The sequence below is a fragment of the Notolepis coatsorum genome, assembly GCF_963971535.1.
Source record: "Notolepis coatsorum genome assembly, chromosome: 5".
Taxonomy (NCBI): Eukaryota; Metazoa; Chordata; class Actinopteri; order Aulopiformes; family Paralepididae; genus Notolepis; species Notolepis coatsorum.
The window spans coordinates 37167791-37239879 of NC_140169.1; the positions used below are offsets into that span (position 1 = coordinate 37167791).

A 72089-nucleotide genomic window follows, 5' to 3' on the forward strand; every position below is an offset into this window, starting at 1 on the left:
CAACTCGAGTGGCTCGTTTCCTCATGTACGAGGTAACCAAATTCTCCCACTCATAAACAGTGAATTTGTCTGAATTATCACCCCTGAATATAGGGGGCTCTCTGGCGTCTGAGTGCACGACTATTCTGTGTGGCACTGTCGCCTCTGAGGGATGCTCAATAGACCTAAAACTGTGCTCCTGCCAAACTGCAACTTAGCTGTGATGGACTCACCAATCTTTTCTGCCAGCTGTGTGATGAGCGCACTTAACTCTGGCTGTTCACCTGTTAGCCGCTCACTAACTGGTGATTGGCTTGGCCCGGCACAGTCCACATACCCTAACTCTGGCCGTTCACCTGTTAGCCGCTCATTACCTGGTGGTAGACTTGGCCTGGCACGATTTACATACCTCGTGGAGGTAAGCTGTGGAGTGTCAAATGTGACTGGATCTGGTCCTGGTGCTTCCGTCTCTGAGAGCCGGTTGTAAAATCCCCCCCCCCACATCCAATTCCATCTCTACTACCACATCTGTATTAGCACCCTCTGCCATAGTCCTACTTTCACCCTTAGGTGCTTTGGCTTAACAGAAGAAAACAAATTTAATAACCTGTTCAGCTTCTAAATTCTGTAGTAGAAAAAAAAATTAAAAAAAAATGAATAGGAATAGGAATGAAGAGATTAACCAATCAAGTCAATAACCCCCTATATATTATATATACAATTAATACCTAAATGTCTTCTGCACATTCACTGGCATCATCATCTTCATGGTTTTTTTTCTTCTTCACAAGTTCATTGTCCTTTTTAATTGTCCTTATTCACAATTTACAAAACAGTGGACTGTCCACCTCTCCAGGGCCATTCACTGTCTATTGTGACATACCTTGCACTGTGCTTCTCCCTGGAAACACGTAGGGTGAAAAGTTTATCACTAGATGGCAGCGTCTCACCACTGATGAGGGCTGTGTTGTCTGTGGGGACTGCAGCTCCCCGGCGAACGATTTGATGTCGTTCTCCCCCTTAATGAATCCGGGTCACAGCACCACTGTAATGGATGTTCTGTCTGTGTGTAGGCCTGCTCACACACGTGCTCCTGCGTTGTGTTCTGGGCGTGATGCTTAGTGACGAGTCAGCACACATGGACAACTGTTCATCATTTATTCGGTGGTCTGCAATGGAGCCACCTGCATGAAACGGGTGGTCAATGCCACAAAGGAACAGCGTCACAATATACTCGTCAAGTCTTTCACATTGGTTGCTGGTTGCAGACTGCTAAACAATTATATTACACAATAAACAACAACTTAAGGCACATACCTGCATGAAACGGGTGGTCAATGCCACAAAGGAACAGCGTCACAATATACTCGTCAAGTCTGTTGACAGAGAACAATAGGTTGTCTATATTGCCTCGGTGAAATACACCGGCTAAAACCTTCAATTGTGCATATAATATAACCACACCACTCATCACAACACTATCGAGTCATTATTATCTGTTAACAGTCAATTCTCATACAAAATATATACACAACAGTGTGAAACATAAAAGTACTGCGCGCCACAATAATCACATACCTTTCACATTGGTTGCTGGTTGCAGACTGAACCCAAACCGGAAGGTTGCTTCTAACACGCGTGAATACTTGACCCGGAAGTGCAAAACTCTCGAACGTGAACTTTCCCAAGTTACGTTCAGATAAAAGTGTCTTTGGTATAAAGAAATAATAAATAATAAACAATAGTAACCCCTTGTAAACATTTGTAAACAGGATTTGGTGACATTTCAATCCTTAATAAAATAATAAACAATGTTCAATTGACACTTGTTACACTTCTATCATTACGGACTATTGAATAATTCTCCAACTCTATTTCAGGGTCTGTTACAGATGAGCAGTGTTGTGCTAGTTACTGAAAAATAGTAACTCAGTTACTTTACTAGTTACTTCATTTCAAAGTAACTTCGTTACTTTACTAGTTACTTACACCCAAAAGTAATGAGTTACTGTGAAAAGTAACTATTTAGTTATTTAAAAAATAAAAATAAAAAGATTGCTCCCGAGTCCCATGCCCCAGATACTCAAAATCGGTTGATCAACTTGACAGTTTCCATTCACATCACTGAACTCTGCTAATCAATGTGGTCTAGATACAGATGTGGGACTGGAAAACGAGGCGTCTACCGCCGGTAGCAAGCTAGATGACGCTAGATGACGTCTTTTTAAGCTGCTCTGCCTGGTTCAACCAGTAGGGGGAGTCGAGTTACACAGTGGAGAGAGGGAGCTATTCTACAATCTGTGTGTGTGTGTGTGTGCATGCGACACTAGTCTTGGACATATTATTTTGCAATGTAATGCTTTTCTGTAGATTATTTGACTGTCATTGGTACAGTAATGGTGTGGTATTTTCGATTAACGTGCGTTTTTTTATGGATAATCATCTAGATACTCAGATACAGTGCAGTATTATTCTTTACGAGACAACCCAACGTGCTGGCACCGAAGACCCGCCCTACTCTGCCTCTGATTCGCAGAATGTGGCTCTAGTTAGGCTCTGGTTGGGGGAAATGTAACTGGCCCGTCGATTATTGTGATCAGGCTGTCCTGTGGATTTCAGCTGTCGCTGTACTGAATTTACTGGTAAATTAACGTAGGTTTAACGTTAGTTTGTTTACTACAGTTATGTAGTCAACTAAGGTAACGTTACAGTAGCAACTGCTCAAATAAAGCTGTATCCACATTGCTGTCAAGTTAACGTTATGGTCTCTCGAAAATTGAATGCGACCTCAAGGCTTTTCAACACTGGCCGCGTAATATTAGTTAACGTTCATTTAGCAGGATGTAATGTGTAACGTTAAATCAACGTGAAATGGCCCTGAATACATCATATAATGTGTTTCCCAGCTGCTTATATTGTAAGTGTATGCCCAAAAATATATATCACTATGAATTGAAAATGGGGGACCCTGATGTAAACAAGACTAAAGTCTTTCTCTGGTCTGTGCATCCCCTTAACAATTGTGTGTATTGAGCTGTACTGTATTGTACTCATTCTGCAATCTGTTAATGACATTTACATATCTGTAGATACTATATCTATATCTGTACATCCCTTACCTACTCTTACTAGTTACGCTGCTGGCCAGTATGACTTACTACCATATAGTGTCTTTATACCTGTATCACTGTACATATTAATACTATCTATATCTGTACATATCTCTTACCTACTCTTACTAGTTACACTGCTGGTCAGTATGACTTACTACCATAGTGTATTTATACCTGTATCACTGTACATATTAATACTATATCTATATCTGTACATATCTCTTACCTACTCTTACTAGTTACACTGCTAGTCAGTATGACTTACTACCATAGTGTCTTTATACCTGTATCACTGTACATATTAATACTATAACTATATCTGTACATATCTCTTACCTACTCTTACTAGTTACACTGCTGGCCAGTATGACTTACTACCATAGTGTCTTTATACCTGTATCACTGTACATATTAATACTATATCTATATCTGTACATATCTCTTACCTACTCTTACTAGTTACACTGCTGGTCAGTATGACTTACTACCATAGTGTCTTTATACCTGTATCACTGTACATATTAATACTATATCTATATCTGTACATATCTCTTACCTACTCTTACTAGTTACACTGCTGGTCAGTATGACTTACTACCATAGTGTCTTTATACCTGTATCACTGTACATATTAATACTATATCTATATCTGTACATATCTCTTACCTACTCTTACTAGTTACACTGCTGGTCAGTATGACTTACTACCATAGTGTCTTTATACCTGTATCACTGTACATATTAATACTATATCTATATCTGTACATATCTCTTACCTACTCTTACTAGTTACACTGCTGGTCAGTATGACTTACTACCATAGTGTCTTTATACCTGTATCACTGTACATATTAATACTATAACTATATCTGTACATATCTCTTACTAGTTACACTGCTGGCCAGTATGACTTACTACCATAGTATCTTTATACCTGTATCACTGTACATATTAATACTATATCTATATCTGTACATATCTCTTACTAGTTACACTGCTGGCCAGTATGGCCACTACCATAGTGTCTTTATACCTGTATCACTGTACATATTAATACTATAACTATATCTGTACATATCTCTTACCTACTCTTACTAGTTACACTGCTGGCCAGTATGACTTACTACCATAGTGTCTTTATACCTGTATCACTGTACATATTAATACTATATCTATATCTGTACATATCTCTTACCTACTCTTACTAGTTACACTGCTGGTCAGTATGACTTACTACTACCATAGTGTATTTATACCTGTATCACTGTACATATTAATACTATATCTATATCTGTACATATCTCTTACTAGTTACACTGCTGGCCAGTATGGCCACTACCATACTGTCTTTATACCTGTATCACTGTACATATTAATACTATATCTATATCTGTACATATCTCTTACCTACTCTTACTAGTTACACTGCTGGTCAGTATGACTTACTACCATAGTGTCTTTATACCTGTATCACTGTACATATTAATACTATATCTATATCTGTACATATCTCTTACTAGTTACACTGCTGGCCAGTATGGCCACTACCACAGGAGGAAGAAGACCGACATACAGCCCCTGTACATCGACGGGGGATGCGTGGAGAGAGTCTCTGTCATCAATATGTGCACTATGGTTTACTTTATTTACCTGTTCTATGGGTTCGTCAGACACGTTCAAACTAATTTTTGGTATCGATGACAATTTATACCTGTATCACTGTACATATTAATACTATATCTATATCTGTACATATCTCTTACCTACTCTTACTAGTTACACTGCTGGTCAGTATGACTTACTACCATAGTGTCTTTATACCTGTATCACTGTACATATTAATACTATATCTATATCTGTACATATCTCTTACCTACTCTTACTAGTTTGCATCCCCTTAACAATTGTGTGTATTGAGCCGTAGCCTACTGTATTGTACCCATTCTGCAATCTGTTAATAAAATTGTCATTCATTCATTCATTCATCACTATTTTATTTCACTGTAAAAAAATAAGTTTTATCTATTCTATTCTACTATTTTATTGCACTGCACTATTTTACTCTGTCTATTTTATCTTACTATTTTTATTGTTGTCTATATCAGACTTTTTAAAACTAATTCCACTATCCATGTTTGATGATCCAGTTAATTATATTGACTTGTTATATTGTTGGGAAGTGAGTCAAGTCTGCCTGAATGTTCACTGTTACAGTAGTTTTGCCTTTGAGAAACAATGGTTCAGGCAGACTTGACTCACTTCCCAACCCCCAAAATATAACACCTCCGTGTATACAGTGGGGGGTTGGCTTTGTGTGGAGAGATCAGTGACACAGAGTCATCAGACACCATCCCATCTGGAGAGCCACGAGCAGGCCGCTAATAGAATAGAATAGAATAGAATAGAATAGATCTTTATTGTCATTGTTACAGTTGTTACAACGAAATTTAAAATGCAGCCCTAGGTGCTAGTAAAAATATAAAAACACAGTCCTAAACACAGTATTAAATATAAAAACAGGAGTAAGGCATAAATAACATAAACAGGGGGGTATAAAAGATAATTGCACTATCCCTTAATGTTGTGTGTGCGTGGGGGGGGGGGGGGTGCAATGGAGACAATTTTATTAACAGATTGCAGAATGGGTACAATACAGTAGGCTACGGCTCAATACACACAATTGTTGATTGATTGATTGATTGAAAAGTTTATTAACAGATTGCAGAATGGGTACAGTACAGTACAGCTCAATACATACAATTGTTAAGGGGATGCAGACCAGAGAAAGACTTTCGTCTTGTTTACATCAGGGTCCCCCATTTTCAATTCATCATAACATATATGACATACATGACATACAGATAGATAGTACTGCTACATCTATACATTTATGACATATCAGATTTGCAAATACAGTACTGTTTGTGATACAAAAGTGTCCAGAAAAGGAGTGTATATACATTTGGCATAGAAACTGTACAAAGTCAAAGACTCTGAAGTTAAATGATCTTGTGGAATTTAAAACGGCACAATTAATGTATAAAGCAAAAAGTCATGCACTTCCAAGAAACATTCAAGAATTGTTCTTTGATAGGGAGGCGGGTTATAATCTGAGGGGAGAACACAATTTAAAAGTGCTGAATGTACGCACTACCATGAGAAGACACTGCATCTCGATATGTGGAGTGAAACTGTGGAACAGTCTAAATGTGGTGCTAAAGAAATGTCCAAACATGAGACAATTCAAACTGATGTATAAGGAAATGATGTTCACAAGGTACAGGGATGAGGAAGGGACTTGATATTCACGGGTGTTTACATTTGTATTTTATTTCTTTCATGTTTTACATATATAGTTTTTGTTTTTTTGTTTTGCATATATATATATTTTTTTTTTTATGTTTTAAAATAGTACACTCATTTGAGTAGTGGAAAAGGGGTAGGATTAAATAAGTGTATACTTCTTCCTACTCCTTTTCGAACATGTAGATTGAGTTGTGTTTTGCTTTTGTTATTGTTTGTTTGTATTCATTGCATGTTCGAAATAAAGATATCAAATCAAATCAAATAGACAGTACTGCTACATCTATACATTTATGACATATCAGATTTGCAAATACAGTACTGTTTGTGATACAAAAGTGTCCAGAAAAGGAGTGTATATACATTTGGCGTAGAAACTGTACATTGGAGGAGGTTGGTTGGGTGGGGTGGGGTTGGGTGGGTTGGGTGAGGGCTGTACATTGGAGGTGGGGGGGGGGGGTTGGGTAGGGGACACACACACATTTTACACTGTGCATTGGAATATTGACAAAGCCTTACTTGGTTATTTACTGTACAACTAGGTTAGGACATTTGTAGGGGCCGGTTTCGAATTGCAGTCTCACATAGGTGTTTTTTGAGAGTGTTTTTGAAAGTGGGTAGCGATTCACATTCCTTTACAGCTTTAGGTAGGGCGTTCCACTTTGATGTGGCATAATTGCGAAACATGTTTAGTCCCTTGTTTGAGCCGAATCTGGGTTTTACATGATTTGTGGAGCTCCCTCTGGTGTTGTGATCGTGGTATTCACAGTGGCGAATCCTTATGGAAGCCAACGGAAGCCATGCCTCCCTAATATTAAAATATGAATTAATATCAAATATGAAATATAAAAAAAAAAAAAAAAAAAAAAAAAAAAGTTTACATTCTTTTTCATCTGTGCATCTGTGTTATATATATATATATATTTTTTTTTTAAATGTCTCCCTCTTCTCCTTCTCACTCCCTCTAACACACTGTCAGCCTCACTATGCTCACTGCAGCAGGAGAGGAGGCAGATGGTAGGTCTCTTTCTCCAGGCTTCCAGCATTATAGAGTCCAAATCCGATCCTAGCCAATCAGATTCGAGCTGACTGCCACACCCTAAAAGTTTAAAACGGGGCTGAGAGGAAAACACTCAGCATATTTTCCCCTCTGCACTCTGAACATTGTATTAACCCGTAACTGTTCCCACGGGCCGAATATTGCCCCGATCCTCGCGAGATTAAATCCACGGGGACCTCTCGGCGTGCCGAAGCTTTTCCTAAATCACTTCCATCATCGAAAACGAGGGAAAAAGGTCGGCTCGCGACCCTGAAAATGTCGCGTGATTTTAAAAACGCTGTATTAAGTGAGCCTATTATGGGATCCACGCAAGCTTTCTATCGTGGAAACATCTGGGCGTCCCGCAACTTTTACTCAATCACATGTAGCCCCTAAAATGCTTAGAAAAGGAAAACAGAAAGCGTGGAATAAACTCGCCGAAACGGAAAAGTGTCCCACGGGCGCGCCGTGATTCCGATCCGCGTGAAAATATTCACGGCCATAGATGAGACCGTGGGACACCTTTTTGCAACCGAATATGTGTCTCGAATTTGCTCCCACGCGGCGCGCAAAATCGTGCAAGGAAAAGTCAGACCAAAAATTAACCAATGCTCCAGCAGTATTAATGACCCTGATGTAAACAAGACAAACGTCTTTCTCTGGTCTGCATCCCTTATACAATTGTGTGTATTGAGCCGTACTGTATTGTACCCATTCTGCAATCTGTTAAATAAATTAAAATAAAGTTTGACTGGCCGCCGAGCCATACTGTAGTGTACATGGTGACTGCTTGACAAAAAAAAAGAAAAAAATAAATAAAAATATTTAATAATTTTTTTTTTAATAAATTTGTTTTGGCTTCCCCTGTTATTTTACCCACGCGACGCCACTGGGTATTCACTGACCTTTGGGAAGTATTTTGACATGTACATGGGTACCTTGGTCACGTAGTGTATCTTGTAGACCAGGCCCATTGCAAGTTGCTGTACTCTGTCGTCTACTCTAAGCCATCCTAGGTTGTCAAAGTGGGCAGGGGTGAGGTGGGTTCTAGGAGTCAGGTCAAGTAGTAGTCTGACTAGCTTGTTTTGAGATGTTTGTAATTTGTTTTTTAGTGCCTTTGAGGTGCTTTGGTACCATGAGGCAGTGGCGGACTGGCCATCGGGACGTTCGGGACGAATCCCGATGGGCCGGAACCAAAGTGGGCTGGCCAAAAAAAAAAAAAAAAAAAATGTGGGCCGGTGTGTGGGCCAGTGTGTGGGCCAGTGTGTGAGTCGGTGTGTGGGCCAGTGTGTGGGCCACTAATGTGGGCCGGTGTGTGGGCCAGTGTGTGGGCCAGTGTGTGAGTCGGTGTGTGGGCCACTAATGTGGGCCAGTGTGTGGGCCGGTGTGTGGGCCAGTATGTGGGACGGTGTGTGGGCCGGTGTGTGGGCCAGTATGTGGGCCAGTCTGTGGGCCGGTGTGTGGGCCAGTGTGTGAGTCGGTGTGTGGGCCACTAATGTGGGCCAGTGTGTGTGCCGGTGTGTGGGCCAGTATGTGGGCCGGTGTGTGGGCCAGTGTGTGGGCCAGTATGTGGGCCAGTCTGTGGGCCGGTGTGTGGGCCGGTGTGTGAGTCGGTGTGTGGGCCACTAATGTGGGCCAGTGTGTGTGCCGGTGTGTGGGCCAGTGTGTGGGCCAGTATGTGGGCCGGTGTGTGGGCCGGTGTGTGGGCCAGTGTGTGGGCCAGTGTGTGGGCCGGTGTAGTGTGTGGGCCGGTGTAGTGTGTGGGCCAGTGTGTGGGCCGTATGTGGGCCGGTGTGTGGGCCATTATGTGGGCCGGTGTGTGGGCCAGTGTGTGGGCCGGCAATAAAACAATAAACAAGTTGCATAAACTAAATCAGATTAAAAATGATCACAGTTCTGGTTTGCCTTAAGATGCAGTTTAAGATGGGTCTTGAACATGGAGTATGTAGGGCACTCTCTAATCACAACTGGTAGGCTATTCCAGTAGTTACCACTTTTAACAGAGAACACAGTTTTTGCAATGGTAGTATACCGAAAAGGCACCTTACAGTCCCCTCTACTGATGGCCCTGGTGGTAATGCCAGTGTCTGCTTTCTGTTGGATGAACTCATTCAATGGGGGAGGGGCAAGTCCATGCAGAACCTTGTACATGAAGCAAGTATATTTGAAAACTTGGAAATTCTCGAAACTTAGCATGTTATGTTTTTCTAAAACATTACAGTGATGAAATGAAATTGGTTTCCTATCAAATACTTTTATGGCTTTTTTGTAGAGTAATTCTATTGGTGTAAGAGTAGTGACATATGAAAGAGACCAGTTGATAAAACAGTACTCGATGTGTGATAAAATCATTGAATGCAGAAACATCCTTGCAGCATTAACTGGCAGGCAGGGCCTGATCTGCCTGAAGTTTTCGATGTTAAACTTGACTGTGTTTGTCACTTTCTTCACATTACTTTTTGAAGGTCAATGTAGAGTCCAATGTGACCCCAAGATACTTGAATTAATGTACAATGTCCAGCTCCGCCTCTCCCAGAAACACATTAGAGTGAGTGACCTCTACTGGTGACTTTGTGAACATCATACACACTGTTTTCTTGGTGTTAAGTGAAAGACATGCTTTTGTTAGCCAGTCTTGAATGAGACATGAGACATCAGTGAATGAGATTCACGTTTCCTCCCAACCGCGAGTAGGCCTAGAAGCGCAGAAATGGAGAATGCAAAAAAAGAAAGGGTGGAGCTGAAAAAGCTAGAATTGATAGTAAAAGACGCAGAACAATGTTCTAAAATTACAGACATGTTTAGTAGAGGAAGGGCTGGCGTTAGAGTAGCTGCTGCTGCTAATGATGATGAAGTTCAAGTGGAAGGAACCAACAGTAACATGACAGGTGCGTGCAGTAGCCTAGTGCATATTCTACTGTTGGTGTGTGCCGGTTCATGAGGGCTAGCTAGCCTATACTAGTTCTTGCAGTGATTTCAGTCTATTACATTGTCTATTACAAGACAATGTGCTTTCCGTATTCCTGATTCCTTATAGCACGTGGACGTAAATAGTCATGACTTGTGATGTTTTTTCTCTGACTAAAAGTTTAGTTAGCAATGTTAGGACTAGTGCCCACCACAGCATCAGAAGCTAAAGTGCTAACCTAGAGAGCCAATCAGAACCTAGGACCGGCTGCAAATTAATTGGCTACTAATATTATAATAGTAAATACTCAAATAAAATACTATTATGTTCCCTTTCAAATTTTCATGTTGATATAATATTGGTAATCTAATTGATTGAATTGATTAGTTGCCATTTTACATGCTTAAATAAGATGTACCTTAGAATTCCCAACAGTTAGCCATGTTCTCGATTAGTCTCATCTACATGTTTGTAGATAACCACAGCTAACTAGCTTAAGCTAACAACTAGGTCAACTACTACCCCGTAGTTAAACAAATGTGATTGCATATAACAGCTAACTGCTACAGCTAAGTTGGTAGTTAGCCTATTCCAATAATGTTGAATGTATTTATGAAGGTTGTTGATGGTGGTTGGCGCTGAATAGCAGACATGATTCCGTCAGTCTGCCACAGGGAAGCTGTGTTTGCTGATGCTGCTCACGACCACCAGTAGCGTATGACTGTGTGAGTGTGAATGCTTGATGGTTTCTGTGAAGCGCTTTGTGGAACAATGCTGATATACAGTTAAGAATGAGTAATTCGCTTTTGGTTTTTAAGAAAATGGTTTGTAAAGCTATTTTTGAAAACTACAAGGGTGAATAATACTGTTTTTTTTTGCTATTTTCTTTTAGAATACTGTTTTGGAGTCTTAATTTTTTTAATTTTTGTTAAGAATATAGGACAGGCATAGGCTATATAAGCATTGCTTCAGTCTGTACCTTTTCAGTCACTGTAAAATCAAATATTGTTAAATGATGGTGTATATTGTATTGTGTGAGATGATGACTGAATAAACTACTACTACTACTACTACTACTACTACTACTACTACTACTACTACTACTACTACTACTACTACTACTACTACTACTACTACTACTACTACTACTACTACTACTACTTTGGGTGTTTTCAAAAGGCTGAAAAACGCTGTATGAATTCAAGCCATTATTATTGATTGCTGATGTTCTTCTTATGCAGTTGACTCTGAGGAAAGAGAGAGCGCCCAGTCCAGCACAGCTGACCCCGAGGGGAGAGAGAGTGCCCAGTCCAGCACAGCTGACCCTGAGGGGAGAGAGAGAGCCCAGTCCAGACAGACAGACAGACACACAGAGAGAGAAAGAGAGAGAGAGACACAGAGAGAGAGACACAGAGAGACACACAGAGAGAGGGAGATACACAGAGAGAGAGACACACACACACACACACACACACACAGAGAGACACATACACAGAGAGAGAGAGAGAGAGAGAGAGAGAGAGAGAGAGAGAGAGAGAGAGAGAGAGAGAGAGAGAGAGAGAGAGAGAGAGAGAGAGAGAGAGAGAGAGAGAGAGAGAGAGAGAGAGAGAGAGAGAAAACAAGCTCTTGGAATGGGTGTCTGGGAGGAAGTGGGGGGTCTTTCGATGTTGATTAATAAACGGCAAGCAACTAATGTCATGAGTGCCAAATTAAAGGACAATAAATCCAATCTAACTGAAATTGTGTAGCACAGACCTTTTCTATGGATCAAAACCTCAATATTATTATGGTGTAGTTAATACTTCATGTATCCTTAATCCCTAGGCTAATGAGGCACTAAGATGTTAGTAAAAAAAAAAAACATATGCCAATGACAGGAAGTAACGGTATATGTATGTGTGTGTGTGTGTGTGTGTGCACTGTGCATGAGTGCACATCTAGGGGCGGTGTGTAGATTTGGTCTCCCTGATGTTGACTCCTTAGCCACAGCCTTGGGTTGTTTAATACTGGACAAGTGTTTCATAACGGCCGTTGTGTGGGCCGGTTTCGGGGCCGGTGCGTGGGCCGGTGCGTGGGCCGGTGTGTGGGCTGGTGCGTCTGAATGTCCCGGGCTGAATTTGTGTCCCAGTCCGCCACTGCCATGAGGTGCAAGCATAGTCGTAGTACCCTTGAATGAGTGCTCCTGCTAGAGTCTTCAGGGTATTCTTGTTTACCAGAGAGGAGATCCGGTACAAGAATTGCGTTCGTTGGTTGACTTTTTTTATTACATTGGATGCCATTTTGTGACAGGAAAGATTAGCCTCTAGGATGGAACCCAGGTAGGTAATTTCATCTTTCCTTGTGATAATATTGTCACCCACTGTAACCGAGAAGCCGCCGGTCTTGCTGAGTTTGTTATTTGAACCGAAGAGAATGGACTCTGTTTTGCCCATGTGTAATGATAGTTTGTTGTCGGCGAGCCATATGCAGATTTTGCCTAGTTCCGAGCTGAGGGCTTTTTCAACCTGTAACTTGTTCTTGTTTACATCAGGGTCCCACTGTCTGGAAATATAGTAAAATTATTGAAGGCCCCTCACAACCAACTTGTGCACATGCCCTAGGCTGCCAAAGATAAAAACTAGGAGTTTACATCTGTAGCCTAGCTGTGAGATCCAATGTAATAAAAAAAAAAGTCTGCTACGTCTTGCTATGTTGTGTTTCAATACAGTGGGTACAATACAGTACAGCTCAATACACACAATTGTTAAGGGGATGCAGACCAGAGAAAGACTTTCGTCTTGTTTACATCAGGGTCCCCCATTTTCAATTAATCATGACACTGCGGTGGCCAGGAGCGCGCAACAAGATGGTATACATTATGGTATATGATTTATGAATAGTATATTCCACTATAGCAGTATATGGTGTGCTGTACATTTGAATCTAATCTAATTTTGAGAGTGCAAATGTAACAGTAAAGTGCAATAGTGATATACAATGAACAGGTGATTAAACTGTGTAAAATATATAAATTAGTACTACTGAGTAATAGTGCTAATCACTACTCAGATGTATGTATAGAGTTGTAGTATAATACAGTGATACTCACTTTGGTTGAATGGAATCATTGACACAGATACCATCCAAATAGTAGTTATCTTGACTTTAATGTGGGTCTAACTTAAAAACACATGAACACACAGTGCACTCGCTCACACCATAGGTCACTTTAAACACAAAGGACACTTTAAGAAAATAACTTGTTGTGATTAATGCATAATATAGTTAGTAATAGCTATTATAGCATAGGGGCATAGCAGTAAAACTATATATTGTACATAGGACCCAGTGCCTTTAAGTAGTAGCTCAAAACCCCACTCTGTAGCTGATGGCGATGGAGTGGAAATAGTCTCCAGTTTGACAGGTATCTGCAACATAAAAAGAAAATAGCCATTAGAGAAGAGAACTGGGTATGGAAAATGATATAGATATAAAGAAGACACTATGGTAGTAAGTCATACTGGCCAGCAGCGTAACTAGTAAGAGTAGGTAAGAGATATGTACAGATATAGATATAGTATTAATATGTACAGTGATACAGGTATAAAGACACTATGGTAGTAAGTCATACTGACCAGCAGTGTAACTAGTAAGAGTAGGTAAGAGATATGTACAGATATAGATATAGTATTAATATGTACAGTGATACAGGTATAAAGACACTATGGTAGTAAGTCATACTGACCAGCAGTGTAACTAGTAAGAGTAGGTAAGAGATATGTACAGATATAGATAGTATTAATATGTACAGTGATACAGGTATAAAGACACTATATGGTAGTAAGTCATACGGGCCAGCAGCGTAACTAGTAAGAGTAGGTAAGGGATGTACAGATATAGATATAGTATCTACAGATATGTAAATGTCATTAACAGATTGCAGAATGAGTACAATACAGTACAGCTCAATACACACAATTGTTAAGGGGATGCACAGACCAGAGAAAGACTTTAGTCTTGTTTACATCAGGGTCCCCCATTTTCAATTCATAGTGATATATATTTTTGGGCATACACTTACAATATAAGCAGCTGGGAAACACATTATATGATGTATTCAGGGCCATTTCACGTTGATTAAACGTTACACATTACATCCTGCTAAATGAACGTTAACTAATATTACGCGGCCAGTGTTGAAAAGCCTTGAGGTCGCATTCAATTTTCGAGAGACCATAACGTTAACTTGACAGCAATGTGGATACAGCTTTATTTGAGCAGTTGCTACTGTAACGTTACCTTAACATAACTGCAGTAAACAAACTAACGTTAAACCGAAGTTAGCTTACCAGTAAATTCAGTACAGCGACAGCTGAAATTCACAGAACAGTCTGGTCACAATAATCGACGGGCCAGTTACATTTGAGTACAGCTGTAACAAAGTCCAATATGCCCTCGTTCATTAGATCCAAAGCATCAATTGCTTTTCCTCGACTCTAACGCTAGTTTAATAGCTAATGACTAATGGCTAAATAGCTGATTTTGTAAACATGAGGCAGAGTAGGGGCGGGCGCTGGATGGATATAATTCCAACTTGACTTTGCGCCTCCTGGCGGCACAAAACAGAAGCCGCACCCACCCTAATAAAACCATTTGACGAGGGCCGTTAATGGGCGGCAGAGGGCGTTGGAACGGCGGTAGGAGGGACCTCAATTTGCAATGCTGTAACTGTACAAACACAAATCTGACACAAACAAATGTTGTCCCGAGTCGATATAATAAGAAGTGCGCCGGTTGAAGGAACTATATGTCCCTATGCCATAAATGTCATGTATGTTGTGTATGTCATAAATGTCTATATGAATTGAAAATGGGGGACCCTGATGGAAACAAGACAAACGCCTTTCTCAGGTCTGCATCCCCTTAACAATTGTATGTATTGAGCCGTACTGTATTGTACCCATTCTGCAATCTGTTAAATAAAGTTTTCATTCATTCATTCAGCCTTGATGTCGCCGGAGCGTTTCATTATAACCATCTTGCAACGTTGTTTAAGATATCAATCAAAGCATTGCAACGTTAGAATAGTTAGGATATCAATTGTGCATGAAAGGACTATATTTATATTGTTTGATTAGTATTATGAGATTCCCTGGCAGATTTCGTACAGTCAAAATCCGTTGATCAACTTGAGTTTCAGTGAACAAACACATTGCACTCACCAAAGTCTGCGGTGGTCCGGTCGAGATGTAAGTAACATTAGTCCAGCTGACTCCAGCAGCCCCTCAAACATGTTCTTTATCTCGTTTCCATGTTGTATATTAATTATCTCTCCAAGTAGTTGCTAAATGGTTTGTTAGTTCGTTACTGCGTTCTTTTTATGTAGATTCATAGCGAGCGTCCTCCTGACTTTTGTTTACTATAGAGAGCGTCTATTACTTTTCCGTAGTTGCATTTCTGGTTTCCGCATTTCTGATTGGCCAGTGGCCACTGACTGACGCTCTCTGGTCAGAGAACGTCAGAGAACGTCAGTCAGTGGCCAATCAGAAATGCGGAAACCAGACGCTCTATTATTAAACAAAACAAACGCAGGCGAAATCAAACAGGAGTCAGGAGGACGCTCGCTATGAATCTACATAAAAAGAACGCAGTAACGAACTAACAAACCATTTAGTAACGGTAACAGCGTTACTGAATTTAAAAAGTAATGCGTTAGAGTACTAGTTACGGCAAAAAGTAACTTCGTTACTGTAACGTAACGCGTTAGTCCCAACACTGCAGATGAGTCAAGTTTAGTTTCAGTAAAGCATAGTATGTTTACCTTACCGCTAATAAACAGATTTCTTAGTATTTAAATTTTTTTTATTGCTAATTAAAATTAAATAAATCAGATAGTGGGTTAGAGGCGAGCCTTCATCTGTCGTGTCCTGTCCGTGCACTGGGGATTTACCTCAGTCGGACGCAGGATCTCAGGGCTGCCGATCAACTATTTGTTTGTTACGGTGGCCCTCGCACTGGTAAGGCACTGTCCAAGCAGCACCTGTCACATTGGTTGTGCGAGGGCATTGCCCTTTGCTACACGTTGGCTGGACAGGTCCCCCTTGGGGGTGTCAGGGGGCACTCCATTCGTGGAGTGGCGGCCTCTGCCGCCTTGTTAGGGGGGGCCTCGGTGGAGGACATCTGTGCTGCGGCCTCCTGGTCCTCCTCGGGTCCCTTTGTTAGGTTTTACCTCATGGACATGACTGGGGGTTCTGTCTCCCAGGCGGTTCTGAGGTATGGGACCTCCCCTGCGTCCCGCCAGTCGGTGGGCTAGCAGGGATGTGTGGGTGTGTGCCACGGGGTGCTGTGTCACACGTGGTCCCCCCTGTACTGTGCGTTTTTAGGGGTCTCTGTTTCCCTTTTTTTTGCACTTTGGTGGAGTTGACTGCCTCCCCCCCTTCGTTAGGACGGGCGGGTGGACGGGACTCCCCTCCTCCCTGGTAGTGGGGCTTACGGGCCCTCAGGGGGTACACTTGTCGGGTCACGCATCTGCTCTGCCCCATATCTCATAATGGCAGGAGCGAGACGCGATGACCAGTATGATAATATAACGAAAGGTTATCCTATAACCTAGTTATATGAATACTGGCAGAGCGTCTCGCTCTCAGCGCCCTGAGGTCCCTTGGTTGGGTTTTCAATGTTGGAAACTTTTTTTCCGAGGAAGGTAGAGTGTGACCATGTCCGGCGACGTATAGGAGGACGCTGGGGCGTGGCCTGGTCACGTGCATGGGTGCAAATTGTTTGTTCATGAGCACAGTAGGTGCTACGAGATAAGAGTTATCTCATAATGGCAGGAGCAAGACGCTCTGCCAGTATTCATATAACTAGGTTATATAGGATAACCTTTCGATATGATCTCTTAACATTTTCAAATAAATATATCTGTCTGTTTTGCCACTGTCTATCACCAACTGACAATTCTACCTATAACCAGTTAAACTGATACAACACAATAGTGATTCTACCTATAACCAGTTAAACTGATACAACACAATAGTGATTCTACCTATAACCAGTTAAACTGATACAACACAATATGTAATTCTACCTATAACCAGTTAAACTGATACAACACAATATGTAATTCTACCTATAACCAGTTAAACTGATACAACACAATATGTAATTCTACCTATAACCAGTTCTGTATCGTAACGGCTCTCGCTCGGCGTCACTCACGCACTGTACCTCGCTTGTGCACGTGCACTGAATACAAATTCCACAATGTACCTTTATCCCAATATTCGTCTGACCACACCCCCATCAGCTTACCTTCATAAGCAGGTGTGTGGCCACCTACTCGCCTCCTTCTTCGCTTTCACCACAAGGAAGTGCCTTCGGAGATCCCAACTTGACGTGTTGCTAGTTGAAGAAAGTTGAGACGGTTTACATTGTGCTTATTTTTTTCTTCTCTCATAACTATTCAAAAAGGAAAATCTAAGTCATAATGTCTACCCCGGAGAGTAGACCCACTCTTCACCAGCGGTTCTCCATTCCCGCCTCCGTCGTGCACGCTGGTGCGGGGCTGCTACCACTTTCGTGGTTGCCAGCCAAGCCCGGGAGACAGCCGATGGGTAGTTTGCCTCTCCGAGGAGCCGGTGCATCGGTGCCGTCGCTCCGGCGGTGGCCTGATCCCGACTCTGGTTCCTCTAGTTCCAGGGAATCGTCCGTTATTGAGCGGCCGGTTCCTTTGGTTCCGGAGGATTTGCGACGCAAGCTTTTTGCGTCTGCCCGTTCACGTCGCAAGATGGTGTCCTGCAGACGCAAACGGCCTGGGTTTGGGGAATTGCTGGAGACCAGCGAGGATGCGTCGGTCTCTGCATGCCCGATGGAAACTGAGGACTACATGGAAGAGTCGGACGGATTCTTGTTTGAAGGCCCTGTGGAGGCGAGTATCCCTCCCGTCCAGGTAACACCGGAGGGGGGAGAAATGTCTCCTTGGGGCGCCTTGTTCGAGGATGTCAGGGAACCACCTCGGCCTCATCGGCAGGATGCCCTGCTATCAGCCACATCAGACTGTGGCTCCTCAACCGGTCGAAGCCTGCTGCATGTGAGGGATGCGGGTTCATGGAGGAAGGTCAGCAGGGGGAACTGCAGGCTTTGTTCCCTGAGCCCATGGCGGTAGCTGCCGCTGCAAATAGCGTGCCGCTGCCGCAGCCATTGCCTGCTCCTGCCCCCGATGATCTCATAGGTCATCTCTTCCCCTTTTTTCCCCTCAATGGGGGCCTATGTTCGTCGGGGCCAGGCGGTGTCTCACATCATGGGACTTACCCCCGCCTACGTACCAGTTACGCGGGTGGCGAGGTTGGTCGAAGGTATGAGAGAGGGCGTGCCACGGCTTGATAGGCCGATGGCCGCTCTCCTCTGTCCGGATGTGGTGTGGGAGCCGTTATGCAAACCGGTTCTCCAAGGAAAATCGGCTAGGCGATTGGCATATTGGGGTGACCAGTCATTTGTCGCTGGTACACAGTCGCTGGCTGCTGCTTTTAACATTGCACAGCTGGCTAGATTTGTATCAGGGATAATGACGGGCGGCACGGATCTGACCGAGGTGCAACACGATCAGATCACCCAGGCGGCAGGAGCTGTCCTGCATCTTACCCAGGTGCAGGCCATAGCCTCTGGGAAAGTGCGCGCCCTGGCTACCCTGATCCAGCGCCACCTTTGGCTGGAGCAGGCTCGAGTGCCAGAGAAGAAGAGAGCCCCTCTTCTGACGGCCAACCTCTCAGATGCTGGACTATTCGGGAAGGCCCTGCAGCTGATGACCTCAACGTGCAGAGAGATGGCAGAGGAGAGATCCGTTCTTCAACCCCATTTTCCGCCTCCCGTCCTTGCCGGTGGAGTCAGAAGGCTTCCGCGATGTCGAGCTACCTCCGCCGTGCCTACCACTGCCTCCGCCGCCACTGCTGGCCCGTCCAAGAAGGCCAGGAGGAGAGACGGTGCTTCTGCTGCCGCCGGCCCATCTACGACCGGAGGAGACGGTAGGGAACGACGTGACCAGCAGCCGATTGACTACCGTCCCTCCGGGGCTTCTCGGGGTGGCAAAACCCGAGCGGTTCGAGGCAGCAGACGCCGCTGAGTGACTTTTTCCCCCTATGGTCCCCTCTATACCCCTCCCCGGCCCTCTCATGATTTGTGCCTAATAAAAAGTCCCCTTAAAGGGGGACTGTATTTTTTGGCCAAACAAACTGTGTGTTTCTTCACCAATACATATGATGAGGTTGCGAAATGTGAATCTGCATTGTTTACATTGAGGGATGAGTTACGTTCGTGTTATGAGATTAAGCAAGGTCTGTAAGCATACACTCAGTCATAGAAGGTTCTATCTTAGCCTGACGCTCCACATGCAGGTAGAAGCTGGTTGTATGATCTGTTGCTTAAGCAAAGTAATGTTGATCCACAACACTGTTGTGTTAGTTGCAGTAATACTCGTATACACACGTTCCACGGCCTAGCCGTTATACTCTCTGTCAGTGTTTTTTCTATGTACAACATAGAAAGCGGGTGTAGGATTCACACACACACACGACTTGGTTTTGTTAAAAATCCTGTTCACAGTCTGTGGGTAGCGGGCATTGTATTAGCTTACGCTATACATTGGCGTTCTACCAAAGGTCTCAAAATGCTACAGTTGTTTTTTGTGTGTAGGGGAAAAATGGTTTTTTGTGAGGGGGTGTCGAATAAACCCCTCCTTCCCACTTGATTGGTCAAGGGGATTTTTTCTCATCTCCTGTTGAGCCAGTCAAGGCCGAGCCGTTCAACGACTTGGCGGGGGAGGGGGGGGGGGAGGGTTGTCCTGACGCGGCTCCTATTACAAACAGGAGTCGTGTGCGGGGTTTCCCCCCGTCATAGCATATACGTTGCTATGACGACGGCTTCCGTGAGTTAGATCTTTACGTAAGGTCTGTGGTGTTAAAGTGTCGGGTTAGAGCGTAAGGCTTACGGGTCTGCTACGCTCTATTTTATGTGTAAACTTGAGTCAGTTGGTCACGTGACTCACAGTTGCCATGTCTTTTTCATACTACGGCTCATGTGGGAAGGCTTTCTTTTTTTTTTTTTTTTTTTTTTTTTTAGCGTTTATCGCTTTTCTGGTCAAGCGTGACCGACAGTTGTAGAGTGAAACGGGTGGGAGAACAGGGGAAGACATTCGGCAAATGACGGCGGGTCCGGGAATCGAACTCGGAGTCAACCAGAACCGTGACGTTACACGGCTCCTCCCGACGCAGAAATAGCGCCGAGATACGTGGTGAGCTACTGGAGCTCCCCTTGTGGGAAGGCTTTCTGGGGAATTTCGGTCTAAACTTTCTAAATAAAGGGTGACTGGATGTAAAAATATAAACAGTTTTTACTCCCAGCTGTGCAGATTGGGTTATGCTGTTGATGCTTCTTTCTTTGTTATTAAAAAGAGTTGGGGTTAGGAAGCATCACACCCCTCTTGTCGTTCCCCTGGGCGCCTTGGGGATTCAATGAAAGGTCTAAATAGCCTGTTTATTGATGTGGATATGCCCGACGCACACATAGTGCTAGATCGGGGTGTTCTGTTGAACATCAAACAACTGACTGGCGCGCCTTGGTTGCTTGGGATTAAAACAGCGATTTTTATAGAGCAACTGGGATGGGGGTTTTTCCTCTTCCGACGACCTATGTTGGTTGTCGACGGATTCTTGTTCATATCAGGGGATGATGACGGAATGGATCTGAACATACGTAGAAGGGTCTCACGCCCTGGGGGTGGGCCACCGGGCGCGGTTCGCACCGAACGGCTGGGTGGCGCCTTCTTTTCATGTTTAAGGTCAACACGCATATCTGCCCCTTCTCCTGGAGTTGGCATGTCGGCGTGGTTAGGGCACGGGACTGGTTCTGGTCACGTTGGTCCGGATCAGTTGAACCCGTTGTCCGCCAGGGATGCAGATCTGCTGTTCTGGTACCCTGAGGGACTTGGGCTTTTTCCAGGGGGAGAAATGCCAGGTCGGTCCGGGTGTCACAGGGTTAGGCGCTATGGAGACCCTTGTTGGGTACGTTGTACTCTGCACTGTCGTAATGGCTTACGGCCGTGCCAACCTGTACACGGCCGCTACGCAGGTTGGTCTTGGTTGGGAGACCTCCTGGGAATACCAAGTACGGGGTGCTTGGGACTGGTTCTCCATTCTTTTCGCTCTTCTCTTACGCATGGCGAAGAGGGGCCTGTTGGGGTGGTCTTTGACCTCCTCGGGGGACCCTGTGCTCCCCGTATCGCCGGGCCCGGTCCGAAGTAATGTTTCGTCGACCCATAGGAAACTGAAACACTTGTACTGCGGTAGTGCCCGCAGGTACGTTTTGGAGTTTTTTCTTGAGGGGTTATGGGACCAACCACTGCATAGGGTAACGACTGGGTGGTTGGTTCTCTGGTGTGTTGGTGCAGTGTCAACTCCCGGGTTGCCCGGTTGAGTGTGCCCCTGCACGTTCATGACGTCTGCCAATCGTGTCAGCCTTCACTGCCTCATTGAGGGAGGCTTTGTCATGGTGGTCAACAGCGCCAGCATACGCCCCTTCCGCCGGGGCGGCTGTTTCAGCTGACCCCTCTGGCGCCTGTCTCGTCCGCAGTACTCCAGGCTCGGGTTACAGCCTGTTGCCTGGTTTCCCCGGTGCGCTGCCTGCTTCCGTGGTAAGCCTTTGGTTCTTACGGCCATGCTGACTGCCTGTCCTGCAGGGTCAGTGTGCCAGGCGGTGTGCTATTGGGGGGACAGGGCCCGCTCTTGTGAGGGGCCTTTGTCCGAATACGCTGGCTATGTGGGGGGCGGGGTCACTAGGTGACCACCTGGTGGGGTCTTGATGCTGGCATCATGGACTTCTCCGGGCCCCTGTTTTCCAGGGGGTCCAGTCCCTTTGGTGGGTCTTGGTCTTCCTTCGCGCTCCGCTGCTACGGCCTTGCCACGGGGTTGGGTTTGCTCTTGACCCTGTTGTTTCTGGGGGCAGTAACGAGGTCGTTCCTTCCGTTCGTTCCCGGGTGGCATGCGGGTTGTGCGTGTGGGTAGTCGTGGGGTCAGGCCACGGTCTGCTCACCCTGTGCGTTGAGTTGCTTGAGTGCCTCTTCGCACGGTCGGGTCCGTCGCCCTCCCGTGATCCCCCAATAGGGGGGGTGCCCTCCATTAGGGGGGGTCGGGGGGGCTCGGTCCTCCCTGATCTGATGGTTGTGGGGGGCCTCAGCGGGGTGTATTTGTCGGCCGATGGCTCTCGCTCGGCCTCCCTTGTGCGTGAGTGACGCCGAGCGAGAGCCGTTACGATACAGAACGTTAGGTTATAACTATAACCAAGTTCTGTTAGTAATGGTGACGCTTGGCGTCCGACGCCGCTGCAGCCCTTGATCTCACCTTGTGGTGAAAGCTTGGGAAGGAGGCGAGTAGGTGGCCACACACCTGCTTATGAAGGTAAGCTGATGGGGGTGTGGTCAGACGAATATTGGGATAAAGGTACATTGTGGAATTTTTATTCAGTGCGCATGCACAAGCGAGGTACAGTGCGTGAGTGACGCCGAGCGTCACCATTACTAACAGAACTTGGTTATAGTTATAACCTAACGTTAAACTGATACAACACAATATGTAATTCCACCTATAACCAGTTAAACTGATACAACACAATATGTAATTCTACCTATAACCAGTTAAACTGATACAACACAATAGTGATTCTACCTATAACCAGTTAAACACAATAGTAGGGGACCACTAGGGGCGCAATCATGTCGGTTGTGTTTGCCTAATCGCTCCACGAGGCAATGACAAATAATTTTATAGACGCAGTGCGTTAATAAGTCGGTTGTAAATTTAAATTGTCTCTCTACTGACCCGATTTCAGGAACATTTTGAACATTGGTCATTATTACCTCTCTCTCTTGCTGCACCTATCAATTGTGTTAAAGATGAATTCCCTCCCAAGGTTATCTTATCATGTCCAGTGCCTGCCTATCTTTCTTCCCCACTCATTCTTTCACAAAATAGCCTAGTGTCCAAATTCATTTGGATTAATAAAGTTCCCAGAATTAGTAAAGCTCTATTGGTGGCATAGCTTTAACTTCAGAGCCTACTATTGGGCAACCAATCTCAGAAAAACAGCATTGGTTACAGTCAGTGGTTTGTTGTAATATTTTACTTTAATCTGTCCTATGTGGGCAATGGCAATTTAATAATGCATATATTTTCTTGTATGTCCTCAAAAAGGTATAATAAACAAAAATGTGGGGGGAAAAAACTAACACAATAGTGATTCTATCATGAATGCTTTTTCATCCGCTGTTCCCAGGGAATTCATCTGGGGCACAGGAAGTGATGTGTTTTACTTATCATCAATAGTTGTCACCAAAATCAACAGAAATTAGAATATATTACCACTTGAAGAGAAAGATAATATATGAAGACTTGCTTAAATGTGCTATAGATAACATTCAGCCACTAGATGTCGCACTAGAGCACCAGCATGTAATTTATCCAATCAGGTGCATTCCACGTGGGGAAATGGGAAGTAGGGAGGGGATATATGCGTGTATACCAAACCCAGCCGCATTTCTCGGAGACGCTCTCCGATTGGCCACTGACGCGTTTGCCCAATCCGTGACGAGCTGTGTCTTTGCCCATTTCCACGTCAAACAGCTTGCAAACTACCTGGCGTTCTATCGCCATGCTCTAAGACAAACTCTAACCTTAACCAACTTCAAAAGAGTGCCTAAGCTTAACCGTCGAAAGAACTTGCCGCCACGCTCTAAGACAAACTCTAACCAACTACGAAGAGTGCCTAAGCTTAACCAGTGTAGAAACAGGCGTCGGCCAATCAGAGAGCGTCTCCGAGAAATGCGGCTGGGTTTGGTATTCACACGGGATATATGCCTGCAACGTAATCGGAAGGTCCTCAGTTCGATTCCCAGTCTAGGGATGTTCGATATTGGCTTTTTTACCGATATCTGATATACCGATATTGTCCATTCCTTAATTTCCGATACCAATATCAACCGATACCGATATATGCAGGGCCCCCCCACCCCCCCCCCCCCCAGAAACTGAATAATTTCAAGTAATTAACATTACATATCTCTTGTTGTGGAATTAACACAACAGTATGCATACTTTGACAATAAATAAAATTATTTGTTCTTACACGCTTGCCTGGGTAAATAAAACTTAAATAAATGTAAAAAAATAAGATTTTATTTTATTTTTTTTAAACCGATAGATATTTTCCGATATTACATTTTAATGGCAATATCAGCCGATAATATCGGTAGGCCGATAATATCGGACATCCCTAATTCCCACTCCTCCCTGCAACGTGTCGAAGTGTCCTTGAGCAAGATCCCTAATTTCTCCCAATGAGCAGGTCGGCACCTTGCATGGTTGACTCCTCCGTTGGTGTGAATATGTGAGTGAATGGGTGAATGTGAGGCATGAGTTGTAGTGCTTCGGATAAAAGTCTTATATAAATGTTGTCCATTTACCATTTAAACAACATTAATTTCGGACCTGCACATTTTTGTTCAATGATTTCTTTTTTAAATGATAATTCCACATAAGAAAATTCTATCTATAGCAGCTTTAAATGATTATTTATAAAAATGCAATTACACACAGGGATAACATGTTTATGTTTATTGATTGAGATCCACGGCACAGTGAAACAACAACCTGCCAGCCCGGCACACACACATATAAAGACACGTCCACGCATGCTGTTGAGTTCCTCACTGGATCACTGAATACAGCCCTACAGCTACAGTCATCATAGATGTCCCCTGTCACAGTTTATCTTACGTCTATCGTACATTAGTTTTAAACAGACTGATTTAACGAATAACTGTCTGTTAGGTTTTTACACGCACGGTGTGTGATTGAAACAACCGGTTGCCAGACTGTTCTTGCTACACTTCTGATGGCACAAAGGTGAGGAGAGAGACCCTCCGGAATTTTCCTCTTTAAACAGGGAGGTTATAGTGCAGCAACCTTGCAGTTACAAAAAAAAAATTTATAAAAAGGAGAAGAAGGACAAAAAAATCAAAGGACTTCTATGACGGCTCCATCTGTAGCAATCTGGCCTGAGACAAACTACTTTAATCACCTTCCTTTAAATAATCACCTTCCTTAAAAATAATCACCTTCTCTAATGAGCTAAAGATAGCTCTCTCAGCAACACACAGACCCCGGAAAGAGGCTCCGCTTTCAAAGGGCCGTGGTGGTGATGGTATCAAGACGTCCATTTTTCAAAAATATATTTTTGTAATCACGTTGTTGTTGTTTCTTCCTGTTTACGTGTTGTTGTTGTTGTTGTTGCCATCGTCCTTGTTGTGGACGTTGTTGTTTACATGATGTCCTGCTGGTGCTGTGTAGATTCACTGACCACCTGAGAATAAGAGACAGACCATTAGGATAGATAGATCGATAGAAGGCTGCTCTTGTGAGTTTTTAATGGGAGTAAATCTGCTGTTAGGACTTTTCAAAATGTGCTCAATGCGCGCAGCTGTGGCAGGGGTGGCCTAAGGCCGCTGGAAGGAGGGAGGGAGGGTTTGAATGAAAAGCAAACAGGTCTATATGTCTCTTTGTGTACAGTGTACTGAGGGAGTGCAGGTGTGGGGGTGAGGCACTGTGCAGGGTGAAAGCTGCAGGATCTGAGGACAGCGGTTAAGCCGTTTGGTCTCAGAGGGTAGAGTGACGTGTCCTGATCCTCTACTTATACCAGTAGGTCGGTACTCAGGGTGGAAAGCACGCTACAGGACTTCTTGGTCTACCGTAAAACTTACAAGGCCTGCCTGGACTCCTTAAACACCATATAGAAAGGCATTGATTTGCTAAAAATATCAAGATATCGCCTTGGATACAACGAGAGACAGGCTTTATTTGTGACCAAGCAATTATTAAAGGTTTTATATAAAGTAACCAATCACAAATCATCCCAGTCAAACTTTCAAGAACAAGGTGCCTGTGTTAAACCCTTAAAGGTAGAATCTGTAATACCATCAAACAACGACCTCTAGGAAAAAGAGACCTATTACAGATTCCACCTTTAAAAGAAAAGCTGCGGGAAGTGGGATCTGTGATTATGAACGAGACAAACCAGTAAGGCTGAATGAAGTCTGGTAGTGTGCATCCACTTATAGTGACTACCGGGTGCTCTAGAGTGGAGACGGGAAGCAGACTTATAGTGAATCCCAGGTGCTCTAGAGTGGAGGTGGGAAGAAGACTTATAGTGACTCCCAGGTGCTCTAGAGTGGAGGTGGGAAGCAGACTTATAGTGACTCCCAGGTGCTCTAGAGTGGAGGTGGGAAGCAGACTTACACACTGCAGACTGGCAGCACTAGCGGCAGCCTCGCTCCTGCTATACTTCATCTAGATCGAGAATAACACAGCATGGGCGGTATCAGTCTGAAAATGATCATATCCTGAAAGATTATGAATGAAATAGGTGCTTTAGTGTGGTACACACAGTCTATGTATCTGTCAATCAATGTGCATATTGTGTGTGCGCTTGTTTGTAGGACAATGAGAGGATGTAAGACAGAGACACAGACATAGGGATGAACATTGTGTGTGTCTGACCTCTCCGTCGCGGGTCTCGATGGTCTTGATGAGGACAGTCTTCTTGGAGTGAACCTCTGAGGAGCGATGCTGGGACTCAGGCCGGTGCTGGGACTCGGGGCTGGTCTCTGGACAGACAGAGGACATGGGTAACGTTACAAATACATCACGGACTACAGCTTTAGTCATCGGACTTTATTCACAATTCACATTGCTTTGTGGTTTTAAATACAGAGGATTATGTATTGCATTAAGAATACATCCACAGAGCTTTTACAAAGGTGTGGAATCAAATGATTGCTCCCCCCAAAATATTCTTTTATGAATTATGAATGTATAATTATGTTGCGGGTCCAGTGCTCTAGTGCGACATCTAGTGGCTGAATGTTACCTATAGCACATTTAAGCAAAATCCTGGAATTTAAACAAGATTCCTCCTTTAAACAAGCGGTAAAGTGGGTAAATTACTGGAAAAGCACAACATTAATGTTCCACTGTGACCTGTTTAACCATATGATTATGTTTTTCTTATCCATCACATCAACACACGACAACCGCTGTCTCTTGCAACATGGAGGAGAAACGGGGCGTACCGAAGACACCATGTTTCTCAACATCCCAAAATCAGTCTGAGTCAATCATGGAGCAGGATTGTGGCGTGAACGCGGCTGAACCACTGAGAACTATAATGGTCAATATCTCTGGTGTAGTCTGCTAGTACTGCAGCTGTACCTCATCTATCACATTTAGCGCTTTCCATTTTGCCGGCCACAAAAGGGAGTGAGGGGAGTTATTGACCTGAATAATTAATTTAGTGTTGGAATTATTGAAGGGCATGTGTGTGAAGTGGGCAGAAGGATTATTGATGTGTGGCTCATGGAGGAATCGCCTCTATGAATCAAACTGTCACGAGGAGATCTTACAGTATGTCATACAGCACCACCTGCAGGACGAAATCTGTCCCTACAGCTATGTTGTGTCAAGATCCCAAAATTGCTCCCAACAGACTGCCTCAAAATGTAAAATAAATCCCCATATATGATCCCCTTTAAAGGTAGAATCAGTAATACTGTCAAACAGCTTGGTATTGCACCTTTTTGTTTTGGTCTGTTGGTTGGAGTTTTGTAACTTGATATACAGTGAATCTATCCAGACCTCTCTTGGCTGAACCTGAGGTGCGGCCAGCAATAACAACCCATCCACTGTCCTCACCCACCTCCACCCCCCACATCAGACCAAAACAAATAATGTAAACAACCACCAAGAAGAGGGGCTATTTTGCGTAGATTGCCGACGTCTCAGATTCAACGTAAAAAGAGACCTTTGAACAGTGATGAGTTTGTATGTTTTCTTTCCCCTCTCACCTCTGTATCCAATGGAGGAGTAAGCGTTCTGAGGCATGGTGGTGGTGGTGATCCTGGTCTCCTCTCCTTCCAGCAGCTTCCTGTAGGTGGCGATCTCAATGTCCAAAGCCATCTTCACGTTCAGCAGGTCCTGGTACTCTCTGAGGTGGCGGGCCATGTCGTCCTTTCATTCGGTAGAGAATGAATCAATAATTGTTACAAATCAACATATAAAGGACTATAGATAAACAACACTTTGCGGTAAACAACGATGTAAATGTTGGACAACTAGCGGGAGAAGCACCAGGACCACAGAGCTCACTAGCATGTAGCATTCAAGATTCAAGAGATTTATTTGTGACGTACATACACAAGACATGTAGTGAAATGAAGGTGGCCATGCCCGCCTCGATTGTGCAAAGATACAAATTAGGGATGTCCCGATCCGATCACGTGATCGGGATCGGCGCCGATCACGTGCTTTTCAGAGGATCTGGGATCGGGGAAAAAAAATAATAAAAATCGGCAGTCAAAAAAAAAAAATTATATTCAACAAACATGACCATGTCCACGTCTTAAACTCATACGGAGGCCTTAGTTTTGGTTTTAAATTACATATAATATATCATCATTAATGTATTTATTGTCACACAGAGCAGAATAATTGTCCACAACAAACACATTCCCTTTAATTTACACCGTTGCAACAAACACATTCCCTTTAATTTAGACCGGCTACACGCTCACATCACAACAACAGTACAACACGTCGCTCTCGAAACACGGTTATCCACTGACTTGAGCAGCTAGACTTAATGTCAGAGGTTTGGAACTAAGCATTTTAAAATAGAAAGTCAAGCCAGTTGCAATGTTTGCAAGGAGGACATGATTCCGCGTGGAGGAAAAACTCATGAAGCAGCAGGCTGGAGGCGAAGTTTTCAGACTAACTTTTCACCTGGAGGATAACGTCAATTATTTGCTGTGACTGAGGATTATCGTCGGCGTTTCAGACCAGAATGGATCATTACGTAAGTCGAACACTGAATGTATACTAATGTGCAAACATATATTGAAACTTTTAATATTTCTCATATGAAGCAGAAGCACATTTCTCAGGGTGAATGTAATAACAAGAGCCTCCGCGCTCGCGCCCCTCGAGGGACTATCTAGTATTAGGCAACAGAGGGGCTTGTCTTGCTCCGCCAGTTTCTGACAAAAATGCGTCAAAATTGATTACTAATGTGAAAGATCGGATCGGAAACGATCGGATCGGTAGATATTTAAAATCACATGATCGGGATCGGATCGGGAGCAAAAAAAGGCGATCGGGACATCCCTAATACAAATAATAAAATAGACATGCTAAAAAGTTATACGAATAAAATACAATACAATGCTAAGCTTAAGAATTAAGGTCAAGTACTATATACAATAATTATACTAATGTACAGTTGTGTTTCTTAAAGGGACATGTTTTGTACTTTTGTAGTGTGTGTGTGAGAGAGAGTGCAAGTGAGGATGTGTGGTGTGTGTGTGTGTGTGTGTGTGTGTGTGTGTGTGTGTGCGTGCTTGCGTGCGTGCGTGCGTGCGTGCGTGTGTGTGCGCCCGCGTGTGCGTGCGTGTGTGTGTGTGTGTGCGTGCGTGCGTGCGTGTGTAATTGTGTGTGGAGAGATCAGATTCAACCTACCTAGTGGAAATCAGGCTTAAATACAGACTGTGATAAGGCACACATAGTAGAGCCTGAGCAACCTCTCTACCAACAGCTCCAGTAAAAAATATATATATATATATACATCTAAAGAAATAACCAAATCACCTTCATCTTGGCGATATCTGCCTCCATCCTGGTGATAGCGTCCTGGTAACCTCCAGCCTCGTTTCCCATACGCTCTTCCATGTCCCTCATCTGACGCAGCAGGGACTCATTCTAGAGAGAGAGAGAGAGAGAGAGAGAGAGAGAGAGTTGAGTTGCTGTCCTACTTTTTTTTTATGAATCCACCAGCTACATTTGATTCAAAAATATAAATTCGATTTTGGAGTCTAGTCAAAAGTGGCTATAAGTAGAGTAGACAAAGCTACCAGCCTAGTTCAGGTATTTAAAACCTCTAGAATCTACTTACGGTTCCCTTGAGGGAGTCGATCTCACAGGTGTAGGACTGGATCTGGTGTCTGAACTCCATGCTCTCCTTCTTGGACTGACGAAGAGCATCGTTGTTCTTATTCACTGCCTGGTTCAGGTCTGTCACCTGGGGAGGGAGGGAGAGAGGGAGAGAGGGAGAGAGGGAGAGATTTGTGTTATGCATGGTAATAAAAAACAGTACTGTGTGCGAGTGTGTATACAAGTGTGTGTGTGCGTGTGCGTGTGCGTGTGCGTGTGTGTGTGTGTGTGTGTGTGTGTGTGGTGCATGCTGGCAGTAAAGCCATGAATCTATGACTCAATCTGAAAAAAACATCAGATTGTTTTTCTTCATTCCTGAAAAGTGGACATTCTTTGAGACGGGAGTATTCTATCCTGACAGCAGCAACATTGGAAACTATTGTGTTCCTCGCTAATTTCCTTCTTTGGCCGGTAGCTTTTCCTCAGCCTCTGAGATGTTCCGTCTTCCTACCTTGGACTTGTACCAGTCCTCAGCCTCTGAGATGTTCTTGGCGGCGATGCCCTCGTACTGGGCCCGGATGTCCCTCAGGGCGGCGGTCAGGTCTGGCTTGGACATGTCCATCTGGATCTGGACGTGGCTGTCCTGCATCTGGCTCTGAAGCTCGCGGATCTCCTGGAGAGAGAGAGAGAGAGAGAGAGAGAGAGAGAGAGAGAGAGAGAGAGAGAGAGAGAGAGAGGTTATAAAGAGTTGTTGTCTCAGGCCAGATTCACACCTAGGACACTGACAGTACATTTTACATCCAGACACAAGAGGGAGCACCTCTTCCTCATCTCAGAGACGTCAGAATATCTCCAATGATTTATTAAAGTTGCCATGTGAGTTCAAGGCTTTCACAGTAACCCCTGTGTATAAAACCCTGCCATCTCCTACTGAAACGTCGGATAAATCACTTTGATAAATCACTGCCACTGGAGCTGTTTTGCACAGAACCACTGTTATATATAATCCCAGGAGTTATTGCCGGACCTCGGGAGACCATGGGAGACCATGGGAGACCAGGGGAGACCCTGGGGAGACCCTGTGAGACATGGGGAGACCCTGGGAGACATGGGGAGACCCTGGGAGACATGGGGAGACCCTGGGGAGACCGGCCAATATGTGTCTCAGCTGCTTACTGAGTGAGTGACTGACTGACTGGGTGACTGGCGCATTATGTGAGTGTTGTAGCCACTGACCAGACCAGAGCATCTGAGTGGCTAGAGCTGCACAAACTGTGTTGTATAATAGTGGACCACATGAACAAAATGCTAAATTTGGTTTGAGGCAAAATAAAGCAAAATGCACATCCACTTCTAGTCCACTTCTATGCAGGGGTGTAAAAAGTACCCAGAAATTATACTTAAGTGAAAGTATGGGTACTGTCTCAAAATCTGACTCAAGTAAAAGTCAAAGTATCTGGCTAAAAACGCACTTGAGTAAAAGTCAAAAAGTCCTACTTTTAAATGTACTTAAGTACTAAAAAGTAAAAGTAATTCTTTTTTAAAGAGATAGACCAGGGGTCCCAAACTCATTCCATCATGGGCCAAGTTTTCATTTTAACTACACATTGCACCAGGTGAGTTAGTTGAAGAGGTGAGCCAATTAGTGAAATCATCAGCTGGTGTTTAGGCAAGGCTGGAATGAAACCAAGCATACACTCTGCCCACAATGGAATGTGTTCTGCGATGGACAATGCTGAAATGAAAGAACAGAGGACACTTTTTTTGCATTAAAATAATTTAATGCACTTCTCCATTGAAGGTAAACTAACATGAAGGGCATTCACATCACAGCATGAATAATATCACAATATTAAAAACAGAATGGTGTATCCTGAATAATATCACAATATTAACCACAGCATACTGGATTATCCTGAATAATATCACAATATTAAAGACAGAATACTGGAGTACCCTGAATAATATCACAATATTAAAGACAGAATACTGGAGTACCCTGAATAATATCACAATATTAACCACAGCATAATGCAGATCTGACTGTCTATTTCTCTGATAGCAGGTGTTTAATCAAAGATCCCCGCTTTCTAGTCTTGCACAAGGACCAATCAGCATGGGTATGGGCGGGTTCATTTTTCCATTGATGGGGATTTGATTGGCTGTTTACCTGCGGTCGCAGGATTAATAACGTTAACGTTAGTTTGGCCAGATAAACAATTCAAATATACTAATTAAAATGGTTGGTCCTGTGAGATTTGTACTTTGTACTTTGTAGGTCTGCATTTTAAATGCAAGGAGTAAAAAGTATGTTTTTTTTCTCTGAAATGTAATGGAGTAAAAGTACAAAGTATACAAACCTAATAATACTAGAGTAAAGTACAAATCCCCCAAAACAGTACTTAAGTATTGTAACGAAGTACAATTACTCAAGTACTTTACACCCCTGCTTCTATGACATCACACTGTAAGTGTAACATGTCATATCATCTCGGAAATATCTTCAAAATTTTAGCAGGAGGCTTAATTAGGGGTCCGTCTCATTAATATCCAATAATAACAGTGTATATTTGACTGGTGTTATACTGTGTACAATAGGCCAAATACTGCTGTGGATTTAGGGATTGATTGAACATTGTTAAAGTCTTCCTAGATTTTAAATATATATTTGGTAGACCATGGTCCCCCTCAGCTGTCTTTCTGACAGATCCAAGGCTATGAATAGCTGTACATCTGTTGAATATACACACACACACACACACACACACACACACACACACACACACACACACACAGACACACACACACACCCGGGCACCCAGAACAGCTGACTCGCTCCCTTCAACCAATCAGCAGCTCAACATTGCATGGAGGTCAGAGTTGACACAGGACAGGAGAGACGACATGAAAGGACCTCAACATGTCACACGCTTATGTGTGTATGTGTGCAACTGTGTGTGTGTGTGTGACATACTCTGTCTGGTAAACGAGAACGTCTTTTTTGCCCTTAGAGTCAATGATTATGTTGAGAGAGACAGATATATGGAGAGAGAGAGAGAGCGAGAGCGAGAGCGAGAGCGAGAGATATGGAGAATGAGGGAGAGGGAGATGGAGAGACAGAGATAGAGAGAGGGGGAGATGGAGAGAGAGAGATAGAGTAGGGGAGAGAGACAGATAGAGAGGGGGAGAGAGAGAGTAGGGGACAGAGAGAGAGAGAGAGAGGAAGGGGTATGGAGAGAGACATAGTTGTTGCCCATTGGTGTAGTTGCCCATTAAGTGGCATGAGAGATGTGTGAGTGAGTGAGTGAGTGAGTGAGTGAGTGAGTGAGTGAGTGAGTGAGAGACAGAGACAGGCATGCAGAGAGAATGAGAAATAGATAGTGTGTGAATATGTGTGCCATGTTTGCCCTTGCATGTACGGCAGTAGCAGTGGATGAATGTGTGACACATTTGACATACAGTATCCTCACACACTGCTGTCATATGATACGCCACACCCTCTGTGGCGCACAGAGGAATCCGTGGCTTATCTGCTGTAATGTCACTGCACGCAAATGTCACTCACTCAGACACACATGGTTCTGTATATATGATTATATAGACCTAGCCCTAGTTAGATTAGTTAGATAGTTCTATGCAGACTTCCATTTCAATGTTGAATGAACAGTGTCCATAGTACTATTTGTAAGATGTTTTAACAGGGGCCTTGCACAGAATGTTAGTGTAGTTCTCTTTTTTACAACATGGTAAAAACCTGTAACCACTTTAGTATGAAAATGCCTCATGAACAGACAGACAGACAGACAGACAGACAGACAGACAGACAGACAGACAGACAGACAGACAGACAGACAGACAGACAGACAGACAGACAGACAGACAGACAGACACAGACAGCTTACCTCTTCATGGATCTTCTTCAGGAAGGCGATCTCCTCCTGCAGACTCTCAATGCGTCTCTCCAGATCCAGCCTGGCAAGGGTGGCATTGTCCACATCCTGGAACAATCAATCAATCAATCAATCAATCAACCAATCAATGGATGAGATACATTAATATATACATTACTTGAAAGGAGGGAGAAAATATGTAGACAGAAGGAGAGGATGGAGAGAGGAGGAGATGAAGAGAAGAGAGGAAAGGAAAAAGAGGGAGAGGAGTTGTAATGAGGAAGAGGGAGGTCTAGAGGAAGAGGAAGGATGGAGAGGAGGAAGAGAGGGAGGGATGAAGATTAAATACATACAGCTCTGAAGGCAGAGAGGTTGTTCTCAGCTTCCTCTTTCTGGTGGATCTCTTCCTGAAGTCTGGAGATGGAGAGAGAGAGAGAGAGATGGGGAGAGAAAAGGAGAGGTATAAATAAAAAGGTATAAAATAATGCACAGTCAGGGTTTCCTGTGTAGCAATAGTACGAATAAGTAACTGTTTGAACTGACTTGTATTTCATTGAATATAGGGGTGTGTGATCTAGACCAGTGGTTCTCAAACCTTTTCATGTCAAGGACCCCCAGATAGACACTTAATAGGCTATGGACCCCTTAGAACAGTGGTTCCCAAACCTCTCCTCGAGGCACCCCAGCCGTTCCATGTATTTGTTAAATTCCACCACCAGCACACCTGATTCAACTAATAAAGGGCTTGTTAATTAAGTTGAATCAGGTGTGCTGGTGGTGGAATTTAACAAATGCATGGAATGGCTGGGGTGCTTCGAGGAGAGGATTGGGAAGCACTGCCTTAGAACATTAGATCTTGTTCCAGGGACCCCCATCTGAGAAGATAATGTGGTGTTAGATCTGTTTTAGTCAAGAATTCCATAGAGGAAGAGGATGGGTCATAGCCCCAATGATCTAAACTATAATAATAAGAGGATGGGTCATATCCCCAACGTTCTGAACTAGAATAATTATAAGAGGACGGGTCACAGCCCCAACGTTCTAAACTAGAATAATAATAAGAGGATAGGTCACAGTTATTCAGCACTGGGGACAATGCTACTTCTTACAACGCCATTTGTCTCTCAGTAGTGAAAGCGTTTCCAAGATGACACTGACTCGTCTTATCATAGTACAGCATGGTAAATCCATAGTGTTCCATCTTGGTAGGCAAACAACAGGTGATTATGATAAAAAGTATAAAAGTATAATCACATGACAACCACAGCCAATGAATTGCGTTCATGGCCGTCATGAGAACTCTATGAATAGGACTGACTTTTACACCTTCTGAAACCTCTCACCTCTCACACCTACAGTAACCTTCTGCACCGTCACCTTAAAGGTCCTCTGGGAGCAGTTATATAACTATTATCACCTCTCATAACCTCCTGTCCTTTCCCTCTTTCTCTGTCTGTCTTCTATCTCTCTACCTTTCTCTGTCTGTCTCTCTACCTCTCTGTCTGTCTGTCTCTCTACCTTTCTCTGTCTGTCTTCTACCTCTCTACCTTTCTGTCTGTCTCTACCTCTCTACCTTTCTATGTCTGTCTGTCTCTCTACCTGTCTGTCTCTCTACCTCTCTCTCTGTCTGCCTTTCTACTTCTCTCTCTCTCTGTCTGTCTGTCTCTCTACCTCAATGTCTGTCTGTCTGTCTGTCTGTCTGTCTGTCTGTCTGTCTGTCTGTCTGTCTGTCTGTCTGTCTGTCTGTCTGTCTGTCTGTCTGTCTGTCTGTCTGTCTGTCTGTCTGTCTGTCTGTCTGTCTGTCTGTCTGTCTGTCTGTCTCTACATCTTTCTCTGTCTGTCTCTCTACCTCTCTTGGTCTGTCTCTCTCTCTACATATCTCTGTCTATCTCTCTACCCCTCTCTCTGTCTGTTTGTCTACCTCTCTCTGTCTGTCTCTCTACCTCTCTGTCTGTCTCTCTACCTCTTTCTCGGTCTGTCTCTCTACCTCTCTCTCTGTCTGTCTCTCTACCTCTCTCTGTCCTGAATCCTGACACATAACTAATTTTATTACATGGCGTTTTAACATTCGCCGAAATGCTTGATTGTGATTGGTCAATAGCGCTCGGCAGAGGTCCATTATTACTCGATAACGGACCTCTGCCGAGCAATAATGACCGCTGTTCGCAGCTGCAGCAATCAAGCCCACTGACACACACTGCATCAGTGCAATCAGACACACCTGCCGGCTGCCGGCGATAATAATAATGACAGCGGAGCCACACAACAACTGCGTCTGCATTTGATCTCGTCTTGTCGATGGTGTAAAATGAATTAGGTATATTGGTACTGTAGTAAGTTAGCCATGTAATAAGCAGGATAATGTATAGCCTATACTCGGTCATTGTCGCAAAATAATTGACCTTCACTACGTTTAGAAAACCTCGGCGAGGCGCCTCGGTATTCTAAACTCTGTGTCGGTCAATTATTTTGCGACAATGACCACGTAGCTAATACTATACATTATCCCTTACATATCCCCTCTCTTCCATGTGTATTAACACATTGTCACTATGGGACATAGACAATCATTCACTCCCTCACTCACGCATGAACACACTGTGCACATACTCTCTCGTTCTCTGTAAGCTTTTGAACAGCTGTCATTCTTTTAGTGTCAGAGAGGTCAGAGTAGAGGTCAGAGACGTGCCTTATATAGACCACTTTAACCTTGTCTTTTATAATGGACCCATTATCTAAACACTATACTATACTATACATGTACTATACTATACTATACATGTGCTATACTATAGTATACATCGCTGCTGTCGGGACAAAACCTCATAACTCCAAAAACCCAACTTTTCAGCAGATGAAAAAAACTAACACAGATTTGAGGGTGAATAGAGTTAGGAGGTTTAGACAGATGTTCGGTTTAATGCTTTCCCATTGTTTAAACTTTGTAAAACCCACACACACATATGGAGGATGATCTACGGAGTTGATTTATATAATAAAAAAAAAATAAAAAAATGGAGTTATGAGGTTTTGTCCCGACAGCAGCGACATGTACTATACTATACTATAATATAGATGTTCAATACTATACTATATAGGAGAGACTATGTGCCATCTATAAAACGTCCCATGTCCCTGCAGGCGATAATTGTTAGAGACCTGGAAGATCAGAGATCTGTGCGTTTGTGTCTGTGTATGTGGCACAAGTGTGTGTGTGTTTGTATGACTGTGATCACGCTTTTTTCGTTCTTTTGCACGGACACACACTGATATACACACACACAATTTCACTCTCTCTCTCACACACACGCGCACACACACACACACACACACACACGCGCACACACACACACACACACACACACACACACACACACTCACTCACTCACTCACTCACCCCTGCAGCTGTCATAGTGAGAGAATCCCTACTTAGAATGCTGAGCAGTTGCTAGAAATAGAGCCACAGCTACACCCACGCACCACATGAATCAGCACACAGTATGAGCTATATGTTCAACACGCTACACGTTCATACACTGCACTCAGTAGAGACCTTGCCATCTCTCTTCCAACATGGCTGCCTGCCTGTAACCATTGGTAACCACTTTTGAGCAGGTAAAACACTGGAAAAGCATGGTATCACAAGATCCAGTAATACGATACCAATTTATTACATTATTGTTGATATAATTCTCATATTGATATAATTCCCATATTGAGATCATTCTTATTGATATAACTCTCATATTGATATCATTCTCATTATGATATAATTCTCATATTAATGTAATTCTCATATTGATCTAATTATCATATTGATATAATTCTCACATTTATATAATTATCATTCTGATCTAATTCTCATATTGATATCATTCTCATATTAATATAATTTTCATATTGATATCATTCTCATATTGATATAATGATCATATTAATATAATGATCATATTGATATAATTAATCATATTGATATAAGTATCATATTGATATAATTCTCATTCTGATATAATTATCTATATATTAATTCTCATATATCAACACATAGCAACCATTGTGTTGCACAACTGTTCCGACATGGAGGACAAATTGTAATTATAAACATTCTGTGAAAAACCTGGATTCAAGATGTACTTAGAACCTGTAGATAATTGTTTTGAGTTAGCAGGTCCCTCAGGTACTCTGGGCTGCAGCACAGTAACATATACAAATACAGATAGTCTGCCTATTTATGGACACGTAGCATGTGCTAAAGGGTAATAATAGGTGTCCGGTATGAGGACTGGCATTCTGGAACGAGAGAGAAGAGAGAGAGAGAGAGAGAGAGAGAGAGAGAGAGAGAGAGAGAGAGAGAGAGAGAGAGACATGACATGCACAGACATGTCTGCCTGCTCAGCTGTCTGTCTTTTTGTCCATCTGTCTGTCATATACTATTTAGTTGACTTACATGAATACAACGTTTTATGTCTGCATGTCTGTCTGTCTTCCTGTTGTTTTCTGATTGTTCTAATATGTTAATCATTTCCCTTCACTGCAGGAGAGGAAGCTGTTGTAAATAACAAGTTTGTTTGCGTTCATAGATGCAATCTAGATATGCTCCGGGTGAAATAGAGAGCATTACGATGCCATTGCAAACGGAGCGCAAAATGCCAGAGAACACACTCCCTCCCGCAATCATATAAAAAGGCTGTGGCAAGTTGTGATCTGACAAAGATTTATTTTCACTGTTGTTGAATGTCAGCTAGCATGCTAGCCAGTATAGCCAGTTGCCTTGATACCATTAGGTACCACAGGGTCCAGTCCACTCAAAAACAGTGTTTTTTTCTTCAGCTAACTCCTTTTTGGAGGCAGGAATTTGATTATACAGATTGCCAAATCTGAGCCGCCAGTGTGAAGCAACCAATCCTGCAAACAAATCCTGCGAACCAATCCTGCGAATCATGGTTGTTATTTCCCAGCTGGCCACACTGTCATCCAGGAAATGGTAACCGCTAACGTGAAACTCGTATTTTACAAGTTTTTTGTGATATATGCATGAAAACAATTAGAATCTTTGGCAACTTTTGGCAAACCTTTTAAGTGGAAGAAGGGAAAGTTAACTTGATTGGAAAAAGATGCCATGACTTGCACTTGCCCATGACTACAATGATTGTTGGTTAAACTCCTGGTTGCGGTGTTTGTTTTGAACTTTTGCCAATACAATATGTAAACATATTACTAATATATGTAACAGAGCTGATATTGTCACCTTTTTGCATTGTGTTAAACTTCAATGCCCGAGCGAGTTTCAAACCCAGGTCTCCCACGCCGCAGGCAACAGCACAGACCACTATACCAAGAGGTGAATTTACTACTTTGCAACGTGTCTATCTGTCTTTTGAGGATGAGGGTGAGTTTAACCCATAGCACCGCTACTCACCCCAGCCACTTCACAACATCTGAAGTCCTTCGTGACTGCGCTTCATCAAGTTCAAGTTCAAGTTCTTTAATAGTTGTCATACAGAAGTACAGAATACTTTCATACAAAATGCTTCTTACTGTTACGCTCCAGAGACTGTGCTAGACAAGATAGTATCAAATAACATAATAACATAATATAGCATGAATTTAGAAGAAGAAAATGAGGTCACAGTTGTTCGGTATAGACATATGTACAATGTTCTGAGTTACCATATAATATACAATACACAACTATGCAGTGTACTAATGTACAGTACTATCTAGTGCAAAGCAGAAATGGGATGAGGTACAATTTTAGGTACAATTTACAGTAAGGTGTACGAGTTGTAGTGCAATCCTTCATCCATAAATATAAAGTGTGGGGAGTGGGTGCTACAGTGTGTTTGTTTAAAGTGGGTGTGTGCTATAAAGTGTGTGTAGTGGGTGCTGCAGTGTGTTTGTTTAAAGTGAGTGTGTGCGTGTGGATGTGTGTGCTATGTGTGTTTGGTGGTTGTTGTTGTGTAGTGTTCATTCATTGTTCGTTTAGCAGCCTGATGGCCTGGGGATAGAAGCTACTTCTGAGTCTTTCTGTGCTCGCCTTGAGACTCCTGTATCGCTTGCCTGACGGCAGCAGTTCAAAGAGGCAGTTGTTCGGGTGGCTCGAGTCCTTAATAATTCTCTTAGCCTTCCCCTTCATGATACCATCCGTTACATATATTTACATACTTACATTATGTACCTTTTTTCTTGTGGTCGATTAGTACCACAAGAAACTATGAGACCGTGTTGGCTCGGAAAACACAGAGGGTGACTCTCTGAATTCACAAATGGTCCAGTTTGTGCTCGGAGTGCCAATTTACGAACGCACCCTAAATGAACAAAGACCTCCATAACATCAACGTTGTGAGATGCTGAACATTCTAAAGACCAAGCTACCATTGGATTTCAAGCAACCAAGCAACAACCATAGAGCAGGGCTGTGAGGATAACATGGAAAACCGTAACGGCCAAACTGTAGATGACTAGTTCTGATCCATCCATTCATCCACCTACCCACACACCCATCCATCCACCCATCCATCCACCCATCCATCCATCCATCCATCCATCCAGCCATCTTACCTCAACTTGAGTTTCTGGAGGTCATCAACCATGTTGTCTCTGTCCACCTCGAAGCGGGATCTCTGACTGGTCACTGTCTCGATCTGCCTCCTCAGCTCCCTCATCTCGTCCTCGAACATCTCGGCCACACGGCCGGTGCCCTCATGGCCCCTCAGCTGCTCTATCTCCACGGTGAGCACCGCGTTCTGCTGCTCCAGGAAGCGCACCTTCTCGATGTAGCTGGCGAAGCGATCGTTAAGGTGCTGAAGCTCGGCCTTCTCGTTGGTCCTGGTGTTTAGGAAGTCCTGGTTCATGGCGTCCGCCAGGTTGAAGTCCAGCTTCTCCCCGGAGTAGGAGTGCAGGGCCGAGGCGGACGAGGAGCCATAGGCCCCGGCGCTCCCGGACGCCCTGTGGTAGCTGGGCGCGCCGGACTTCACCTCGTAGACACGGGAGGACATCTGGGCAGAGCCAGAGCTGCGGCCTCCTCCGTGAGACGAGGAGAACATGGAGGACATCGGGGAGGCGCCCACTCCGGAGCCAAAGGTACGGCGGTACGAGGAGGCCGACTGGGCAGAGGAAGAATACGACTTGCTCATGACTGACTGGCTGGCTGGCTGGCTGGCTGGGTTACTGGCTGACTGCTTGTGGCCTGTTGAGGTGCTGAGGTCCGACTGTCTTCCAGGACAGTTGGGAGAGAGACTCAATTAATACACGGCAGTCCACAGGACCGGCTATTTGTAGCTTCACCACGCCCACTCAGTCGCGACCACTACGACCCCTCCTCTGTGTCCCCCCCCCCCTCTCTCCTTACCCTATACCCCCTACTCCTCCCCCGTAGCCCCTAGACCTTGTGCCAATTGCTCTAAATCGCTAATTCAGCAGGGGGTTGCCACAAAACCTCATTGTGTAAGGAAATCTCTCCCATAATGCATTCGAAGAATAGAATAGGTAATCACTATTATTACTGACCAAGTGAATCCGGCCATTCCACCATTATTGTTGTAGTATGTTCAATACTAGTGCTATTATTACCTCTTCTGCCTGCCCCCCATTCTGCTATGACACCTGAATTCCTGAAGGGAACACTTGACTCAACTCGATATCAGATCTATTCCGGGGGCTTGCTTGATTCACGACACTAATGGCACATCACTTCCGAGCACGTTCATGACTAAATTATATTTCAAGATGTGTGATCTTATGCTTCGATTAGCCAAATTCATTTGAACCTTAAGCATGTTTTTAAGTAACCCAGCGAGTCATTGGCTACTTAAAAAAAAAAAAGAGTATTAGTAATGTGATTGCGGTGGTTTGTCTTCAGTCACAGATGAGTGTAACAATGTAACAATGTAACAAAGCTGCTGTGCTGTCTGTACTCATCATGTTGTTGTCCTGTAAGTATCTTGTTAATATCTTGATCACCCCCCCCCCCCCCCCCCTGTCATCTATGTCTGTCCTCCACCCACCCCCCACTGTGCTCCTGTTGCTCTCTCTCTCTCTCTCTCTCTCTCTCTCTCTCTCTCTCTCTCTCTCTCTTTGATTCAGCTGTCGGAGGGGTCTGGTTACAATTCCTGTGAAGGAGGGTGGTGGCAGTGTGTGTGTGTGTGTGTGTGTGTGTGTGTGTGTGTGTGTGTGTGTGTGTGTGTGTGTGTGTGTGTGTGTGTGTGTGTGTGTGTGTGTGTGTGTGTGTGTGTATGTGAGTAGTGGGCTGGAAGTTCTACATTGAGAGTGATTGTCTGGATGGGGTGGGGCAGCTGCTGTGTGTGTGTGTGTGTGTGTGTGTGTGTGTGTGTGTGTGTGTGTGTGTGTGTGTGTGTGTGTGTGTGTGTGTGTGTGTGTGTGTGTGTGTGTGTGTGCGTGTGTGCGTGTGAAGGAGGGTGGTGTGTGTGTGTGTGTGTGTGTGTGTGTGTGTGTGTGTGTGTGTGTGTGTGTGTGTGTGTGTATCCGAATAATCCCACAATGTACAATGCACTGTTAATATTTGTGTCCTTTAAACCTTGTTTTTATGTGGACATAAATAAAATATTCTAAATGTGTGTGTGTGTGTGTGTGTGTGTGTGTGTGTGTGTGTGTGTGTGTGTGTGTGTGTGTGTGTGTGTGTGTGTGTGTGTGTGTGTGTGTGTGTGTGTGTGTGTGTGTGTGTGTGTGAGAAAGAGAGAGAGAGAGTAGGTGGTTGAAACAGTGAGGCAGTGCATACAGTATGTGCATGAATTAATAATTATAAGAGTCAGTGAGTGAGTGAGTGAGTGAGTGAGTGAGTGAGTGAGTGAGTGAGTGAGTGAGTGAGTGAGTGAGTGAGTGAGTGAGTTGAACTACAGTTCTGGTTTGTCTGGCGTACACGTTTTATTCCTCATCTGCTAAGTCAGATGAGGAGACCAACAATTCTACCAGTATGAATCCTTCCTCCTCCTTCCAGTTAATCAATCTCATTGTATTGTACTACAATAACCTCAAATTATTGTAGAAAGTCTGTGGGAATTTACCACACCCCCCCCCCCCCTCCCAGTGATCTGTGGTGTTCCACAAGGAAGCATACTAGGACCTTTACTGTTCCTAATTTATGCAAATTACATTTACATTTACATGTAGTCATTTAGCTGACGCTTTTATCCAAAGCGACTTACAAGTTCTGTACGACATGTCATCAGCTTGTGACTGCAACTTGTTCCTGTTCGCAGACGACTCTACCCTGCTGGTCTCTGACAGGGACAAGTTGCAGGTTGAAAAAGCCCTCAGCTCTGAACTCGGTAGAATCTGCACCTGCCTCGCTGATAACAAACTATCATTAGCTACACGTGACCTGGGTAAAACGGAATCCATTCTCTTTGGATCAAATAGCAAACTCAGCAAGGCCAACGGCTTCTCTGTTACAGTGGGTGACAATATTGTCACAAGGAAAGATTAAATTACCTACCTGGGTTCAATCCTAGAGGCAAATCTTTCCTGTGACAAAATGGCAACCAATGTAATAACAAAAAGTCAACCAGCGAACAAGATTTTTGTACATGACCTCCTCTCTGGTAAATAAGAATACCTTGAAGACTCTAACAGGAGCACTCATTCAAGGTTTCTACGAATATGCTTGCACCTCATGGTACCAAAGCACCTCAAAGGCCCTAAAAACAAGGCTCCAAACATCACAAAACAAACTGGTCAGACTACTGCTTGGCCTTACTCCTAAAACCCACCTCACCCCTGCCCATTTTGACAATCTAGGATGGTTTAGAGTAGACGACAGAGTACAGCAACTTGCAATGGGCCTGGTCTACAAGATACACTACACCACTAAGATACCCATGTACCTGCTGAAATACTTCCCAAAGGGCAGTGAATTCCACGACCACAACACCAGAGGGAGTTCCACAAATCACGTTCAACCCAGATTAAAAAAATTATAATTAAAGGCTTTTTCTATCACAGTGTGTGTCATTTCTGACCAAATTAACCATTCTGTGTTGTCAGCAATTACCAGTGTCTTCAAATGTGAAAGAAAAACAACGACAGATTCTTAGATATGAACAACTCTCCATTCAAAGACACAGGGATCTGGTCTTAGTTAGTCTTGTTAGTCCAAGTTATCAAGATGGCCGCAGAGTGAACTGACTTCTCTTTAGACAGACTTTGCTTATATAATAAACTGGACTTTTGAAGAAGTCTTTATTCATCATGCAGTGACACACACATGCGATTGGCGGCACACACAGGAACACACACATGCAATTTTTTTTTGGTCGCAGATGAAATTGAGTCTCTGTGCCTGAGCCATCCCCTCATCCTTCCCCCCAAAGGGCAGCCGGGAGCAGATAGGGGCTGCGGCGTGGGGCCGCGCCCCGGGGACCAATCCATGTGCTCCTGTCCGTCTTCATCAGGGAATGCGACAGCGTTAGCGATCTGTTGTGCATGTTTTTCCATTGGGTTTATCTTATCGGGAGGGGAAACCCTTGCGAGCACGGGGAGAACATGCAAACTCCACACAGAAAGGCCCGGGAGATACCCCACCTGGGTACCTCGCAATGCGGAAACCTGGTCCCCAAGCGGGAATTGAACCCTGGACCTTCTAGCTGTGAGGCGACAGTGTTAACCACTACACCAACATAAGATAAGACATTCCTTTATTGATCCCCTTGGGGACAGTTGGGCATCATAGCAGCGTGGGGTATGGGGCGAGGGGAGGACAGGTATGGGCGGGGTAATAGAAAAAAGACATAAATACAGGCAATAAAATGAAATCTGAATCGGTTATAATATACATTATAGTCCTCAGGAGGTACAGTGGTAGTCTTGTCGTCTGAAGGTTCCCGGTTCTATTCCGGCTCCTCCCGGCAATGCGTCAAAGTGCCTTTGCGCAAGACACTTAACCCCATAACTGCTCCTGATGACAGGTTGGCACTTTGCATGGTTGCCTCCGCCGTGAGTGAATGGGTGAATGTGAGGCACAAGTTGTAAAGTGCTTTGGATTATATAAATAATATATAAATACAGTCCATTCACCATTTAGAATATACAGTACAACGTTTGATTTACCATCTCAGCCCTGGAGACAGTCATGTGTTTAGCCTTAGTTACATAAGACTCAGGAAGGTCCCGCAGATAAGACTTCTGTAGGAAGGTCACACACTCCTCTTTATCACAACAGAGGCCCTCAGGCTGATGACAGCCTCTCTGCATTGGACATACACACACCTCCTCCCCTGTGTCTGTGTGTGCGTGTGCATGTTGATCTGTGAATGCACAGGTTTTTATATCTGAGTATATATGACACAGTTATGTATAAATGTTTAAACTTTCCATCTGTGAATGTATAAGCTGATATGTGTTGACATTGACTGATCTGCCTGTTTGAGTGTCTTCATTGTGTGTGTGCGTGTGCGTGTGCGTGTGCGTGTGCATGTGTGTGTGCGTGCACTCATCAGTTAAGAGTGTAGACCACACAAAGCATACTTCCAGCCAGACCCCCATGGCACCCAGACTGTTGCCCAGACCGATGACTCATATCTGGGAACCTGGACACCAGCCCCTGTGTCATGGGTCCTGTGTGCTTGGATCCTGAGTGTGTGTGTGTGTGTGTGTGTGTGTGTGTGTGTGTGTGTGTGTGTGTGTGTGTGTACACCCATGTGCATTTGACATAACACTCTTATTCACTGTGATTTGACATTTCATATATATATATATATATATATATATATATATATATATATTTATTAGAGCTGGGCATAGATTAATTTTTTTAATCTAGATTAATCTATCTGCAATCCTGGAATTAATCTAGATTAATCTAGATTAAAATGGCTAAAAAAAAAAGAAAAAAAAAATCTGCCGAAGGTGTTCAAAATAGGTGTGTTCTACCCAAATAATGACCAGAGGAGGAGATTTATCCTCTCCTCTTCATCTGAAGAGTCACTAGCTGTTCTATCTCCTTGTTCAACAGCATGAACATGTCTCTTCTTTTTGTAATTTCCAGTGTTTCTTTTAAAACCAGATTTATCGTAATTTTCTGTGCCCTTCCTTTGATGCCATTAACATTGTTACACTGATATTGACAGCTCTCTCCAGTGTCAAATCACTCTCTGTCAGTAGTTTCTTCTGTGAACCTTCATTTCTTAATCCACAGACAAACCTGTCTCTCAATGTGTCTTTTAGTGAATCTCTAAATTCACAATGCTGCTGACTGGTTGCTCACACACAGACTGCTGCAGAAGCAGGTTTCTCAACAAATTCAGTGCAAGCTCAGTGTAACAGTTCCATGAATGAATGAAAACGTTATTTAACAGATTGCAGAATGGGTACAATACAGTACGGCTCAATACATACAATTGTTAAGGGGATGCAGACCAGAGAAAGACGTTTGTCTTGTTTACATCAGGGTCCCCCATTTTCATTTATTTGCTCCACATTGTCATTAGTCATTTCGTGACTGTGATGCACTGAGTGAATCCACAGTCACTTGCTCCTCAATAGGAAACCAACCTAGATTTACCATGAAGGACTGGTACTGGCCGAACCGTTCGTTATACAAGAATCACAGAGAAATTACAAAGGTACTCACAGTTGCACAAGGATTTCAGACAGAGATAAGGGATGGTGCGCATGCGCTAGCTGTGATCACCCAACGGCGGAAATAATGCCGTTTTGAGCAGTTTATAAAAATTATTTAAAATGTTTATTAGCAACGCAGAGCTTTCAAACCATCCCGTATCTCTGTCCGAAACCCTTGTGCAACTGTGAGCACCTTTGAAACGTCTCTGTGATTCTTGTATAACGAACGCTTCAGCCAGAACCAGTCCTTCAAGACTAACCAGGAAGGCTATGTGTATTTCTCTGTGTGGAGTTACCTTGTGGAATAATCTGGAGGAGGAGATCAAATCCAGTCAATCCATAAATATATTAAAGAGGAAATTCAAAATGATGGTGTTCACAAAATACACCAGGGAGGAAGACCAACGTATTATATGAGAATGATTTGAAGGGTGACATGAGAGTATAGTCTAGTGTGTGTGTGTGTGTGTGTGCATGTGTGATTGTGTTGTGTGTAGTTGAAGTATTTGCAAATTGTATGGTATTATATGTATTGGTAATCGTGTCATACTTGCTGAAGTATATAGTTATTGATGTGGGATGGAAACATATAAGCTTTGCTTCTTCCATCTCCTTTTCAAACAGTGTATAGTTTTGGCTGTTTTATTTTTAAACTTTTGGGGGGGGGGGGGGGGGTTCCTCTTTTCCCATTTCATTTATTTTCAAATGTTGTTTTGCCGGACAATGGTAAATGTAGCCAAACTAACACTGTGGTTTGAAATAAAACGATTGAATCTTGAATCTTGAATCATGGTAAATCTAGGTTAGTTTCCTATTGAGGAGCAAGTGACTGTGGATTCACTCCGTGCATCACAGTCACGAAAGGGGCTACATTGTCATCAAACGGTCCAATATTTCCAATAACCCAAGCCATTTCTGTTGTAAACACTCACGATAGTCCAGTCGATCCTTCCTTTAGTGTGTAAAGTGGATTTCCTCCTCTTGTAGATGTTTCCCAGTGCCGCCCGTATCAACGTGAGCTAACATGCTAACTCGCTAACGTTAATAATGTAAACAAGGCTTGCAACGGACTTCTTTTTTCTTGCATTGCGCAGATTCAGACGTCCTCATCGCCGAATTGTGTTATATCCTGAGGACTTCTTAACCTCACCTGTATAACAATGATTACCGGACCACTACTTTAGTTTAACACATTATTCTGACTACAGCTCCGGTAGTGCAATCACTTCCTGGTACCACAGCTGGGAACTACGGCAAGTATTTAAGGACAATACAGACCCAACGTTGAGAAAAAGATTAGCGGCGTCAATTATATTATCGCGCAACACTAGTCTCGCGATAACGCAGCACGTTAACGCCGTTAACGGCCCAGCTCTAATATTTATATATATATATATATATTTATACATATATATACATATTTATCAGTAGTTTATAAATATAGATGTTATGGTGAATTCACAATGTATTGTTGTAGGTTTGAGGAGGAGACACAGAGCTGAACAGGTTGGGGAACCCCTCATCTAAGAGAGAGTGAACAAACGTTGCTACAGTACATGTTATTCTTAGAAGCCTCATGAGCAAACAGAGACATGCGTGTTCACACACTTATAGCACCATGAGAGAAGAGAGCTGGAGCCAGCTGGGCCTGGAAGGAGACATTACATTAAGACCCAACTGTCGAGATATATCACAGAGATCAGTTAGATCAGACTGAGATGTATATATATATATATATAATATATGAAATGTCAAATCACAGTGAATAAGAGTGTTATGTCAAATGCACATGGGTGTACACACACACACACACACACACACACACACACACACACACACACACACACACACACACACACACACACACACACACACACACACACACACACACACACACACACACACACATATATAAAGGCCCAACTTCCAACTCTTTTGTTGAAAGAGGTATTTCTATTTACAGTATTTTATTTTCATCTAACCTTTATTTAGTAGGTCAATTAAGAACAAATTCTTACTTAGAATGACGGCCTGGCGAGAGGACAAAAGGACCTCTCGAAGGGTAACAGGGAAAAGGGGACAAAATAATAATAATAAAATAGAAAACAATACTAATGTAAAATAAAATAAATAAACCAACAACAATCCAGATAAGACTATTGGACAGAAACGATACATTCATCACAGACGTGAGAGAGATAATTAAAACACACAACAAAAACAACCAACCAAATAAAATTACAAGGTACAGTATGTAATACATTAAGTAAAATGGCTGGGTGAATTCAGCCCTTGTGTGGGTGAATGTAACAAGTTCCTAACGTTTTCTTTCCCCTATTATTTCATGCACACGTTATTCATTGTTTTTAATTATTATTTTCTTTTAAGTTATTTTGTGCATCACTCTGTTTTGAATTTAATGCAAATTTGCAATGCATGAGGGTCATCCTTTTGTGTGGCTGCATAAAGCAAGCATTTGTTGACTCTCATGTTGATAAGAGTATTAAAACTTGAAAAAGATCTGTTTAAGGTAGATAAAAAAGAGTTTAAAAAAAAGCTATTAATTTGCGATTAATTGCGAGTTAACTATGGACAATCATGCAATTAATCACATTAAATATTTTAATCGATTGACAGCACTAGTTGTGACGTACAGAATGCATTAAAACAATACAGGTTGTGATGTGCAGGATGTGTTAAAACAATACAGGTTGTGCTGTACAGGATGTGTTAAAACAATACAGGTTGCGACGTATTAGAGCTCATACTAGGCTATACTGTAGGATATGCACATAGTGAAATATTTGTTAGAACTAAAATACATGTTGCTATTAGCACATCCTGAACATCTGTCATTTTAAAACATGTTCCTTTGTGTGTGAGAGAGATAAATAGAGAGAGAGGGAGAGAGAGAGAGAGACAGACAGACAGACAGACAGACAGACAGACAGACAGACAGACAGACAGACAGACAGACAGACAGACAGAGAGAGCGAGAGAGAGAGAGAGAGAGAGAGAGAGAGAGACAGACAGACAGACAGACAGAGAGAGACAGAGAGAGAGAGAGAGAGAGAGAGAGAGAGAGAGAGAGAGAGAGAGAGAGAGCGAGAGAGAGAGAGAGGGAGAGAGGGAGAGAGGCCTATGTGCCACCTCTCAGCTGTTCATACTGTAGAGTCAGGTCTATTCTTATCCTTCCAGTACAGTCCCTGTCTCCACACCATCACCCCAAAGCGTCATGGGACAGCAGACAATAGCTGACAGGTAAAAATATGAATTATAATGATCCTGTCCTGTATAGAATAGAATAGAATAGAAATATTGTATTCCTCCCGAGGGAAATTTGGCAAAAAAAAGTAATTCTAAATTTGTACTATATCGTTTTAAAAGTAAAGTAAAAGTCCAGGAAGATGGTAACTGTCACCCTGTGCTCAGTGATGCAGTGAGGCATAGTGATGCATTATAAAATGTGATGGCTGTCGGAATGAAGGACTTCCTGTGCCATTCAGTGCTACATCTCGGGAGTCTTAGTCTAGCACTGAACGTGCTCCTCCTGTCAGCCAAGTCTGTCTATAGTGGGGGGGAGGGGTTGTCCCTGATGGCATGGAGCTTACTTAGCAAGGCTCCTCCTCTCTGCCACCACCGCTAGAGAGTCCAGCTCCACCCCAACCACGTTACTGGCCTTCCTGACCAGCTTATCCAGCCTGTTTGTGTCCCCCACTCTCAGTCCGCTGCCCCAGCAGGTCACAGCGTACAAGAAGGCGCCCGCCACCACCGACTTGTAGAACATTCTCAACATCCTTGTAAAGACGTTGAAGGATCTCAGCCTTCTGAGGAAGTAGAGTCGGCTCTGGCCCTTCTTGTAGAGTGCCTCAGCATGTTTTGACCCGTTCAGTTTATTGTCGATGTGTACACCGAGGTATTTGTAATCCTCAACTGTGTCCACATCGACTCCCCTGATGGAAACGGTGGTCACAGGTGCACTCCTCCTCCTTCCCAGTTCCCTGGTCTTTGTCACATTTAGCTGCAGGTGGTTTTTATCGCACCATGTGACGAAGTCCACCACCAGTGCCCGGCATTCCTCCTCATCACCGTCCTTAATACATCCCACTATAGCAGAGGCATCAGAAAACTTCTGAAGGTGGCAGGACTCTGACCGATAGTGGAAGTCGTTGGTGTAGACGGTGAAGAGGAAGGGAGAGAGGACTGTCCCCTGCATGGCCCCGGTGTTGCTGACCAGTCTGTCCGACACACAGCTCTGTAGGCGCACATACTGTGGTCTGCCCGTCAGATAGTCAACAACCCAGCACACCAGGGGGGCCTCTACCTGCATCACCTCCAACTCTGTGCTCGCAGGGGTTTAATCACCGGGCGGAGTTGCTCCAGGACTAACCTTTCCATGGTCTTCATTATATGAGAGGTTAGAGCCACCGGCCTGTAGTCCTTGGACGTGCTGGGATGCGAACACTTAGGGACAGGGACCACACAGGAGGTTTTCCACAATGAACGTACGGTTATGTATATAACCATAGTTACATGAGTGTAGTAACGCTCAGCGCCATATTGCACATATCTCACTTCAGTACTTGTGCACTGAATAAAAACTCACAATGTACCTTTACATACCAACATCCGTCTGGCCACACCCCCATCCGCTACCTATATAAGCAGGAGTGTGGCCATGCACTCACCTCCTTCTCAATCTTTCACCACAAGGCAAGCTCAAGGGCCGCAGTGGCGTCTTGGCGCTGAGCGTCACTACACTCATGTAACTATGGTTATATACATAACCGTACGTTACATATCGTGTAGCTCTGCTCAGCGCCATATTGCACAACAGGAGCTGAGCAGAGCTTAAGCTCGACAAATGTACCCCACTTAGGCCCCCCACAACCATCAGAACCGGGGAGGACCCGAGCCCCCCCGACCCTCCCTATTGGCGGACGGGAGGGAGACGGATCCGACCGTGCGAAGAGGAACTCGAGCAACTTAATGCACAGGGTGAGCAGACCGTGGGGCGTACCCACGACTACGCACACGCACAACCCGCATGCCACCAGGGAACGAACAGAAGGAACAAACCTCGTTACCACCCCCAAAATCACGGGGTCACGAGCAAAGCTCAACCCCGTGGCAAGGCTGTAGCAGTGGAGCGCGAAGGAGGACCCAGACCCAGAAGGGGCCCGGAAAGGCCAATGACGCCACAGCATCGAGACCTCACCAGGCGGTCACTAGTGACACCGCCCCCCACATCGCCAGCGTATTCGGACAGGGCCCATCCAAGAGCAGGCCCTTCCCCCCAATAGCACGCCGCCTGGCTCACTGACCCTGGCATACTCAGGCAGTCAGCATGGCTGTAACTCGAAGCACTCAAGAGGCTACACCTACAGCGGGAGCAGGCAGCGGACCGGGGAGACGACCTCCAGAAGAGGACGATCCCTCAATCCAGGCAGCAGGCACTTGACCCGAGCCTGGAGCACTGCGGACGAGACAGGCGCCAAAGGGGTCAGCTGAAACCGCACCCCGGCGGAAGGGGCGTATGCTGGCATTGTTGTGCACCATGTCACAGCCTCCACAAAAACCCCCCGACTCTCTAGAGGGGCTGAGGCAGAGAAGGCTGACACGATTGGCAGACGTCATGAAACGTGCGGGGGCACACTCAAGCGGTTAACCCAGGAGTTGACTCCGCTCCAACACACCAGGGAACCAACCACCCTCTTGGTTAAACATGAGGTTGTTGTTCCTATAACCCCTCAGGAAAATACTCCAAAACACACCTGCGGGTATACACTGGCTATACCGTAGTACAAGTATTTCAGTTTTCAAAAAGGGGTTATCCCAGGCCAACGGGTTGACGAAAACAACTTCGGACCGGGCCCGGCGGACCGGGATGTACACAGGGATGCCAGAGGAGTTCCATAAGAACCACCTCAACAGCCCCTCTCAGCCATGCGTAAGCAGGAGAGGAGAGGGGCGAAAAGAATGGAGAAGGACCAGGCCCCCTTAGTGCAGCTCAAGGTACAACACAACATGGACCAAGCAACAGTGATACGTAGTAACACAACCACGAACATCTCCATAACGCCAAACCCTGTGACACCCGGGCCGACCCGGCATTTTCCCCCCCGAAAAAAGCACAAGTCCCTCAGGGTACCAGAACAGCAGATCTGCGTCCCCGGCGGACAACGGGTTAACTGACCTGGACCGGCGTGACCAGAACCAGTCCCGTGCCCTAATCACGCAGACATCCCCAACACTAGGAGGGGGGGAGGTACGCGTGTCGATCCAAAACATTATAGAGGGCACCACCCAGACGGTCCCGTTCGTACCGCGCTCAGTGGCCCACCCCAAGGGCGTGAGACCCCTCTACCTATGCTTTGATCTATTCCATTAACATCCCCCAGATATGAACGAGAATTCGTAGAGACAAACCTAGTAAACTGGCACTCGGAAGAGACAAACTCCATCCCAGTTGCCCCATAAAAACGGCGTTTTAATGATCAGCAACCAAGGCGCGCAAGCCTCATGCGTGATTCCTATCAGAAACACCCAGGGCCAGCACTATGTACACGTCGAGACCCAAAACACATCAATGGATAGTCTAACAAGACACCAGATACCGTTCCTCCAAGCCGCCTGGGAGAACGACAAGAAGCCGATTTTTTAAATTTTAATTTTCGACAGAAAAAAGAAAAAATAATACAGACATGGGTCCCATACGACGCGGCTGAGGGAAAACACCACCCCGTCAACCATGCTCCATAAAGAGCGGACAGAGAGCGACGTACCCCTATGACGGGGGGAAACCCATGACTCAACAGACCTTTAAGGCGAGGAGTCAGGGAAACCCTAAACAATACCCCGTCCACCTACTCCAAAAAGGAGAGGACGGGGAACCCCCAGAGAGACTTCCCACGTGAGCAATAGATTGAAAAGACATATTGCAACCACATACAACAGAGCAGAACTTCTTTCTAAGTTCTACTCACCTTGACAATCTGAGGAGGAGGCTCTGAAACTCACTGGGAGGGAGGGTCTGAACTCACAGGAGGCTCTGAAACTCCCTGAGGAGGAGGCTCTGAACTCCCTGAGGAGGAGGCTCTGAAACTCCCTGTAACAGAGGTCCATAACATGGAGCCTGAATAACCCACGGAAGTCTTACCAATAAAAACGCGCCCAGTGACGTACTCTATGGTGGGGGAATTTCCGCGGTCCGCACGCCCAATCTTTCATAGCGTGGGACCAGGAAACTCCCTCACCCCCCCCCCCCCCCCTACCCTGTAACGTGCTGATCCAGCAATGTGACAGGAAGCCCGAAGGACAGGGGGTTTTAACCCCTGACCAATCAGAAAAAGGGGAGGAAGGTTTACCAGTTCACCCCTTTACGACCCCTCACCCCTGATACGATGTAATGACAAAGTAGAGCCATGACACCAGTCATAGCATGCTACATGAAGCATTTAACAGCTTCACATAGACTCATGTGCGAAACCTGCAATCTGATTTTTACAAAGAAAAAACACAGACCCAGAGAAAACAGCCATCTGATTTTTACAAAGAAAAAACACAGATCCAGAGAGGGCCCTTTAAGAGCCCCGGTACCAGACTTACACATGTGCTTCTGTAGGCCAACACCTAAACCAGTTGTAGATCTTAATGACACACACAACCCTTCATCACAATAAAAAAGGCAAAGTACATTCTCAAGAGTAAGAGGAACACCGTTTTTCATAACGAGAGAAGACACAAGTCCTCGATTATGTATTGGCCACAGGCCTTGCTAAGCCCACATGACAGCGACCAAAACAATCTTTTCCCTAGGAAAAATCATTTTCTCAAGCAGGAGCACAAACCCAGCAGTTTAAACTGAGGGATTACACCGTATCCCCACAAACATAGTGACACAATATATTGTAAACAAAACATGTTTGAGAGGAGGGGGGAAGCCCCAGGGAAACCGGGGGGATCACCCCTTCCCACCTTACCCTTGATACGACCAGGTTGAACAGGTACTGCCCTGTTAATATGTGAACACGCTACCTGTTTATTGTCATCACAGGCTGAGAGAAGGACTTACTCCTCGATCACGTCACTAAGCATAGCTTTGCAGGGTAAACAACCCACTTAGTTGTGAGCTCAACCACGTTACTAACGTTACATGAACCCACAAGTTCTCATCACAACTAAACCAGTTCATTTTTACTCACGTAAAAAACAACGCCGATTTTCTAGGTAGAGAGAAACCTATACCAGCGACAAGACAATTCACACACAACACATGTTATATCCCCAAATGTAGCTCAGCAACATACGTTTTGGAAACATCGTTATTACAAAACATTTAGAAGGGAAGGAAAGAAGAGCGCCGCAGCTAACAGCTAACTGGCCAACAGGTAGGCCACCCAGCTAGCACGCAACCTAAGCAGCTATCACCTGAACTGTACACAAGAACATAATAAGCCACACTTCAGACAGGCCGCCGTCTGACTCCCTCCTCATCCTAAGAGAGAAGAGAAAAAGAAAAGTCAACACCGTTTTCAGAACGGTGATTTAACAGACATCCAGTGGAGACGGCACAATTCCCTTATGGGCTGCAGCCGACTTGAGCATGGAGCTTCCGATAATGAAGATCCAGACTCACTTTTCCTCGTGTTTAGGGATTAAACTTCCACTCATTTGAAAGATGGGCCCTTCACGGGACAGAGAAGAATCCGCTCGTCCAGAGACCCCGGGTTTCAACCACAGATCTCGGTCGTGGCCCACTAGCTTGACTATCATGGGCTTCAAAACAGGACCCTCCGTCCGCCGCCTAAGAGGCCGAACAAAGGACACTAGTCTGGGGCCGGCCTTCGTAAAATTGTGCAGCTAACCCCCATAGCAACACAACCGGCACTCGCATAGCAAAACATCACTCACCCAGGGGCAGCCAGTTTCTCACAACAGCTGACGCCTCCTGCACAATCCAGCTGTAGAACCGGAGGTTCAATACCTATCCTAACAATGACCTCAACTGGCTTCCAATCAAATACAGGATACATTTTAAAATACTACTCATCACATTTAAAGCCCTCAACAACCTCGCCCCTCCCTACCTGTCCGACCTCCACCGTCACACCTCCCACGACCAAGCTCCGGACCTGGGGCGACAGGGCCTTTGCTGCTGCTGCCCCTTCCCTCTGGAATGCCCTCCCCAGCCATATCCGTGATGCAAACACCCTGACATCTTTTAAATCAGCCCTCAAAACTCACCTTTTCAATCTTGCTTTTGACCTCTAATTCTGTCGGTTTTATTTTATTTTTGTCATGTATTATTTTTGTTCTGTTTTGTTCTGTTTTTTGTTTTGCCATAGTTTGATACTCCTGCCCATGTAAAGCGTCTTTGAGCACCTGGTAAAGCGCTATATAAAATAGATGTATTATTATTATTATTATTATTATTATTATTATTATTATTATTATTATTATTATTATTATTATTATTATTATTATTATTATTATTATTATTATTATTATTATTATTATTATTATTATTATTATTATTATTATCCAGCATAGAGGACTGCAGGTGGGGATTAGACCAGCGACGCGAGCCCCTAATACGAAAAAGCCGGTGGAGTTCAGAATGATCATCATCTTCCAGACACCCCAGTGACAAAGACATTATCGCCGTATTTTCTCGAAAAAAGTGAGAGAGAAAACAAAGATATAACGTCAACGTATCTCCTTGCTCTTCTGTTCTCCTTTCTTCAGCTTAATTCGTTTAAAGTGATTGGTATACAGGCACTTTCTTGTGGTGAAAGTGAAGAAGGAGGTGAGTGCATGGCCACACACCTGCTTATATAGGTAGCGGATGGGGGTGTGGCCAGACGGATGTTGGTATGTAAAGGTACATTGTGAGTTTTTATTCAGTGCACAAGTACTGAAGTGAGATATGTGCAATATGGCGCTGAGCAGAGCTACACGATATGTAACTGTGCTGTAACTGTCCTGTAACTGTCCTGTAGCTGTCCTGTAACTGTCCTGTAACTGTCCTCCTGTAACTGTCCTGTAACTGTCCCAGGAGTCACCGTTAGCTCTGTGTATGTCATTATTCTTTGTATTCATGGGGCTGATTCTCAACAGGGTCTAAAATTCTAGTTTTGTCAGTATAGGGGGATGATGGACACACACGCATACACACACACAAAATGGGATTCTTAAAGGTCCTTATGGCGAAGAAAACACAATAACACTGAGTGGATCAAAATATAAGCTACTATACACAAGGGTCAGTGGAATGGAGAAAAAACCCAAAACTGTCGAAAGGAGGGAGAAAATATGTAGACAGAAGGAGAGGATGGAGAGAGGAGGAGATGAAGAGAAGAGAGGAAAGGAAAGGAAAAAGAGGGAGAGGAGTTGTAATGAGGAAGAGGGAGGTCTAGAGGAAGAGGAAGAATGGAGAGGAGGAAGAGAGGGAGGGATGAAGATTAAATACATACAGCTCTGAAGGCAGAGAGGTTGTTCTCAGCGTCCTCTTTCTGGTGGATCTCTTCCTGAAGTCTGGAGATGGAGAGAGAGAGAGAGATGGGGAGAGAAAAGGAGAGGTATAAATAAAAAGGTATAAAATAATGCACAGTCAGGGTTTCCTGTGTAGCAATAGTACAAATAAGTAACTGTAACTGTAAGTAACGTATTTCGGAGATTATATCGAACATGTCAACAGAACAACAGAACGCAGAACTTTGAACGCAGTTTCACTCAAGCTGCGCAGAGTGCCAACGCTTGGTTTGCGCAAGCCGAAGCCCAATTCGCTCTCAGGGATATTACCGCGGATGCCACCAAGTACTACTATGTGGTAGCAGCCCTTACGAATTCAACGGCAGCGAGAGTGGTGAGTTTACTGGAAAACCCACCTGGTTTCAGCAGCAGCGGCCGTCTTCTTCCGAGGCGGCTCATTCTTATTAATCCCTAATGTCATGTATGTTGTGTATGTCATAAATGTCGATATGAATTGAAAATGGGGGACCCTGATGTAAACAAAACGAAAGTCTTTCTCTGGTCTGCATCCCCTTAACAATTGTGTGTATTGCGCCGTACTGTATTGTACCCATTCTGCAATCTGTTAAATAAAGTTAATTCATTTCTCCCCCACTACTCCCAAAAGTAACACTAAATAGATAAAGTACAACAACGCCAGACTCAAGAAACTGTGTTCCCTTTGGCGCAATACACACAATTGTTAAGGGGATGCAGACCAGAGAAAGACTTTCGTCTTAATCAAACATTCTAGAACATTTGGTAAAGTATATATTCAACAATTCTCTCAGAAGATATCAGATCTCAGAAGACAAGTGAAGATCTCACTTGTTGTTTCCGGCTAGTTGTCTAAAGCTTGAATATATTTTGTAGATACAATTTAAAATCCCCACATGGTAAAGGAAACAATGTCCTGTACAATCCTTAATGAGCTGCGTCTGGAGGGAAGGTTCTGTGATGTGGTTATTAAAGTCAACAGCACTGAGTTGAATGCCCACAAGGCCCTCCTGTGTGACTGCAGTGACTATGTCAAGTAAGTTTAGCTTGGTTCAGGTTAGCTTGGTTCAGGTTAGCTTGGTTAGTAAACAGATACCATACTGTACTTTTACTGTAAACAGATACTATACTTCTACTGTAAACAGATACTATACTGTATGTCTACTGTAAAAATATACTATACTGTACTTCTACTGTAAAAAGATACTATACTGTACGTCTACTGTAAACAGATACTATACTGTACTTCTACTGTAAACAGATATTATACTGTACTTCTACTGTAAACAGATACTATACTGTACTTCGAATGTAAAAATATACTATACTGTACTTCTAATGTAAACAGATACTGTACTTCTACTGTAAACAGATACTGTACTGTACTTCTACTGTAAACAGATAATATACTGTATGTCTACTGTAAAAATATACTATACTGTATTTCTACTGTAAAAAGATAATATGCTGTACTTATACTGTACACAGATACTATACTGTACATCTACTGTAAACAGATACTATACTGTACTTCTAGTGTAAACAGATACTATACTGTACTTCGAATGTAAACATATACTATACTGTACTTCTACTGTACATATATACTGTACTTATACTGTAAATCGATACTATAATGTACTTCTACTATAAACAGATACTATACTGCACTTCTACTGTAAAAAGATACTATACTGCACTTCTACTGTAAACAGACAATATACTGTACTTCTACTGTAAACAGATACTATACTGTACTTCTACTGTAAACAGATACTATACTTCTACTTTGCTAAGACCCTATACTTCTACAGTGAAAATATATTACTACTAGGGCTGTCCCCGACTAAGGATTTGGATAGTCGACTATGATTGGCCAAAATGTTCCATTAGTCGACTATTAGTAAAAAAAAAAAAAAAAAAAAAAAAAAAAAGTATAATATTTATATATTTTTTTTATTTTATCATTCCATTTGGGCTGTGGGGGGTGCTTAATGTCTGAAGGAGTCGACTGAAGGCTTGTTGTCCTCTGCAAAAGCATGCAATTGGTCCACTGATGGATACATCTTGATATTTGTCTAGTCTAGTGTGTTCATTAGATGGGTGAAATCCTCTTTCAGTGCCTCTGTGCCTGTTTTCTTAGGCAGTTGGCCTCTGGTAGTGCCATTAGCGTTAGCCACGCTTCTAAGAGGTTGGCAGTCGACTACGGCTCCTTTCGACCGATTAGTCGACTTTTAGACTAATAGGGGTCAGCCTTAATTACTACACAGGACAGAATGTTGCTTACTGTTTACTCATCAGATAGCTCTATACTCTGCGTCCCACAGAGCCCTCTTCACTCGCTGGAGCGACTCAGAGAAAGCATTCTACACTATCCCTGGGGTGTCCCCGGGTATGATGCAGCTCATCATAGAGTACTCCTACACACGCTTTGTGCTGGTGACAGCAGAGAACGTGGAAGAGCTTCTGGTGGCTGCAGACCAGCTTCTCGTCACTGGCATAGTACGAGCGTGCTCTGACTTCCTAGAGGGCCAGCTGTCTCTGGAAAACTGTGTCGGCATCTGGAGGTTCACGGACATCTACTGCTGCCCTGACCTGAGGCGCAAGGCCCATCTCTGCATCGTGTGCCACTTTGAGGAGATGTTGCACGTCTCACAGGAGTTTGTGGAGCTGTCCCCGCAGCAACTGGTGGACTATGAGGCGCCGTTTGGGACAAAAGCCTGACTAATACAAGACACCGCCTATCCAAAGCCTGACTTATACAGGACACCGCCTATCCAGTTATCCTGCGCGACCCAGTTGGTCCGCGAGAGAGGGCCAGTTGGTGCGCCGATTGGGACAAAAGCCTGTCGAATACGAGACACCGAGGTCCAGTTGGTCTGCGCGCGCCGACATGTTTTTTCGAATACAGACACCGAGGTCCAGTTGGTCTGCGCGCGCCGACATGTTTTGTCGAATACAGACACCGAGGTCCAGTTGGTCTGCGCGCGCTCACATGTTTTGTCGAATACAGACACCGAGGTCCAGTTGGTCTGCGCGCGCTGACATGTTTTGATCCGCGCGCGCCTACAACTTTTGGTACGCGAGAGAGGCCCAGATGTCCGGCGAGAGAGGCCCAGATGGGTCCGCGGGCCACCCAGATGGGTATCGCTCGCGGACCAACACTTAAAAGAATAAAGTGGTGTACTCCTTAATTTATGCACTTACAATCACCAGAAAGGCTTTCGAAATGCCATGTTGGCCTCAATATTTTCAAAACAAATTATATGAAAAGGTTATGAAATGAACAACATAAACAAGAATGTGATCAAATATGTAATAAAAACGGAGCTCAGACTGTATCTGTATTACATGTCATATATGTTATGATGAATTGAAAATGGGGGACCCGGACGTAAACAAGACGAAAGTCTTTCTCTGGTCTGCATCCCCTTAACAATTGTATGTATTGAGCTGTAGGCTACTGTACTGTACCCATTCTGCAATCTGTTTTCAATCAATCTATCTCAACGCATACATTTGATCGTAGAAATCGTGACGTCAGAGTGTCTTCGATAATGTTGGGGGTCCTTAATTCCTGTATGCGAATTCTTCATCATGCAGCACTATCATCATCATCCGTATCAACTAACATTACAAGTACATTAGAGGAGGAAGTTGGACACATGTTTCATCATTAAATACTAGTATACTAATATACTAACATTACCATTTGTAGACCATAATATGAACTTGTACACATGAGTACATGAGAAGCACTTTGTTCACTTCAAGTAAAGGGATACTTGCCTTACTAAGGTTTATTTTGTCAGTCACATACACCAGGGCATACCGTTTTTTTTTTAAAGCTATAGCAATCATCATACTAGCTAGTTTTGATTATCTGCTGACATTTAATGATGAAACATGTGTCCAACTTCCTCCTCTAATGTACTTGTAATGTTAGTTGATACGGATGATGATGATAGTGCTGCATGATGAAGAATTCGCATACAGGAATTAAGGACCCCCAACATTATCAGAGACACTCTGACGTCACGATTTCTACGATCAAATGTATGCGTTGAGATAGATTGATTGAAAACAGATTGCAGAATGGGTACAGTACAACAATACATACAATTGTTAAGGGGATGCAGACCAGAGAAAGACTTTCGTCTCATTTACGTCCGGGTCCCCCATTTTCAATTCATCATAACATATATGACATGTAATACAGATACAGTCTGAGCTCCGTTTTTATTACATATTTGATCACATTCTTGTTTATGTTGTTCATTTCATAACCTTTTCATATAATTAGTTTTGAAAATATTGAGGCCAACATGGCATTTCGAAAGCCTTTCTGGTGATTGTAAGTGCATAAATTAAGGAGTACACCACTTTATTCTTTTAAGTGTTGGTCCGCGAGCGATACCCATCTGGGTGGCCCGCGGACCCATCTGGGCCTCTCTCGCCGGACATCTGGGCCTCTCTCGCGTACCAAAAGTTGTAGGCGCGCGCGGATCAAAACATGTCAGCGCGCGCAGACCAACTGGACCTCGGTGTCTGTATTCGACAAAACATGTGAGCGCGCGCAGACCAACTGGACCTCGGTGTCTGTATTCGACAAAACATGTCGGCGCGCGCAGACCAACTGGACCTCGGTGTCTGTATTCGAAAAAACATGTCGGCGCGCGCAGACCAACTGGACCTCGGTGTCTCTTATTCGACAGGCTTTTGTCCCAATCGGCGCACCAACTGGCCCTCTCTCGCGGACCAACTGGGTCACGCAGGATAACTGGATAGGCGGTGTCCTGTATAATTCAGGCTTTGGATAGGCGGTGTCTTGTATTAGTCAGGCTTTTGTCCCAAACGGCGCCTCATAGGTGGACATCATCGAGAGGGATGACCTGAACGTGAAGAGCGAGGAGACGGTGTTCGAAGCCGTCCTCCGTTGGATCAACCACTCCCGTGAGGAGCGTAAAACACACATCCCTTTGCTGCTGCCCAAGGTAACTAATTGTATTACGGATACACAAACATGGTTGCTAGTGCCTGAGCCACATTTATTTTTTATTTTATTTTTATTATTTTACTTTTTCTTGTTTGTCTGTCTCTTGTCAAGGTCATTATGATTCATGTTACTGTTATTATTGTTGTCGTCCCTGTTGTCATTGTTATTATTGTTATTATTATTATTATTATTATTATTATTATTATTATTATTATTATTATTATTATTATTATTATTATTATTATTATTATTATTATTATTATTATTATTATTATTATTATTGTACTGTTATGTTCTGTTTTATGTATGAAAAGAAAAGAAAAACATTTATAAAAAATAAAAATAAATATAATTGTATTACAGTGCATTACATTAAAACAACACTAGGTTCCCTAGTACAGTGGTTCTCAAACATTTGGGTCCAAATTGTTCCCTAGCAACAGAAACCGTCTACAACCGATGTCTAAGTTGTACCCCCTGTCTGCTTGTCTCTTCCCAGGTTCGCATGGGCTTGATGAGGCCTGACTACTTGCTGAACAACGTCCAGAACAACCCTGTGGTGAGGGACAGCCACGACTGCAGGGCCCTCATCCTCAGCGTCCTGAACCCCTCTGGCTCCGACAGGCTCCCAAACCCCCTGACCCGCCCACGCCGGCCCCAGGAAGTCCTATTGGCCATCGGAAGATGCGGTGGCGGCATCCTGACCATGGAGGCTTACAATATCCGAGCCGGTGGATGGATGGACGTGAGCATTGAGGGGGAGAGTCCCCGGGTCTTCCACCACGGCACCGCTTATCTCCACGGTCTGGTCTACTGCGTCGGCGGCTGGGACGGCGTAGAGCGTCTCAGCAGTGTGCGCAGGTTCAACCCGGTCACTCGCAGCTGGCTGCAGGCGGCTCCCATGCACTCACGCCGCTGTAGCCTCAGCGTGGTGGTGTTGGACGGCTGTATCTATGCCATGGGGGGGTGGGACGGACAAGGGGTACTGAACACCGCCGAGCGCTACGAGCTTGAAACCAACCAGTGGACAGTGATCTCACCCATGCTGGAGCACAGGAGCGGTGCCGGGGCAGCAGCCCTCCAGGGCAAGGTGGGTGGTACTGAGGGACACAGGGTGCTAGATGAACACAAGGAACGTTAGATCAGAAATCATAAATGTCTTTATTTATTTATATAAGTAAGCTTGCACATACAAAAGATGTGTCTGGGTCCTTTGGTGCATCAACATTAACAGACAATTAAAGTAGAATGAAATCAAATGGAATATATAAACTAAATTAGAATATTCTTATTACAGGTTTACATCTGTGGTGGAGGGTGTCTGCTCACAGCTGAGTGCTACAGCCCAGACACCGACCAGTGGACTCTGATCGCCCCCATGAGCAGCAGGCGTGGCGGACTGGGAGTCGCTGCATATGGAGGACAAGTCTATGCGGTAGGTGCACACAGAGACAAATTGTTACGGACTCTGTCCTTATTTCATTCCTTATTTCATTATGTATGCATGTAATATTATATTGTATGGGTTATTATGTATATATATAATATGTGTTATGTACGTAGGCAGGTTGTAGTGTTTTCTTGTCTCCCCCCCTATATAATCTATCTACCTCTCAGGGTCAATCACCATTCCACTCCCACTCCAACCAACAGAAGAAGCAGCAGCAACCACAGCTGAGGCTCATCAGCCTAATTGGCCTCCACATCCCAATATAATCCCTGTGTATGCATTGTTAGCTAGAGCTCTGTCGGTGTATGTGGGTAATTATATCTGGTGGTGTTGTGGTAGAGCTCTCATTGTTTTTTGTGTATGAGCTAGTTAAAGCTCTGTTGAGCCCATGTTTGGTGCATGAGCTAGTTAAAGCTCTGTTGAGCTCATGTTTTGGTGCATGAGCTAGTTAAAGCTCTGTTGAGCTGTTGTTTGTGTGAGAGCTGGTCAAGGCTCTGGCTTTCTAGCAATTCCCTATAGTATTGTACCGTTTTGTGATCCTGCCTGTTGTACATTTCTGTTTTACCCATAACCTGTTTCTGTATTTCTGTATTCCTCGTCACCCAGCTTATGGTGATTGTTTTTCTTATATATTAACCTTTTGTTTCGCACACAGGGACATTGAGGGCAGTGAAGATACCCTGGGGTCTACATCTGCATCACGTAGGAGAACTACTGTTAAAGACACCAGCTTAGAGTGAGCACCACCTCCTGTACTTTGGGGCGTCCGCGCCTGTAAAGGGGGGGGGGATTTTGTTTCATTTTGATATTATTTGGTGTTCACTGGTAGGTCCTCTTTGCTCTCTGTGTTGCTGATATCATTTATGTAAAATAAATATTGTTATTTTACAATCTGTCTATGGTGTTTTGTGTCACTGCATCCTCACCTATCCTGTCTGTGGCCTAGTGTTGCGTCTCCCCACGGGGGCACGTAACACAAATGCTTTATACTAGATATTTCTATAGATATGTATCATTTTTACTTGCAATGCTGCTGTGATGCCCTCATTTCCCTAAATGGATTAATACAGTGTCTGCCTGCCTGAGCCACACACTAAAACATTCCTCTCATGTGTCCTGTCCTCAGGTGGGAGGGTGGGACGGTGGAGTCCTGCGTAGCGCGGAGGCCTACAGTCCCTTGACTGACTCCTGGAGCGCCCTGCTCGCCATGCTCACCCTCCGCAGCAGCTTTGGCATCGCGGTGCTGGACGACCTGCTTTTCGTGGTCGGAGGCATCACTTACTCCACCGCCCTCTCCAACGTGGAGCGCTATGACCAGAGCAGCGACAAGTGGACTGTAGCCGAGGACATGAAGACCCAGCGCGGTGCCCTAAGCTGCTGCATAATGCATGGCCTGCCATTTTACATGAGCCAGTACGCCGCTCCCCGTGGAGGAGGAGGAGGAGGAGGAGGAGCAGGAGGAGGAGGAAGAGGAGGAAGAGCAGGAAGAGCAGGAGGAGGAGGAGGAGGAGGAAGAGTAAAAAGAGCAGGAAGAGCAGGAGGAAGAGGAGGAAGAGGAGGAGGAGGAAGAGGAGGAAGAGCAGGAAGAGCAGGAGGAGGAGGAGGAGGAGGAGGAGGAGGAGCAGCAGCAGCAGCAGGAGGAGGATTATGAGGTGGCCTAACATGAGCCAGTACGCTGCTCCCCGTGGAGGAGGAGGAGGAGGAGGAGGAGGAGGAGGAGGAGGAGGAGGAGGAAGAGGAGGAAGAGCAGGAGGAGGAGGATTAGGCGGAGGAGGAGGAGCGGGAGGAGGAGGAAGAGGAAGAGGAGGAGGAGGATGAGGATGAGGATGAGGAGGAGGAGGAGGAGGAGGAAGAAGAAGAGGAGGAAGAGGAGGAGGAGGAAGATGAGGAAGAGTAGGAGGAGGAGGAGGAGGAGGAGGAGGCAGCAGGAGATCCATCTAAGAACCTTACACATTTATTAGACCAAAAGAAATCCTAAGAAATTAATAAATTACTATCAGCCAAAGGTGGTGCATTTCTTTCTTCTAGTAATTCAGACAATATCGGTTTTTAGTTTGTGTACCCGTCGGACTCTATGTGTGCATGTGCCTGCTCGCTGTGCCCTTGAGCAAGGCACCTCAGCTTTAACCGCTCCAGTGTTAGCTGCTCAGGGGCCAGTAGTAGAATGCCTGACCATAGTGTCTTTATACCTGTATCACTGGACATATAAATGCATATTAAATCAAATCAAATTGATTTGTAAAGCCCGAAATCACAAGTTAATGTCCCCATGGGCCGGACAAGTCTTCTTTAAACTATTCAAGAAGAAACATCCCAATAAATCAAGAACAAAGAACCCACCATGAAATCCAAAATAAATGTAAAGTAATAAATGCAACACTCCCAGATATACCCCAGCGTAGGTAAGGAAAAACCTATAGCAATAGGAAAAAAGCATGGAGGATAGAAACCATAGAAGGGCCGTTCAAGGGGGGATCCCCCTTCTTGGATGTCGGTGATAATTGTGAGGATTCGCCTGTTCCCTGAGCTTTTCCCTGTCTACTCTCCTTCACCAGCCCCCACCCTTGCGAGATTTTTCCCTGTCTACTCTCCTTCACCAGCCCCCACCCTTGGACTACCTTCACGCAGATGTCATAGTTTGTGATTAGCGCCCCAGAGGGCTTTATATACCTGGACCTCCCTTCCAGTCCTGGTCGGGTCGTTCTGTATCTGTATCTGTGTCTGTGTTCATGGAGTGCTGTACGTTACCATTCTGTACGTCACCATCACCTGCCGCGTCTCCGGCGTGAGACGACGGCCCAGCCATCACCACCTGTCGCCGTTTGCCTGGAGTGGGACGCCGTCTTCGCTCTCTAATTCTCTACAGGAGGTTTTCCAGTGTTCCCACTCCAGACGTCAAGGCGGCTCGCCATCGCTCCCGATTCCACGGGAGGAAGGCGTCTCTTCGTGATCCTCGTTCCTGGGGTGAGGCTCGTCGTCGCTCCCTAGTATTCCACGGGAGGACGGCGTGTTCCCATCCCGGTCCCCTGGGACCCCCTTTGTTCTGCGCTGCCCGTCTGCAGCATCCGAGGAGGAGGAGGATCTCCGTGCCCGGCCCCCGCTGTCGGGCCCCTGTCTCCATGCCCGGCCCCCGCTGTCGGGCCCCTGTCCCCGTGCCAGGCCCCCGCTGTCGGGCCCCTGTCCCCGTGCCAGGCCTCCGCCGTCGGGCCCCTGTCTCCGTGCCCGGCCTCCGCTGTCGGGCCCCTGTCCCCGTGCCAGGCCTCCGCCGTCGGGCCCCTGTCCCCGTGCCAGGCCTCCGCCGTCGGGCCCCTGTCCCCGTGCCCGGCCTCCGCCGTCGGGCCCCTGTCTCCGTGCCCGGCCTCCGCTGTCGGGCCCCTGTCCCCGTGCCAGGCCTCCGCCGTCAGGCCCCTGTCCCCGTGCCAGGCCTCCGCCGTCGGGCCCCTGTCTCCGTGCCCGGCCTCCGCTGTCGGGCCCCTGTCTCCGTGCCCGGCCTCCGCTGTCGGGCCCCTGTCCCCGTGCCAGGCCTCCGCCATCAGGCCCCTGTCCCCGTGCCAGGCCTCCGCCGTCGGGCCCCAGTCTCCGTGCCCGGCCTCCGCTGTCGGGCCCCTGTCTCCGTGCCCGGCCTCCGCTGTCGGGCCCCTGTCCCCGTGCCAGGCCTCCGCCGTCGGAACCCTGTCCTCATCCCTGTAAGCAGCTCTGGCCCTCGCCCTGTCCAAGGCCTTAACCCTGTTCTCTGTCCCTGTCTCCAGCCCGCCTCTCCGGGCATCTGTCCCTGTCCCCCTCTCCAGTGCCCCTGGTCCTGGCCCTGACACTTAGCCCTGGCCCTTAGCCCTGGCCCTTAGCCTTAGTCCCTTAGCCTGTTCGCCTCTTAAAGGCACAGTGCCGCATTTTCCATATTTCCTTGACTCTAGTGTTTTTGTGTTCTCCCTTAAAGGGACTGTGCCGCTTTTTGTTCAATAATAAATATTTGCCCTGTTTTGGCGTACTCTCATACCTGTCTTGTGTTGTGCGATTGGGGTCGGTTTCAAACCATAACAGTACGACCCGACCAGTCGACGACCCCAGCCAGCACAGACAGTGTATGTGAGTTAGCCTCTTTAGTTCCCCTGTTAGCTCCCCTGTTAGCCTCGTTAGCTCCCCTGTTAGCTACCCTGTTCCCCACAGCTTGGACTGTCCTTTCAGCTAGATTGTTCTCCTTTGCTAGTCCAGCCCTGTCTGCTAGCCTAGCTCCGGCAGCTAGCGCAGCCTCTATGCTAATGTAGCATTACAGCTAGCATAGGCCCTGTAGCTAGCAATGCTCTGGCAGCTACCCTGTCCCTCTGCTAGCCCCACTTTTGGTGTAGCTTCCCCTGCTAGCATGGCCAATTTTTTTTTGTTTGTTGCTCTGTCTTGTCCCCTGCCCCGCTGTCTGATTTCTTTGGTCGCCCGGTGGCTCCCGTGGAGGGGGAGGTACTGTGAGGATTCGCCTGTTCCCTGAGCTTTTCCCTGTCTACTCTCCTTCACCAGCCCCCACCCTTGCGAGATTTTTCCCTGTCTACTCTCCTTCACCAGCCCCCACCCTTGGACTACCTTCACACAGCTGTCATAGTTTGTGATTAGCGCCCCAGAGGGCTTTATATACCTGGACCTCCCTTCCAGTCCTGGTCGGGTCGTTCTGTATCTGTGTCTGTGTTCATGGAGTGCTGTACGTTACCATTCTGTACGTCACCATCACCTGCCGCGTCTCCGGCGTGAGACGACGGCCCAGCCATCACCACCTGTCGCCGTTTGCCTGGAGTGGGACGCCGTCTTCGCTCTCTAATTCTCTACGGGAGGTTTTCCAGTGTTCCCACTCCAGACGTCAAGGCGGCTCGCCATCGCTCCCGATTCCACGGGAGGAAGGAGTCTCTTCGTGATCCTCGTTCCTGGGGTGAGGCTCGTCGTCGCTCCCTAGTATTCCACGGGAGGACGGCGTGTTCCCATCCCGGTCCCTGGGACCCCCTTTGTTCTGCGCTGCCCGTCTGCAGCATCCGAGGAGGAGGAGGATCTCCGTGCCCGGCCCCCGCTGTCGGGCCCCTGTCTCCGTGCCCGGCCCCCGCTGTCGGGCCCCTGTCCCCGTGCCAGGCCTCCGCCGTAGGGCCCCTGTCCCCGTGCCAGGCCTCCGCCGTCGGGCCCCTGTCTCCGTGCCCAGCCTCCGCTGTCGGGCCCCTGTCTCCGTGCCCGGCCTCCGCTGTCGGGCCCCTGTCCCCGTGCCAGGCCTCCGCCGTCGGAACCCTGTCCTCATCCCTGTAAGCAGCTCTGGCCCTCGCCCTGTCCAAGGCCTTAACCCTGTTCTCTGTCCCTGTCTCCAGCCCGCCTCTCCGGGCCTCTGTCCCTGTCCCCCTCTCCAGTGCCCCTGGTCCTGGCCCTGACACTTAGCCCTGGCCCGTAGCCTTAGTCTCTTAGCCTGTTCGCCTCTTAAAGGCACAGTGCCACATTTTCCATATTTCCTTGACTCTAGTGTTTTTGTGTTCTCCCTTAAAGGGACTGTGCCGCTTTTTGTTCAATAATAAATATTTGCCCTGTTTTGGCTTACTCTCATACCTGTCTTGTGTTGTGCGATTGGGGTCGGTTTCAAACCATAACAATAATAGTGTTGCTATGGATGGGTGGAGAATAAAACAGGCAAATAGTTGGTATGTATGTACATATACGTGTAATAAAACACAAATATGTGTATGCAATAGCAACTGGGGTACATAAGAACATTTTTGAAACATTAAAATATATTACAACTCATACATGTGATTAGCATTATACTCAGTAGAACAAATGTATATATCTTATACCCAGCTTAATCACTATATTAATATTACTATTGCACTTTACTGTTACATTTGCACTCGGGTTGGATGCCCCACTTATTTTCATTGTAATGTACTTATGCTGTATGATGACAATACATTTCATTGTAATCTAATCTAACTGGTACTATGACCTGAATGATGGTCCTAGAGGTCAGTGATTTGATGCTCTTTTGGTGTTTTGGCGATGGTGGCGTTAGAGAGTGCTGACTTAACGTAAGAGAGTGCCGTCTTAACAGGTCGTGGGAAATCTCCCATATAGGAATTGGATTGGGTGGAGAGCTGGTGACTGCATGCGAATGCCCTCGTATGCCCTGTGTATGGGGACATGTCACCCATATAGAAACACACCTCTTCAATCTATATCTGAGATGCAAATAAATAAATAACCTTCTTAATAAATATAATATTTATATTGTAGTGGGTTCTATAGAGACATAATTCCCCATGGTATTGTTTTGATGTGTTGATGGGGCACTGTCACTTTAAGGAGGTTGGTTTTGGGTTGGGCTGAGAGGAGACGCCCTGTGTGGGGTTTCATTGATAAATGTTTGATTACTACGAGCTGTCAGAAGCTAGCACGGCATAGTTCTGACAGCTGTCACTTGTGCTACTGCGAAATAAATGACACACGGCTTTGTGTTGTAAACTGATAGAAATTGTGCGTTTCTCTATTCCGATGATTTCTACAATATAATATATACATAAATAACTGTCTTTTACTAGTACCTTACTACTATGTACTATGTTACTATCCGTATACTACTACTTACCATGCTAATATGTCTATTTTACTATGCACTCAGGGTGTAACACTCAAGTTCAACACTATTTGACGAACAATGCCACTGACCATAAGCTGCCAGAGATGCACATCTCCTGCTGACCAGAAAACCACACACTTTTCTGATAGTGGGGTGCCTGGACACTCAGTCATTTAAAATGTATATGCGAAAGTTTCGTTTCCACTTCTAATTTGAAGATAAGGATTTATAGAACAATTTTGGCTTGAGTGTCAAGGAACCAGTTGAATTTTATAAAAACGTATCGGTAGCACTTTATAATAACACCCTGTTATAATACATTTATAAGGTATTTGTAGATAATGAACTAATCATGAACAAACCATTTATATACATTCATAAATGATTATTAAATCATTTATAACTATATTTGTATACCATTTACAAAGTATTTATAACGCATTAGTGGATAATGAACTAATCATGAACAAATCATTTATATACATTCATAAATGATTATTAAATCATTTATAACTATATTTGTATAACATTTACAGATTAGTTCTACATTATTTATAACTCATTATCAACATTGTTTGTACTTGATTTGTTCATCATTAAATAATGTTGTTTAATGTGTAGTAACACATTTGTAGATGCTTTGAAAAATGGATATGAAAAAATGACTATAGTGTAACTCCATTTATTTTTCATGTTCAACAAATGATTTGTTAAGACATTCATAAAACATCTATAAATCATTTGCAGATGCTATCGTGGGGGCCAATCTAAAGTGAAGCCTATTCATCATTAACAAGTGTCTAATACAGTTAATTATTTGTTTACTTTTTCATCACATGTTACAAATGTTGTAGGCAGCTTTCGTGTGTTGCCGTCTGTTTGAATGGAAGCACAAGTTATCCGTGCTGCTCGTGCCGCACGCTTTTAATAAGGTATGAGCAGGTTAAACACCTTTTTTTGTTGGTAAATCTATTCCATCATTTCCGACCTACAAACAACTCTTATTATGTTGTGTAGACGTTTGTGTAGATGTGGTGGCCGCTAACGTTACATTTGTTCCTAATGTGTGCTCAGTGCTCAGTATGTATGTGATGACGACACGACACACAAGAGTAATAATTATTTGTGTTGTGTCATCATCACTGAGCACACTGAGCACACATTAGGAACAAATGTAACGTTAGCGGCCACCACATCTACACGAACGTCTACACAACATATAAGAGTTGTTTGTAGGTCGGAAATGATGGAATAGATTTACCAACAAAAAAATGTGTTTAACCTGCTCATACCTTACCATTAAAAGCGTGCGGCAGGAGCAGCACGGATAACTTGTGCTTCCATTCAAACAGACGGCAACACACATGACGTCAAGTCTCGCTCGCGTGAGACTTCCTCTCTAGATACTCTTCAATACCTGGCCAGGGTACTCCTGGGTCCTAGTGCCCCCCGATGTTACACTATATGTCATACACATGTATTTTATATGTTAATAAAATTGCATTTATCTTTAGTCCTAATTCTGTCACTGTTTGATGTCACAAAGAAGGGTGTATCCGAAAGCTGCCTACAACATTTGTAACATGTGATGCAAAAGTAAACAAATAATTAACTGTATTAGACACTTGTTAATGATGAATAGGCTTCACTTTAGATTGGCCCCCACGATAGCATCTGCAAATGATTTATAGATGTTTTATGAATGTCTTAACAAATCATTTGTTGAAAATGAAAAATAAATGG

At 44.6% G+C, this 72089-nt stretch overlaps 1 protein-coding gene across 1 annotated transcript; it reads right to left on the reverse strand.

Moving 5' to 3' along the window:
* Window positions 1–24963: 24963 nt before the first annotated feature.
* desma (desmin a) lies at window positions 24964–41453 on the reverse strand. Its single transcript, XM_084315014.1, has 9 exons — window positions 40791–41453; window positions 34583–34643; window positions 34242–34337; window positions 30851–31012; window positions 30362–30487; window positions 30058–30168; window positions 28263–28425; window positions 26920–27026; window positions 24964–25726 (listed from the first exon to the last, which is right to left on the reverse strand). Exons 1-9 carry the CDS (start codon window positions 41363–41365, stop codon window positions 25685–25687), a joined length of 1443 nt encoding a protein of 480 aa, XP_084171140.1. The 5' UTR covers window positions 41366–41453; the 3' UTR covers window positions 24964–25684.
* Between the last annotated feature and the right edge of the window lie 30636 nt (window positions 41454–72089).

Coding starts and splice junctions, on each gene's coding strand:
- desma (XM_084315014.1), bottom strand. CDS start 41,365: ATGAGCAAGTCGTATTCTTCCTCTGCCCAGTCGGCCTCCTCGTACCGC. Junction 34,644..40,790: donor CTCCAGAAACTCAAGTTGAG/GTAAGATGGCTG, acceptor CTCCATCTCCAG/ACTTCAGGAAGAGATCCACC. Junction 25,727..26,919: donor TCGAGACCCGCGACGGAGAG/GTCAGACACACA, acceptor TCTTATTCTCAG/GTGGTCAGTGAATCTACACA.